This window comes from Sorex araneus, chromosome X (assembly GCF_027595985.1).
Source record: "Sorex araneus isolate mSorAra2 chromosome X, mSorAra2.pri, whole genome shotgun sequence".
Classification (NCBI taxonomy): Eukaryota; Metazoa; Chordata; class Mammalia; order Eulipotyphla; family Soricidae; genus Sorex; species Sorex araneus.
The window spans coordinates 13,861,820-13,933,908 of record NC_073313.1 but is presented as its reverse complement, the minus strand read 5'-3'; the positions used below and the strand labels follow the sequence as shown (position 1 = coordinate 13,933,908).

General features: G+C 46.5%; 2 protein-coding genes across 2 annotated transcripts; both read left to right on the top strand.

Moving 5' to 3' along the window:
• The first annotated feature begins 12,771 nt into the window (after positions 1 to 12,771).
• LOC101557890 (60S ribosomal protein L27a) lies at positions 12,772 to 13,286 on the top strand. The gene has a single exon (XM_012933587.2). The coding sequence runs from the start codon at positions 12,790 to 12,792 to the stop codon at positions 13,234 to 13,236; it is 447 nt and encodes a 148-aa protein (XP_012789041.2). The 5' UTR covers positions 12,772 to 12,789; the 3' UTR covers positions 13,237 to 13,286.
• A 34,659-nt stretch (positions 13,287 to 47,945) lies between these two features.
• GEMIN8 (gem nuclear organelle associated protein 8) lies at positions 47,946 to 65,298 on the top strand. Its single transcript, XM_055121745.1, has 4 exons — positions 47,946 to 48,077; positions 56,457 to 56,499; positions 57,012 to 57,477; positions 64,631 to 65,298. The coding sequence occupies exons 2-4, from the start codon at positions 56,488 to 56,490 to the stop codon at positions 64,888 to 64,890; spliced, it is 738 nt and encodes a 245-aa protein (XP_054977720.1). The 5' UTR covers positions 47,946 to 48,077; positions 56,457 to 56,487; the 3' UTR covers positions 64,891 to 65,298.
• The last annotated feature ends 6,791 nt before the right edge of the window (positions 65,299 to 72,089 follow it).

Below are 72,089 nucleotides of genomic sequence, written 5' to 3'. Positions count from 1 at the left end.
CTGCAAAAAATGTTAAGCCCCTTATCCTTGCCATCTAATATAGTTCTAGGTATTTTATTTTATTTTTGTATTGGATCACCATGAGATAGAACATCACAAAATTGTTCATGATTGCATTTCTGTTATAAAATGTTCTAACCCCATCCCTTCACCGGTACAATTTTCCAGCACCAGTTTCCCCAGCTTCCATTCTACCCCTTCAAGCCACCCCCACCCTACCCCAGCCTGCCCCTATGGCATGTACTTCTCTTCTATTTCTCTCTCTCTCTTTTTAGGCATTATGCTTTGTGATGCAGATGCTGGAAGCTTATCGTGTATATCCTTTACCTGCTTTCAACACTGAGTATTTAGTTCTAGGTATTTTAGAACATAAAATACCATTGTGAGGGGGCTGGAGAGATAGCATAGCGGGTAGGGCGTTTGCCTTGCACGCTGCCGATCCGGATTCAAATCCCAATCCCAGCATCCTATATGGTCCCCTGAGCACGGCCAGGGGTAATTCCTGAGTGCAGAGCCAGGAGTAACCCCTGTGCATTGCCAGGTGTGACCCAAAAAGCAAAAAAAACATTGTGAATGAAATTTGTTATCCATTACTTACAAATTAGAAACTGTGTTTTATACCTATTGTATACTAAATTTCTAATAATTAGCTCCTTATTTGATCCAACATGCATTAGAGAGGAGCAATGTGGCAGGTGGGTCAGGCTGTATATGTCCCAGCAAACACATTACCAGCTATGATTATCTCATATGCTTTAGAGCTGTACAGTATACAGTTTGATTGCTGCATGAGAAATAACACAAAAAGATCAGGTGGGAAAGCAAGTCCCAATTATCATGCCCAATGTTTCCAGATCAGTATTATCTAAGCATTGACTTGGGTTAGGGTCTGTGCAACCAGGATGGAAAGGTTTATTTTCTTCTAATGTTGTTAACGAGTCCAGAACAGCTCTTGCCTGAGTTGTTCTGTCATTATCTGTTCAAAAATCTCTTGAGATCCTGAGTTCATGTTTAAAAAGTCTCTTCTCAGACAGTCAGACAGTGAAGGCCATTTTTTATTAATCAAGGAACATGTACAGCAGAAGAAATCACACTCCTACACATATACACACCCAATAAGTGACCAGCTAAATAACTACAAAAACTGCTAACAGACTTTAAGAAGGACATTGCGAGCAACACAATAGTAGTTGAAGACTTCAACACCACCCTACTTCTGGATAGAATAAGAAGATTAAAACTCAGCAAGGAAATACTGGCTTTGAAGGAAGAAATAGAAAAGAGAGGGCTAATAGTTCTATACAGGACTTTACATCCCCCCCAAAAGAATACACATTCTTTTCCAATGCACATGGAACATTTTCCAGAATAGACAATGTGCTGGGCCACAAAACACACCTCAACAGAATCATATTTTCAGACTAAGTGGGAAGAAAGGAAATCTCTTTCACTGCTGGTGGATGCTGACTGGTTCAGCCCTTTTGGAAAACAGTACGGATGCTCCTCAAAAAATTAAAAAGTGAGCTCCCATTGGACCCAGCAATACCACTCCTGGGAATAATATCCAAGAGGGGCAAAAATGTATAGTAGAAATGACATCTGCACTCATATGTTTACTGCAGCACTGTTTACAATAGGCAGAATCTGGAAAAAATCCGAGTGCCCGAGAACAGATGTCTGCTTAAAGAAACTTTGGTACATCTACACAATGGAATACTATGCAGCTTTTGGAAAAGATGAAGCCATGAAATTTGCATAAAGTGAATCAACATGGAAAGTAGCATGTTAAGTGAAATGAATCAGAAAGCAAGGGACAGACATAGAAAGATTGCACTCATCTGTGGAACATAAAGTAACAGAATAGGAGACTAACACCCATGAATAGCAGAGATAAGTATCAGGAGGTTAGCTCCACTGTTTGGAAGCTTACCTCACATGCTGGGCGAGAGGGCAGCTCAGATACAGAAGAGAACACCAGGTAAAGGGTGTTCTGAGGACCCACTCGGGATGGGAGACGCGTGCTGAAAGTAGACTAAACATGATAGCCACTCAATACCTCTATTGCAGACCACAACACCCAAAAGGAGAGAGAACACAAGGGAATGACCCGCCACAGAGACGGGGGGTGGGGGAGGTGTGGGATATGGTGGAGATGGTGGGAGGGATACTGGGATTATTGGTGGTGGAGAATGGGCACTGATGGAGGGATGGGTACTCTATCATTGTGTGACTGGAACTCAAGCACGAACGTTTATAACTCTGTAATTGTACTTCATGGTGATCCACTAATAATAAAAAATAATTTTTTTAAAAAAATAAATATTCTCTTCTTTGTTGGTTTAAAAAGCACACATGTGTATGAGTGTTGTTTTTAATATGAAGATGGTTTTGGAATATACCCTCATTAGGAAAATCAGCAATCTTATCAGAAATTTATTTAAGAAGATTGAAAAGGTGCCTAAAAACAGAAACAGCTAAAGAAGTTATGGTGCAGCCATATAAAAAACTTTGAATCATCTTAACAAAGTAATCTTGGGTGATCACTGTATCACTGTATCACTGTCGTCCCATTGTTCATCGATTTACTCAAGCGGGCACCAGTAATGCCTCCATTCATTCCAGCCCTGAGATATTAGCAGCCTCTCCTTACTCGTCTTTCCCAACAATTGGAGGCTCTTTCAGGGTCATCGGAATGAGACCTGTTATTGTTACTTTTTTATTGTTACTGTTTTTGGCATATCAAATACACCACGGGGAGCTTGCCATCAAATATGGTGTGGTAATTATGGAAAATGGGTGGGGAGTGTCTTAAGATGTATCGCGAAGCCACTCTGTGGTCCAGGAATATGTTCACTCATGCGCGAGGCTCAGCCCAAGCATATGGAAAGCAGCCTGGAGCATGGCAGTGGTTGGGTAGTGAAGGTTGGCTGCCAGGGCTGGTTCCCTTGGGGCAGGGAGGGCTGTCACCCGTCCCCATCTGGGGTGCCCCTAGTTAAAACAGCCTGGCGTGGAGTCCGGTGGCATGGTTATGGGGGGCTTATTTTATGCTCCTTCCAGGAGAAGCAGTCATGAGTTCTGGAGGGTGGCCAATGAGAAGATTATCTGGCGCCGGCAGGAGGTGGCTTATGGGTGTGACCCCTCGGTCAACGGAGACTGGGGGAAGCAGGCAGAGGGTCTTGGATGATATAGAAGATAATTCAGAGAACATTGCCAATGCTTGTACTGACATATTAAGTTCAACATAAATCTTATAAAACTACATGACTTTATTTTATATTCTTTTTGAAGTAGCATAATAAATGCAATAGGTAGGAAGTATATATGTGTGTGTATATATACTAATATGTGTAGATGGATCAAAGTACTTTTTAATATGTGTATAAAGGGATTATACTTTTCACTTTTTAAATTTCCAACAATAAATATACTCAGATGAGATGGGAAAAGATAAATAGTATTTAAAAGACATGCTTTTTTGGATCAGAGAGGGTGTACAGGGTTCAAGACACTTGCCTTGCATGGAGCCAACACCGACTCAAATCCTGGCACCACATATGGTTCTCTAAGCACCACCAGGAGTGACCCCTGAGCACAGAATCAAGAGTATTCCTGAGCACTACCAGGTGTAGCTCAAAAAGGCCCCCTACAAGAAAAATATAAGTCCGAGTTATGCTCTCTTTTACCTTTATGCTTATATGATATGGGAAAACATGCCCTTTTTTTCTCACTCAAAATATATACTAGTTTCCAAAGGTTGTTATAACAAATTAGCACAAACTGGGGCTGGAGTGATAGCACAGCAGGTAGGGCATTTGCCTTGCACGCGGCCGACCCGGGTTCGATTCCCAGCATCCCATATGGTCCCTTGAGCACCGCCAGGGGTAATTCCTGAGTGCAGAGCCAGGAGTGACCCCTGTGCATCACTGGGTGTGACCCAAAAAGCCAAAAATAAATAAATTAATTAAGCCAAAGAGAAGAAATCCCCGTCCACCCTTAAAAAAATAAATAATTTTTAAAAATCAGCACAAACTTTGGTTTGGGATTACTTCAAACAGAAGAAATATATTTTCTCCTGGTTCTGCAGGCCAGGACTCCTAAGCCAAGATTTAAAAGGCTGCAACCTGTAAAGGCTGTGCAGGAAGGCCTTTCCTTCAGGCTTCTGATGGCTTCCAGTGGCAGCCAGCAACCCTTGGCCTTTCTTGGCATGTTACTCCACCACTCCAATCTCTCTTTCCATCTTCCCATCATTCCCCCCACTACCCATGTCTGGACCAAATTTCTCTCCTCTTAAAATGACATCAGTCATAGAATTAGGGCCCACTCAAATCCACTCTGACCTCATCTTAACTTGGTTGCATCTGCAAGGTCACATTCACAGGTTCTGGGCGTTCGGCATTCAACGTATTTGAGGTGGGACATCCTTCAACTGATAAGAGTCCAGCTTCTGACTCTCCACAAACCCCCTGTCCTTCCCTTACCACATGCAAAAAGCTTCACCTCATTTACTATCTTCCCCAATTTCCCCTTGTGTCTCTATCCCTGTCTCTGTCCCCGGTCCCCTTCATTGCTGTGATTTATTCCATAAGCTCAGTGCCAGTACTACTGTGATCTCTCTCTCTCTCCCTTGTATACTCAGTGCCCATGTAAGCAGATATTTATTTATGCAGCTAAAATGAAAATGTATCAGATCCATCCTAACCTTTGCTCCCAAGAAAATCATTCTGTCAGTAATATAAAGCCAAGGGTGACAGCCTTACTTGGTGGAAGAGAGAGAGTAAGAGAGAGAGGAGTTTATCAAGTGCCTTTTAAGCCAACACAAATAATGTGGATGTGCCATTCAGGCCACTGAGCATTGCTTTGAATAGTTGGCTATCATGCAGTGCTCCTTGAGTTTAAAAGCATGCTGCTCAGCCAAATGTTTCTGTGTCTGCAGAAAAATTAATATCTCCCCTTCAGGAAAGGAGTTAACATTCACAACTCAGCCCTGACAACAGCGTGAGCTAATTAGCCAACCTTGGAATCAAAACTGAGCCATTTTTATTTTATTTTGAGCCTGCTTAGTAAATATGCTCTGCATAGCTGGTAAAGAAGTAACCACCACTAGGAAATACTTCTGAACATAAATTAGCAGACCTCTTTGTCTAACCCACACGTAAGCAAGTTTGTAGATTGATTTGTTGTTATAACAGAAATCAAAGTTGTCGAGGCAAAAATTGCATGGGAAAATGTGAAGACATGGATGCCAAGGCAGAAAAAGTGAAGTTTTGGGAAATGAAGGGAATGGACTACAAGGTCAATTCAATTCCTAGGTGCCAAAGCTAATGGAAATGCTGGCTTGTATAAAAAGTAAGAGAAAACTCTAAATCAAAAAGCACTATAATCTACACAACTGATCATTTCTGTGTACCCTCAGGAGAGCAAGATAAGTTCTCCAGGCAAGACCAGGTTCATGTTTTCAGGACCCAATGCAAAATGAGACTATGCAGGACCACCTGTTCATAAATTATTAGAAATTTCAAAAGAGATTGTAACAGCGCAGTAAACCAAGCATCATGGCCTTCTAAGGACTGGACCCTCGGCAACCACACAATTTATACCTGTCTCCATGTTTCAATCTTTTCATCCATAAAATGGCAGCACAAAATTACATTTGCTTGCTTTATTCGTAGGTGGTTGGGAAAACAGATGAAAGTCATGTGTGTGGAAATGTTTTATATATTTGAATGCTCTTTGCCCGCAGTAGAATCCAGAAAAAGTCTGAAACACAATTAGGTATCCTAGATACTTCCTGACCACTCACAGGAATTCACCAAAGGGTATCCAAAAGGTTCACCTCTGTGTAGTATTTCAGAAATCACAAAACTAAAATGGAGCTTTTTATCTAAAGTGTTCACTGAACCAAAAGAAACCAGTATTCTACATGCTATGTGACTTCCTGGGTTGGATTCAGAAACAAAAACAGGGGCATTGGTGGGGAAAACACTAGCAGAAACTCATAAAATATTTTTACTTTAGTTAACACTGACATGCCATCATTAATTTCTCATTTTTGACAAACATATAGGGTTGATAAAAGATATTAAAATTAGGTAAAGTTGGGTGAAGTTTGGGCAGGAATTCTCCATGCTATCTTTGTGATTCTTCTGTCAACCTAAAATTATTCTAAAAATAAAAAGTTAAAAAGTTCATTTTAAAAAATGAAGCTAGTGCAGAAAATAATTATTCTTATTTACTTGGAAGCAAAACAGTAAGTTTGATCTTATATTAAAATATGGAAACATGTCCCACTTAATCTAATCATTTTATATTGTGTAAGTAAATACCATAGATTAAGGATTTATGGTTGTAAGAATAAAACTGTATAAGTTTATTTAAAAATTTATCAAATTATTTTCAAAAGAAACTATATCACTTTGTCTTCTTACTTGTGATATATGGACTGGAGCAATAGCTCAGAGGGTAGGGTGTTTGCCTTGCATGTGGCCGACCCGGGATCAATTCCTCCATCCCTCTCAGAAAGCCAGGCAAGCTACCAAGAATATCCCACCCATATGGCAGTCTGGCAAGCTCCCGTGGCGTATTCGATATGCCAAAAACAATAACAACAAGTCTCAAAATGGAGACGTTACTGGTGCCCGCTCAAACAAATCGATGAATTACAGGACAACAGTGCTACAGTGCTACAGATTTCTCTCTCACTATATGAATTTTATTATCATTTGACAGACCAAATCTTGGGAAACTTTAGTAAAAATAACTCTGCTCCAGATTTTTTATTTAATAAAATATGTCTTTTCCCAAGTTACTAAGCTTTAATTGTAAATATTGTTTGGTACCTATGAATTTTATATAATAAAAGAACTTCAGTATTATTCCAGAGTTGGTCGAAAACATTTCCAAAAAAAGAGCCAGGCGACAATTGTTTCAAGCCTTGCTGGCCCCGCAGCCTCTGTCCCGTGACTCAAGTAGCCATAGATACCATATAAAAGAATGTCTGTGGTTGCATTGCCACAAAACATCAATAATCATCATATTCCTAAAATAGTACTCTTTTGCTTTTCGTTAACCATTTAACAATGTAAAAGAAACATTCTTAGCTCACAGGCTATATCAACACAGCGAGAAGGACCCACGGCCAGTTTACCAGCCATGGTTTTCCCCTCTGCTTTAAAAATGGCTATATTACTCATTTGGAAAATAAATTTTTCTCTAGGTTTCTGACCAGTCCCTTTTTATAGATTCCTAATAAACTCCTAGAATGGAGCAAGTAGACTCAGGAATATGAACACCAGGTTCTGGATCATGAATCACGAAATCCCCTTAATCACCGATTTCTCGGGCGGGCTCAGTAACATCTCATTTCTTCCTTTCCCTGAGATCTTCGAAGTCTCTCTCCACTCGGCCCTCCTAACAGTGTTGCACTGGGGGCCCTTCAGGGTCAGGGGAATGAGATCCAGCTTGTTACTGGATTTTGTATATGAATACACCATGGGAAGCTTGCAAGGCTGTCCCATGTGGGCAGGAAACTCTCAGAAGATTGCCAGTTTCTTTCAGTGGGAAAAGTAGGAGATAGATATCTTCTGGGAGCTTGCTTTTAAGTCTCTGGATATTGGTCGTTGATGGGATTGCACACACCTGGGTTCCTCTGCCAGTACCTTCATGCATGAGGCCCTGTCCAAACGTGTGGAGAGTGGCCTCCAGCATGGCTGTAGCTAGGTTCCAGTGGTCTTCAGCCGCCGGGAGCTCTGCTCGGGGTGGGGAGGGAAGCTGGAGCCCATCCCCTCCGAGGGGCCCTGGGGAAGACAGCCAGGCGTGCTGGCAAGAGACTCTCTGGATGCATATTGATAAATTATTTTCTAGAAGAGATGTACAGTACTCAACATGACTGATGTGTAACCATGCCCATTTTGACTATTATAATTGACTTTTTTTTACCATGTTGTAGCCTCAAAGACCTGGTTCTAGGGCCCTTCAATGACCACAGGTTCATAAGAGCTTTATTGGCAATGATCCAGCTAATAGGATGATGACAGATTCATGTCCTCAAAGTAGCCGTCTTCTCTGTATAGTCACCAGAGGATTTTATGGAGAAAGAGAACAGGAAGCACATTTTTAAAGAAAGGCAGGTTGCAGACTGGTGAGTGCCAGTGTTACTATATGTTCTTTCTTAGACTGGTACTCCAAGGCACACCAGTTCAAAACTTATCAGAAAACCTAAATCAGAGACTTCTGAGTGAGGATTCACCCTCTCCTTATTTTAGATTTTGAGAGGAAGGACCAAATAAAGACATCTGTGCCTGCCCAGAGGAGATTACTGGGTTTAATTTTTTTCTAACTTTATTTAAATACAATGATTTACAAAGTTTTTAATAATACAGTTGTTTCAGGCATTTAATGTCCCAACACCAGTCCTACCACCAGTGTGACCTTCCTTCCACCATTGTCCTTAGTTACCCACCCACCTCCCAAATCTGCCCCCTTATTAGGAACTAAACCATTCTACATTGCTTGTTACAACAAAATGGTAAGTGGAATTATAAAAAATAGTTCAGAAAAGAAAATTTGTGAAAATTGTCATACCTCACAATGGTGTTATTAAAGTCATTATCTGAGGATTTACTGAGTTGTTTGTTGCTAGCTGAGCCTTCTGTGTTGTTTTCCCTTACTGAGCTTAGTGTACTTCTATGCCACTTTCCCCTCTCATTTGGTGCCCTCCTAATGGACTGTAATTACTGTAGAATTAGGAGGTATTCTGCAGCCTCATATGTGGCTGCAAACTCCAGGATCTGTAGAAATGGGATGATTTTTGGCCCACCTCCCTCCTGAGGGAGCCCAGGAGTTTTCAGCCTGAAGACCCATGTGTCTGTGAGTTCACCACCGTGGCATCTCTTTTGAGATTTGTTTTAAATTGTTTTTAATTCATTTCTGAATTTGGGGGCAGTCAGTTTCAATATAATAAATGAAATGTAATATCATGCTTTAACATGCATTTCTACAACTACTTGTGAAGTTGCAGTTTTTCATCTTAATTTTTGACATGCATGTTAGGCACCCTATCCTTTTTCATGCCAAAATGTTTACTTTTAACTCATGAGAATTATTCGTGTACTGAGGATATTAACTCTTCTTATTCATGGAAAATTTTTTCTAGTTATTTTACCTTATAATTTTATTTTGATATTTTCAGGATAATTTTGATATTTAAGGATAATTTTCTGTTTTAAAGTTTATTACAGATTATTGAATATAAACATAGATATTGAATATAAACATAGATTATAGGTTGCTATAGATTTTGAATTCCACTTGACAGCCATTTTAGTTACTTGCTTTGTTTTTAAGCATGTAAAACCATTTATTACTCAGAGATCATTTCAATAGGTAACTAAATTTTCTTCTGGATTTAGTTATACATTTTGTTTTATGTCTTCATTATCAAACCATTCATAAATATTTGTTCCATCTGTTATTTACTTTGTGGTGTGAGGTGAGGTCATAGTATATTTTCTTTCCAAACTGATTTTCTTCTGATTTTGATTCTTATACCACAATTTACTATGTAATTTAAATTTCATAGTAATTTTAAATACTAGACTCTAAATGTGGGTAAAAATGGTGCCTAGCATGATGAAGTATAGTGATCATAGGTTAGCCATCTCATTTATGTTTATCCTTTATTTCAACACTCCAACATTGTTTCAATATAGTATTTTTGCATTTTTAAACATCTGTTAGTTTGAATTCTTAATCAAAGTCCACTTCAATTTGTTACTCCAAGTGCTTTGTTCTCAGAAGATATTAAAGGGCATCTTGGGAGTACTTATGTTAAGAAAAGTAAGTGTAAGCTTGTAGGATATCATTGATTTGTCCTTTCTCCCTTGCCACAGAGTTTGGGCTTATCTGGTATTAATCTCTAAAGAATTCTAGACTACATTGCATGTCCTGCTCCCCTTGCCACTAGGAGTTTAGGTATATCAGTCACACCCATCAAAGTGCTCCCGAGTCACTTCCATTCCTTTTTTTTATCTGTAACCACTTCTACCAGTTTATCAGCTCTTCCTCTAATCAGACTCTGTTAATTTGTAAGGTCAGATCTTGCTAGGGCAGTGAACTTGTATTGTAAGTTAATATTGCCTTTCTCCCCTCCTCATGTCTTTTGAATAGTTTACTTTAAAACAATGTCCTTTTTATATGGACAAAGAAAGACAGTTGTTAATATGCTTTGGTAATATGGGATTTAATTGGCTTTCATTATTATTCACTCCTGGGCATCTGCTTTCTCGACTTAAGCTTCAGCTGCCCTTACTTCCTAGCACCTCCAAAAGCAGAGTCCCGACGAGGGACGGGACGGACCCAGGGCAAGCGGTGAGTTATGTGCTACCCTGGTATTGAGATGGGCCTGGCCAAAGTGCCTAATGCTTAACTATATGTTAAGAGCTTGGTCATGGACATGTCATGTCATGTCATGATCCAAAAGCAACGACAAGACTAGGACCCTGCTAGGGATAGGAAAGACTAATCTGGCCTGAGCACTGTAGTCTGAGATCGAGATGACCCCAGGAAAGCAATTCTATAAGCTTAATGCATCTCTTGCTATGTCCATACAAAATGATTAATATTATGAATGCTTATATGTTAGTTGGACAATGAGAGGAGAAGCACACCCATGGGATTCCGCCCTTGGGTGGATCCTCCTGCTGAAAGAGAATCTGTCCTAGAAGAAGCATCCCCTAAGGGAAAGGACTTTACCCCTATTGATTGTGACCACACCTATGTGTAAGCCCTGACCCCTCATGCTGGGGGATTTAAGGTGGCTGTAAGAGGGGGTTCGGGGAAGAAGAAGAGAGATGGGAGTGTATAGAGAGATTGGAATAAACTGCAATTGAGACCAACCAGCTTGGCTCTGTTCCTTCCTTCACCTGCCTCATCATCGCCATCAACCTGCCCGGGGTGGGGGAAGCGGCTGGAGACTACCGAACGTGGGCGGCGAGAGAGACAGCGCCGCTGCCCTGTGTCCTGTGCCTGGTGCGGTGAGGTGCTCCCCTCCTCATCCCTTTTCTTTTTTTGTGGTTTTACACATAAGCTTCTATGAAGAACAATGAAGAACAATATGGGGTTTTTTTCCAAAATAATACAAAATAGGGGATCTGGAATGACAAGACAATTGTCTTTCACACAGCTGACCTGGGCTCAATCCTTGGTACCACATATGGTCCCCTGAGTACTGCCAGTAGTTATACCTGAGAACAAAGCCAGGAGTAAGCCCTGATCACTCCTGGATATGGCTCCACACACACACACACTATATATATATACATATATATACACATATATCATATATATACATATATACACATATATCATATATATGCAGCGTATATATCCGTATAATACATATGTATATGACACACACACATACACACACATATATAAATAGTGCTGCGGTGAACATAGGTATGCACATGCACATATATTTTATAATGAGTAATTTGTAATACATATGTGTGAGTGTCTTGGGACCAGAAAGATAATACAGCAGGCAGAGAACTTAACTTGCACACAGCTGACCTAGGGTCCAATCCCTGGCACCTGTTATGGTCCCCTGAATACCACCAGCAGTGATCCTTAGTGAAGAGCCAGGAGTAAGCCCTGATCACTGCTTGTTGCGGCCCCAAAACCAAAAAAAGAAAAAAAATGTCTCCCATATGATGCAGCAATTCCACTCTTAGATAGTTATCTGAAAAATACTCATTGTAAAATATTATGTGCACACCTATGTTCGCTGCAGCACTATTTACAGTTACAATCCAGAAACAACCCAAGTATCAAAGTATCATGGTAAAATAATAGGTGCATATATGCTTAAAGTAATACTACTCAGTTCTAAGAAAAGAATGCTTTTCCTTTTTTAAACGTCTTATGGATTTACAGAGAACCAGGCTAAACAAAATATAAATTGGAAGTAGAAAGACAAACACCAGATAATCTCACTCATTTGCAGAATATAAAGAAAGCAGGCAGGTAAAAGGGGTGCCTCACAGAGGACTGTGGTTTGCTTGACTCCCAGCACTGCCTGTTTGACCTGAGAGAAAGCTGCCCAACAGCTGGTAAAAAAATAATAATTATAAATGTTTAAGTTTAAAAAAAATGGTAGGGGTGTAGCTCAGCAGTAGAGCTCTGGTCTTGCAGGTGTGATTTGATCCCTGGGACTGCAAAAGAAAAGAAAAGAGAAAATGAGAAGAACTATCAATCTTAGGACTTGGAGATACAGCTCAACAAGATGGGACACATGTTTTGTGTGCAGGAAGACTGGGTTTAATCCCCAGCATCTCAGGTCCCCCAAACACCAAGCCAGGATTAGAATCTGAGAAGTGCTGGGTGTGACTGCCCCCCTCCTAAAACAAACCTTAAAGGAAGCAAACTATGTCACACTAAAATAAAGCAGTGACTTTTGATCATCCTCCCTCTTTCCTCCCTCTCTCTTGTCTCCTTTTTACCTTTTCTCCTCCTTTTGTCTATGTCTCCCTCGCTGCCTTTTCTTATCTCTCCAATTCCTCTCAACCACCCAAACTTGCTCTATCGCATATATGCTGTTCAATTTCCCAGTCTTGTAATAAATCTCTGTGGGGGGCTGGAGTGATAGTACAGTGGGTAGGGCATTTGCCTTGCACGCAGCCGACCCAGGTTCAATTTCCAGCATCCCATATGGTCCCCCGAGCACCTCCAGGAGTAATTCCTGAGTGCACAGTCAAGAATAACCCCTGTCCCTTTTTCGTCTCGCCGACCAACATGCCGTCCAGACTGAGGAAGACCCGAAAACTCAGGGGCCACGTGAGCCACGGCCACGGCCGCATCGGCAAGCACCGGAAGCACCCTGGAGGTCGGGGGAATGCTGGTGGCATGCATCACCACAGGATCAACTTTGACAAATACCATCCAGGTTACTTTGGGAAAGTGGGTATGAGGCATTATCACTTAAAGAGAAATCAAAGCTTCTGCCCAACTGTCAATCTTGACAAACTGTGGACCTTGGTCAGTGAGCAGACACGAGTTAATGGTGCCAAAAACAAGACTGGAGCAGCTCCTATCATTGATGGCGTGCGATCGGGCTACTACAAAGTTCTTGGGAAGGGAAAGCTCCCGAAGCAGCCTGTCATCGTGAAAGCCAAATTCTTCAGCAGAAGAGCAGAGAAGAAGATTAAGAAAGTGGGAGGGGCCTGTGTCCTGGTAGCTTGAAGTCAGCTAAAAGAAGGATCATTAAATGCTACACTGCTTTTCAAAAAAAAAAAAAAGAATAACCCCTGTGCACTGCCAAGTGTGACCCAAAAAGCAAAAAAAATAAAAGTTTACATTTATAAATAAATAAATAAATCTATCTCTGTGGGTTTTCCCCCTAAAGTTCCAGAAGGACAGCTTGATGCCATAGTATAAATGCAAGGGCTGATCTTGTAATATCAACAGACTGAGAGCAACACACCAAGCAGATGTAAACATGGGAATTCTCCAAAGTCTCAGCAGGAGGAAGAAACAGACATATCAGATTGATTCTGTGGAGCTGGGTTGACAAATTTACTGCTGCCCGCAGGCCAGATCTAGCCACAGCCAATGTTTATATACATAAAGTTTTATTGAATGACTATATCACTTCGCTTCCTTACTGTCTCGGCGGTGACAGAATTGAGTCATTATAATAGAAGCTGTGTGCCCTGAAAAGCTAAAATGTATACTGTTTGGTCCTTTCTAGAAAAACTTGGCTGTGTCAGAGATCAACTGCTTCCCCACTCCCCACTACGGGCGCGATTGTGCTGATGGTTAAAACAGTTTTGGCTTTTTGACTTTCACCTGAGGAAGTGCAACCTCAGCCCCGCCTGCGCAAGAGCAGAGTGTGAAGCCGCTCCAATGTCACATTTCCCTTCCCGAGTCAGCAGTCATCTCCCAAGTTCTCTATGGCTGTCAACGCCTGACAGGCGAGTGAGTTGGCACTGAAAACTCTAGATAAAACCTCTCAGAAACGGCCATGGTGCCTCCTCGGTGGAAACAGTGGTGGAGAAACGCCCAGCGCTTGGGGCTCTGTTTTCCAGCACAATTTCTCTGTCCGTCATGAACCAATTAGGGTTTGAGACATTTACAGGCCCTGGCTCGCCGCGAGGTCAGTCCAAGTGGCTCCATTCCTGGGCCTTAAGCTGAGTGGCATTTTGTACCAATCATCTCTGCGTGTTCCCCCGGCCGCGCGCGCGGCTGAACGGAACAAGGGCTAACACTGTGTTCGGGCATCAACTGTGCTCCAGACTTCGGAGTTGAAAGCATAGAAATGGTTTCAAATCAAAGCCTAAAACTTCAGCCCCAACATTTGGGGCACAAAATTCGGGAACACTTCCTTTATTCTGCTTTTCCAGACATGAATTAGTAATGAGGATAAATTTTCCAAATAAATTAAATGGAAAGTCGGATTTATTTCAGTCACAGTCTCTTTGGAAAAGATTCATGTATTGCTGCACTCAGAGTTAGAGGCTAACTGCTAGATTTATCTGTGACACTGCGCCATCATTTTGAGCATTGAAGGCTCTGCCAAGAACCATCTAGTCTTCAAGGAGCTTATAGTCTGTGGTCAGGGAAGTGGCCCAAAGGGCTAGAGGATATGCCTTGACTAAAGGAGTCCCCAGTTCCGTCCCCAGCACCAGTGGCTGTGCTCCTGGTGACTTTTAGAACTGATTGCCTGAATCAGCGGGTCTGGACCACTTGGCAGAGTAGCCAGTGAGACTGCCAGCATCTGAGTACTGCTTGGGAGGTCCCAAACTCTTTTTAAAGGAAAATAATAAGTTTATAGTCTACATATGAGCAAATGTACTCTACAGAAGTTTATAGTACATATTCCAAGCATTCTGACCAAGGACAATTTTCTGTGGAAAAGTCATATTCTGACTGGGGACGTTCCTCCGCTTTCTGGTTTTATATTTATTTTGGTTGGGGAGGGGGTGCATACCCAGCAGTGCTCAGGACTTACTATAGGCTCTGCACTGAGGGATAACTCCTGGTGGGACTTGGGGAACCATATGGGATGGCAGAGATCAAACCCAGGTTAGCCACATGCAAGGCAAATGCCCTACCCACTGTACTACACTCACCCCCCTCAATTTTTATTTTATATTACTTTAATCAGTTCAAATTTCAATCTAAAAATAAATGCTCAATTCAGTAACTGGGAAATTAGTTTAAGGATGCGTGTAAAATCTTGAGTCTGTGAATCTTGAATCTTCCTTTTTAGCCATACAAGCTAAAGGCAAACTAAGTACGTCAAATAAAAATGTGAAATACAAATTGAATTTTATTTGTTTTTTGTTTTTTGTGGGTTTTTTTTTTTGCTTTTTGGGTCACACCTGGCGGTGCGCAGGGGTTACTCCTGGCTCTGCACTCAGGAATTACTCCTGGTGGTGCTCAGGGGACCATATGGGATGCTGGGAATCGAACCCGGGTCAGCCGCGTGCAAGGCAAACGCTCTACCCGCTGTGCTATTGCTTCAGCCCCTCCAAATTGAATTTTAAAAATTTGGTTTGGGCTTGGTTTGGGATTTAAGGTTTGAGACCACACCCAGTGTGCTTGAAGCTACTTCTGGGGCCATTTCTGATGGTATTGGGTGTTGGGGACCATGCAGTGCCAGGGATCAGATATGCATCTCCCACATTTATAGCCTGCACTCAACCTGCTCTCTCTCTCTTTCTCTCTCTCTCTCTCTCTCTCTCTCTCTCTCTCTCTCTCTCTCTCTCTCTCTCTCTCTCTGTCTTTCTGACCCCTGTTTGTTTTTAAGTGCAAAATACATGCAGGATTTGGGGCATTTAGTGTCAAAAAAGAATGTAAGAATTTTCATTGCTCAACTTTTATATTGATCATATTTGAAAATAATTCCTTGACAATAGTGGGTTAAATAAAATAGTCTGTAAAATGCCATTTATCTTTACTTTTTTAAATATACACACTGTTAAATCGCAGGAGCGGTTCACATTGTAACTCTCCGGTCAAGCAAAGCCTGGTTTGGGTCTCCGCTTATTAGGTGTCAGGGTGAATGGCACAACTTCCTGAGTGTTGCTATGTTTAGTGGTCGCTTGTACGGTCTTAGTTAAGTGTAAAAGATACAAAATAAGCCCTTTGTGCTCTGAAGGCGTAGAAAGGCTCGATCAATGGTAATTCATTTTGAATCTGATGATAATTATGACTTTCCTGAGGCGGGCATAGAATGATCCCTCATGCCCTGACCTGCTAGAGTAATCTCACCATTAAAAATTGTCTTATCTTGACCCGGCTGGCGCTCTAATTCGCAGGCTCAGTGCCAGATGAATCATGTGCGGCTCCTTGTTAGAGGAAAGAAAAATCGAGAAAAAGGGTTCTTGGAGTAACAAGCCTGACGTGCCTTTACCTCTCTGCACAGCTTCCCTCAGCCTGTGTTGATGGTTTGTATAGGCTGATGACTTCAGTCAGGGACTTTCCTGGGCACCAAGTACCCTTGCTTTGCAGCTTGGCTAAGCCTTTGTCCGCTCAGACATCCTCTCACCCTCTGGCCTGAGCTGCCCAATAGGAATTCTCTTTCTCCTTCTTACGATGGTACTGCTCCCTACAGGAAAGGACTGTCCCCCCCAAGGTCTGACACACTCCAGATTGCTACAGGCATGTCCTTACCCTGCCCCATTGGTAATGAAGCTTGCCAACCCCCACCCACCCAGAGATGTTGCTGGGGCCTGTACTTTCAACCGGGCCCCAGAGGGCAACAACAGTCATGGGGCAGGAGGGATGTGGTAGGGTAGGCAGCAACTAAGAACCTAAGACCTAGCTGAGAACCTGACTGAGAACCCAGTCCAGACTCCAGGTGCCCAGGGCCTCACCCAGAGGCCTCCACTTACCAAACCTTGAGGTTTGTCTACAGAAATGCTTTGTCAGCTAACAGACACACACATCGGCATCTTACTGGTGTGGGTGCCCTGGAAGTCCCAGCAGCTCCTCCCACCAGCCTCACACCTGACAAAATAGGGAACTCCACTCCCACTCCCTTACTTGACAGTTGTCACATTCTTAAAAGATAGCCTATGAGTAAGTCTTCCATGGATAGAACCTTTCCAACAAATCAATCAAGGGAGGTAATAAAAAAAGTACATATAATGATAACATTTAAGAAACAAGTAAAAACAAGGAGAAAAAGACCTTGGCAACAATAAAAATCATCTCAGAGGAAGTGACATCTCAGTTCCTGTCAGTATTTAACACCAAAGTAATCATCATGGTGTAATCACTGCAAAAGAACACTAAGGAAAGAGGAGCGTCCAAGGGAAGTCCCATTTTGACCCCAGCTTGTGCCTGCGAGCATCTCCCATGAACACATAGCTCGACCAGCTGTGCTATCATGCATGGGTAGCAGGAATCACAGGTTGGAGCTGCCCAAGTGACTAGACTTGAGGGCAAAGTTCCAGAGTGACTGTAAGCCCCACAATCTGCCCAAAATTTCCTCTTAAATGATTGTCTGCCTCCTGCATTGTGTGTGCATAGAGCAAGACTCCAGGAAACACAAGAGAAAGTAGCATCTGGCAGGATAGAGGGCTGGGCAGAAGCTGCAGCCGGTACATGGTGCAGGGAGAGCAGGCAGGAGAGCTCAAACCTTACCAGGGTGGACGGTCCTTGATAAGCAGCCCAGCTGTGGCAGATATGCCTAGGCTATGCAGCAGGATATAGAAATATGCTCTGACATGAAGATTTAAAATGCGTCCACCTCATTAAATCTAAAAAGTAAGGCAAAATAGGACCAAGAAGACCAATTGGTACTTTACCTGCCAAAAGGAAATGCGGACATTTTTGGAGAACATCATTCAAACATTTACAACGTTTCATCCACAATAAATCAATATCCATGCAAAATCAGAGGTCATGATAAAAACAGGGGGACATTGTCCAAATTCAAGAGAAATAAAAACGTTTGAAAAGAACAGATAATTTTGTTATTAAACTCTTAATTAAAGTTGAGAGCACCTGGACCAGAGAACTAGTACAAGAGTTAAGGCACTTACCTCACATGCAGCCATCTCTGTTTTGAGCCACAGAACTGTATGGTCCCCAAGTCCCACTGGGTGTAGTCATTATTAATTTGTAATCTCCCAAATTAATAAATACACATACTATTATAAAAATTAATGACACTTTCAAATATTTAATATAGTAAAAGATTTTTTGAAAGAGCCTTTAAATCCATCATGAAAATTCAACAGGTTCTGGATGTCCCTCTTCCAAATATAACAATATCTACAATTAAGAAGTCAATAGATGGGTTTAATTTTAGATTTGATACAATAGGCTTGAGAAAGTCAGATGAGTAGAAATATGCAAATTGATGCATAGAATATGAAAGGGATAGGAAATAGAGAAACAAATATAATAGCCATGTGGGGCATGGATAATAAACCCAATATATGTATAATTAGAATCCAAGAAAGAAAGAGATAACGGGAATAGAAGAGAGCTAACGTTTGAAGCAAAGCAATAATAGCTGAGAAATTTTACAATACTGATGAAGCCAATAAATGATACCAAACCCACAGACTCAAAAAGTTCAGTGAATCCCAAACAGACTAAAAACAATGAAACCACACTTATGCTTAACTTAGTTAAATTGTTGAAATAGAGTCATCGGTGTTTTCAATCACTAGGCAGTGCAGACATCTCTTCCAAGAGAAGATAGGAGGACTAGTAGAGTGTTTGTGTATTGGGTGAGATTATCTCAATGGAATAAGAAGGCTTCTGTTACATGTGTGAGAGAGAACTGGGATAGACAGATGAGTGAAGGGGTGGAGTGCTCAACAAGTTATGGGCATGGGGTTCAGAACTTAAATGGAGGAGTTGAGACTTCAGCAACACAGTAGTAAGTGCTATATATTTGTGTGTGCATGTATACACGGATGGGGTTGCAAAATTGGAGTCATTGTATGCAGATTGTTCCATATCTTCCTTCGTGAACTTAAAACATTTTGACGGGCTATCGTAAATACTGGGTGGGCCTCCAGCCCTTACCACTTCGGTGCCAATGTCCCAAGTTTCTATTGTGATGCTCTGCATCTACTTGCCTGAAAACTCTCTCTGGCATTTATTTGCTCTGCCTATCTGCTGGCTGGCTAGATGTGCCAGGGAATTATGCGTCCTCAGAGCAGTTCTCAACAAATAATTGATGAGGATTGTTATATAAAAAATACTCCCAGCTCCCTTGCTCCTTAACAGGGATAACTCTGAAATGTGGTTTTATATTGACTCCAAAAATTTCACCAGTAGCCATTTGTGATATGTAACTTATTAACCCTTTACTGGCTGTCTTGCCATGCTTGTCTCACTTCCCCACTCTTTGCTAGAGTTTCCTTCACCTCCCAGATTAACTGCAGCAGAAAGGATGATGAAGGACATTGTAAAATTTAAAGGAGTTGATATCTATAAGTACTAGAAAATCGCATATCATAAGCACTATGTGTTTGCCATGCCATTAATACTCCTAGTCCAATCATTGCTACTACAACCCCATTTTTAATGGTTAACGACATTACTATTAATAATTGTCCCTAAATGCCTGCTATCTTGTTTCACTACGAAGTTTATTCACCAAGAAAATGTACTTGGCCCATCATTTCCATGCCCTATAAGCTAAGGCAGGAATTTACTCTGGGCAATGGTTCTTATAATTTTAATAGCATGTATGTGAATTACACTTTTTGTTGTAATCATTCTTCAAAGCCTTCACACTCTTTTCTCTTGCTCAGAGATGAGGCGTGCATTATTAATTAAATGACAACGTTATTACAGCCAGTAATTGATTACTCCATAGTTCCTGCCTGCAGTAATTAACATCTATCAAAATAAAAGAGGAGTTGTGTTACCCTTATTACAAGTGGTTTGGTTTCATGGGGTTTTAACCAAATTAAATAGAATCAAACTAACTAGAAGTTGAGTTAAGTGGGGATTTGTACTTACACTGCCCTTATTGTGGCCAGGCATGATTAAACATTAAGATTTCACTTTATAATCTACATATTTTCCTAAGAAAATCCTACCTTCCCAATGCAGATGCGGGAATATAACTGTCCTTTGAAACAACAACAAGGTATTCTCATCAGATGATATTTGGTATCACACTATATTTGCATACAAGAAACTAGTTAAAAGAAAGTCAAGAACAACTAATTATATCTAATAATGATTCTGAAATCACTGTACAAATTATAGACATAACCAACAAGCAGTTTGTGTGCAAAAATATTTCTAAAATCAGAATGGTGTCAGAGTTAGTCAATAGCTATCAATTTTGATTAATGTAAAGCTCAACAGTAACACAGGGAAGTGCTGAGCAGGCCAAAAATGGAGTCAAAGGAAAGTTTACTCATGAATAGTCAAATAGATTGTCTCTCATAAACAGATACACAATTGATTACATAAAGATTAGTTAGAAGACAGATCACCCCCAAAACAAAATTTTCCCATCAAACCATATCCTTATCAACATTCAGAGCATCATGGTACACAACAATGTAATAACCTACATATGTAATGATCTTTACGATGACTGTTGACTTCAATATAAACATACACTACTCTGTATCTTTACCTCAACTCACAAAGACAAAACGTGGTTGAGCGTGGCTGAGCATGGCTACAGACACTGGAAGAGATAAGACCCGACCTTGTAAAGCAGCCCAGAAGCAAGGCTTCGCAGAAGGGAGTATCTGAGAAAAATTGGCAAGAATAGAGTATCAGCACCAGGTGTCCGGCCTTGAACCTCACTTAACCTCCTACTCATATGAGCCCAAGACACAGAAACTGTCACGTATGCTTAGCAAGTCATCCTAACTGCAGCATCTAGCCTTGATTGGAATTGCACCAGGGCAAAGCACAGTAGGAAAGGTAATAGATCAATAATGCTCAACTTTATGTGATTGGACTTTCCTGTAAAGCTGAGACCCTCAATAAAATATGTGTGTATTTGACAATGAAGTGAACAGCCATCAGCTATTCCCGGAGGGTGTTTTCTCCACGCACCTGTCATCCTTCACCCCATGTCTTCCTGGGATCCGATGTGCAACGTATCTGGGCATTGGGGAAAACTGTTCCCAAACAACATGGCTTACCTGCCATCTTCCTCTATTTTGACACATTCCTCTAACTCCACCCCAGAACACAAACAAGCGTTCAGCTGCAGCCTGGACACAAATTCTATGTGGGCTACAAGGTGCACATTGGATGTAGTAGCTTAGATGCATTAGTTCTGGTCTTTGCTGCCTGGGTCATTCAGTCCCCTTTATGACCGACTGCTTTATGACTATGCAGTAATTTGTGTTCATCAAACCACATTTAAGTGTGATTCACTGGTGGTGCACACAAGCATCAATATGTAAATCGGTAATAGTACCCTTTCCCTCTCAAAAAGTATCTGGGTTTGGCCGGAGCTAGTACAGGAGGATAGGGCATTTGCCTTGCACGAGACCAACTCAGATTCAAACCTTGACATTCCATATGGTCCCCCAGCACCGCCAGGAGTAATTACTGTGTGCAGAGCCAAGAATAATCCCTGAGCATCACTGGGTGTAACCCAAAAAGCAAAAAAAATATTATTTGGGTTTAGAAGACAAGTCATTGGATATCACTGCATCCACACTGAAGGATTCCCATGAACATTGTCATTCTCTTGTGATATAAATACAACATTCTGAATCAGGGCCAGAGCAATAGTACAGCAGTTAGGGCAATTGTCTTGCATGCAGCTGACCCAAGTTGATCCTCAGCACCCCGTATGGTGACGCAAGCTCATCAGGAGTGATCCCCGAGTGCAGAGACAGTAGTAGACCCTGAGCACTGCTAGTTGTGGCCAAACACCAAAACAGAAAAAAATTCTGAATTGCAGTTAGTGTTCCAGACATCCCAAATTTCCTTTGAAATTAGCTCTCAGATGCAAGAACTGATGTTCAGCTTGGGCAACAGTTGAAGAATGGGATTGGGAGATGTGATAATAGACTAAAGAAAGGAGAGAAAGAGATAAAGGAAAAGGGAGAGGGTTATCAATGCAATACTGTGCCATGTAGTCCTCATAAGATTTTGAGATCATTTATATAGGTATATTGACATAGTATTTCCTCTCTGCTTATTGTGTAAATGACAGTCTACTTTAAAAGAAGGCATGAATGACTACAGCATCTTTATTCAGAGCTAAAGGCAAAGCATCATTATGAAGCTAAGAACCTTCTATGCTTAAATTTGTTAATTAATTAATTTTTAAATGCATTATAGTTAAAGCAGTGTGTTTAAAGGGCTATTGATATTTCTAGGACCTGTGTGTACAGTTGTACTTATATAACAACAAATTTTACAAAGCAAACAACTCCTAAATTTCATCATAGGTAATAGAAAAATATCATATAATAGGAACATCAATGATTGTGCAGTAGAATCACATGGCAGGAAAAAAATCAAGTATAGGCAAATTCTAGGACCAGAGAGACAGTTTGCTTTGCACTTTGCCTGTAAGAATCCTGACTTGACACCCAGCACCACATGATCCTCCAAATACTGCCAAGAACAACCCCAAGCATCAAGCCTGGAGTGGCCAAAATAACAGCAACAAAAAGTATTCTAACTGGATTTTACCTGCCTCAAAGGGATTCTCTAAATGACTTTCCTTCAAAACAATAAATTAAAGAGGCTGGCTAAAGGAAGTATTTCTATACTTAGATATACACCAGAAGAAGATACATACATATCTACCCACAGCCACATACATATATAACCAACCCCCTCCTCTGAGTGTCACCATGGATATTAATCATCTAGGAAAGCAAATTTTTCAAGTTACTTTCCAGTCATACAAAATTTATGATTCATTGGAACTTTGAAATTCTCTGTAGGCAATATGCTAATACAAATGTTACAGCTTTAAGTACATCCAGGGAAAATGTGATCTTGTATAGACATAAATTTGTAAATGACCAAATTAGAAAAAGAAGAAAAATAGCTCACTAGTTAAAACAATAAAACAATTTGTTTCTTTAAAATAAATTCTAGTTGCTTAGAAAATATGTGTTTATTGGCAGAAACTTGGAAAACACTCTTCATTCCAACATGGGTAATGTTTTGACTCATGTCTTATGTACAGTTGGGTGGATTATGATGCCTTATATGTGTCTACATAATTTTCACCCAAATGGAGAAATAAACATTTCAATCTCACTTAATAAGCTTCCCTTATGGCTTGTTTCTGTCAATACTTACTTTCCATAGGCAACCTCTATTGTATTTATATCATTATAGATTAGTATTTTGGTTTTGCATGCATGTCTATGTGTGCCTGAGACTGAATTACGTCCTCACAGATGTAAGGCATGAACTCTGACACTGATCTACATCACCAGCCCTTCACTGTAGATTACTTGTCAGTCCTTGTACTTCATAAAAGTAGACCCATGCTACATAATGTTCTGAGGTTCATTCATGTGATGCCAAGAGATTATTAAGGGATGTATAAGCAGCGAACATTTTATTGGTGTTTTTGTGGAGCAATTTCACACTTTGTAATAGAAAGTAAAAATTTCTCCATTCCATGGTCCTATCATATTCTGTTTGCTGTATTTCCTATTGATAGGTGGGCTTGGGGGAGAGAATATAGTATCAGGAGTAGATGAAGAAAGGAGGAGTATCAGTTGCGACGTCAAGAACAGCAACAAAGGGCCCAGAGGGATAGAACAGCGGGTAGGGTCCTTGCCTTCCATGCCACTGGCCTGGCTTCAATCCCTAGCACCCCATATAATCTCCGGAGACCGCTAGGACTGATTCCTGAAGTGCTGAGTCAGGTATGAGCCCTGAGCATAACTTGAATGTGACCCCAAACAAAACAAGAATAGCTACAAGAGATGCAGTTTTGTAGTAATAACTTTTTTCATATATTTTTTTTCAGAATAAAAGACCAATCAGACTTTTAAAGAGATGTTTTTCCCAGTGCCCATTATAAAATGAATGGGCATCCAAGTGGCGTTTTCTGTATTTCTTGCCATGCTTGGACTCTCTAGCAGCTCCCACGCAATGTTGTATAGGAGTTAGGGGAGCAGAGATCTTTGCCTTCTTTGGGGAAAATGTTCAGTCTTTTGTCAATGAGTATGTTTGCTGTAGGTTCCACCACTACCAGCATGATAAAACACCGTCTTTTCTCATTATTTATTTTAAATTTTTTAAATATATTGTTATATGTGTATAAGCCTCACTGCACCCACTACCAAAGTCCTTTAGTGTGTGTTTATTTGGGGGCCACCCTTGACTGTGTTTAGGGCTTACTTCTGGCTCTGCACTCAGAGATCACTCCTAGCAGGACATTGGGAACCACATAGGGATTGAACCTGGGTCAGGTGCAGCACCAAACCTGCCGTACTACTGCTCTGATCCCTACTGTCAGAGTTCTAGTTCTGTTACCATTAGCAGATTGAACTATGTACATTTAGCATTATATCACTTCACATAAGATGAGGCTTCGTGGCCGCATTATATCTTATATCCTATTTCTCCTTCTGGGAGAACCTGGCAAACTACTGGGAGTTTCCTGCCCACATGGGAGAGCCTCGAAAGGTCCCCGTGGTGTTTTAATATGCCAAAACCAGTAACAAGCTGGGTCTCATTCCCCTGACCCTGAAAGAGCCTCCAATTCGGTATCGTTGGGAAGGAAGAGGCTTCTAAAATCTCAGGGCTAGGACAAATGGAGAAGTTACTGAGACCGCTCAAGAAATTCGACGATCAACGGGATGATGATGATGATGATGACATAAGATGTAACTATCTTAGAACACTGTTGTTGAGCTCTTATTGTTATATATTTTATGTCTATATTTTATTATCCCCATTGCATTATAGGTGTTTCTATGGGGGAGTGGTATTTGAGCCACATCCAGTGGTACTCAGGGTCTATTCCTTGCTCTCTGTTAGTATGACCCCTAGCAGTACTTGGGGACCACGTGAGGTGCAAGAAATCAAACTCCTAATCATTTCTACTTCTCTGCCTTGGTTGCCTTATTTACTCATTTAAGTTTTTTTCGTTTAAACAAAGTTTCCTCTTATAGTCTTTGTTTCTATTCACTGACTTTTTTCCTGATCTTCAAGCCCACGTTATGCTTTCTTGACTATCTTATCATCACTATAATATGGTTTAGACATTATGTAGACTATGTTTTAGAGAATCTGGATTAGCCTACTCCCTATGAAATATTGCTGATTTTTGTTGAACCAGGTAGTAAAATTGCTGGCTGATAACCTTGAGCTTCTAGAGGCATTATGTTTTGTCAGGGTGCATCTGTTTTGGATTTGTCCTTAATCTTAGTGTTCATCTCATAGTCCTGTAGCAATGTTTTAACAGCCTAGGCATGGCTTTTCTGAAGTTGCAATGTAAATCCTAAAGAAAGAAATAGCAGAACCTGTATAACTTGGCAGGATTCAAAGTCCAAACTCATTCTCCCATGTGGTGGGTAGGAGCTTAATCTCTGCCCACATTATTAAGTTTTCCAGCAATTATGTTCTCCTTGTATCCTTGGATATTCTCAGTACGTGTTTAATTAACAAATCAACCTAGATATCCCTATAGGGGCCATTCCTGGCAGTGCTTGGATCTGGTGGTGCTCTAGGGGCACAGCTGGTAGTGCTCAGAGGGTCTACAGCTCTGGGGTGGAACCCAGTGCCTCACACATGCCAAGCATATGCTCTTCCACTTGAGCCGCACCCTGGTCCCTCAACCAAGATGTAAGAGAGGTTATCTGAGCATTTATACATTTATGGCATGCAGAAAGAGCATTTGAGTGGAGATTATAGGGAGTCATCTCTGTGACTTCCTCCTTTGCAAAATTTCACCTCTCCAATTCCAACTACTCCTACATCTCCTAATTGCAATCTTCTGGCACTGCTAATCATATTGATGTCAGTTTTCTCTTTGGATTATGACATACACTAGAAAATATCATCAGAGAAAAAGCTATATAAACCTGAATCTTACCAGAGATAAGAAAGTTTCCCTCTTCAAGTGTTGAATTAAATTTTCTGCAGCCATTTTTCATCTCTAATGCCTTCACTTAGTTTCTTTTATAGTTGAATGTTTGCTATTCGCGTGTGTACAGAGGTTAGTCCAATAATCTCCTGTTGCCATCACTGAAACTAGAAATTCCCTTTACATTCTGTTTAGTAATTTGCTTGTTCTCTTAGCAATTTACGTTGAACATTTTCATCCATAATTAAGATTTTCTCCTACAATATAATGTTTTCAATTCCAGCATATTTTTTTCAAATCAACTTTGCTACATGTGTGTCTGATTGATAAAAATCTGCTCAAATACATAATTTTCATTTCTCATCAGATTATGACAACAGTCTTGTTTGTGGCACCGTGAAGATGGTGCAAAAATACTTTGCAACAATTCAGAACTTCACAGACCATTCCACAGAAAGTTCAAATAATTTGTCATTTCTCTCCTAGCTGTAGCTTAAATGATTAATCACCCAAACTGTGACTTAGGCTCCAAAAGGAACTCCACTCTCAAAAAGGGGAGATGCTATGAACATCTTTCAGATCTTTTCCATTCCTCAGCATGTACTCCCTTTAGCGCTCGGGAGCTCCAGGGAAAGATGTAGGAAGAAATGTTGACACTAAAGGCAACCCTTTCCCACACAGGGAAACTCACCATTACTTTCTGTTTCAGATGCACTTTATGATTTATAAACACAGTAAAACAAGAAGGCTTGACAGGGTGTACTAAATCTGTGGGGAGCACTTCATATATAATTCTGACTGATAGACACCCTATCTATTAAGAGAAAAACTGGGGTGCTTTTCTTAATACACTCTTTGCCAACTCTCACCACTTAGAGTAGATAAAAACTTCGAGCATAGTTATCAGGTCTCATAAGATTTACATTCTGGGTTGTATTTTTAATTCCAGGGTTTTCTAGGCAGCTCCATCTCCCGGAATAAAAGATCTCTTTACAGTTCATGCCTGTGTTTATTATTCACCATAGAGAGTAAATAGCTAAAATGAAATGACTAGTAAATGAGGTTTCTCTTGAGTCATCAGAATGTGGAACACAGCTTTTCCTGAGTTACCAATTCTGCTATTGAGGTTTCAGAAGTGGAATTGTAATTGTCTTTACTCAGGACACCTGAGCCCCCACATTAATAATCTAAGCATCCTGGAAAATACTAGATTTGACAGGCCCCAGATCATTAAACCCTCAGCACCAGAATCAGCGTGGATTCCCCTGAAACTCAGTCTCTGGGATGGAAATGCCAGCAAGAAAATCAAGTAAGCAGTTTGATAAATTCTGTTGTGGCACCAGCACTACGATAGCTTAATGAGAAACATATATGTTGAGGGACAAAAGGTGTTTTTATCTTTATTTCTTCACCATTGGCTTGAGGTTTGAGTGAATACTGCCACCCAGCGATAAAGTGTCTAAATTGCAGGTGAAGTGATCATTTGCTTTTGTTCTATTTGTGAATAAATAAAACGACCTGCATTAGATGTTCAAAGCTTATCATCAGTGGACAAAATCAAATAGATGTCTGGTGACTGTTAGGTTGGTCTGAACACCGCAGGTTTCATAAGTTATAGTCAAATATCTCCAATTCTAGGAGATTTACCCAGCCTGCACTCTGAAAGCAATAGCACAGCAGGTAGGGCATTTGCCTTGCATGAGGCCGACCCAGGTTCGATTCCTCCGTCCCTCTCAGAGAGCCCAGCAAGCTACCAAGAGTATCCTGCCCACATGGCAGAGCCTGGCAAGCTCCCTATGGCATACTCAATATGCCAAAAACAGTAACAACAAGTCTCACAATGGAGATGCTACTGGTGCCCACTCAAGCAAATCGATGAACAACGGGACAACAGTGCTACAGAGCTACAGTGCTCTCTGAAAGAGGCTTGACTCTTACGTAGAAGGATCTATATCGACTCAGCAATAAGAATTAGGCAGAAGTAAATAAGAGAGAACATATTTTGGCCAAAGGCAAAGGAACTAATTTGGCAGTTAGTGGCCTTTGAGAACAGAACTATCCAAAACGATTGGAAAATAAGGCCTCTATGGAAGTGGCGAGGACAACTGACTGAGTCAAATAGAAACCGTCTTCATAAAAATAAGGAAAGTCAGACTTTCAGGGTAAAATGGTGATCCCACAGGAATTATCATAGAGAAAACACTGAGAGATGTTTCTGGAAAAAGGAAAGAAAGAAAGTCAATCCTGTCAATTCTGGAAAAAGGAAAGAAAGAAAGTCAAACCATGAGCTTGATTTAAGTGTTCAGATGTGGCAAAATAGTGTGCCATTCACTGCTCCTCAAAAGGGACACCTATATGAGATAGAGGCCAGGAAGGAACAAGATCATGCCCCCAAGAAGTTTCTGGGCCCTGCATGGGTCTAATGTGTCAAATGATACAGCGATCAGAGAAGGATCTGGAATGAAATTTCCATTCTAATGAGGCTTTCAAGGAATTCTGTGAACCATAAACTTTACATGGTACTTCATTTTGCTTATTCCTTTGCACTGTAGCACTGTCATCCTGTTATTCACCGATTTGCTTGAGCGGGCACCAGTAACGTCTCCATTGTGAGACTTGTTGTTACTGTTTTTGTCATATCGAATACGCCACGGGTATCTTGCCAGGCTCTGCCATGCAGACGGGATACTCTTGATAGCTTGCTGGGCTCTCCGAGAGGAGTGGAGGAATCAAACCTGGGTCAGTTGAGGGCCAGACGAGCACCTACTGCTGTGCTATCGCTCCAGCCCATTTTTTACAAATAAGAGCCTTCACCTTTGTGATTTCCCCACCTTGCCTTCCTCCCTCTCCTTTCTCCCCTTATCTCTCTCCCTTATCCTTTCCCCTCTCTCAGGAAGCTTTAATTTTTAGAATGTTCACTGTTTGTTGTGTTTATTTATCAACTTTATATCCTTTTATCAACTTTATATTTCACTGCATCACTGTCACTGTCATCCCGTTGCTCATCGATTTGCTTGAGAGAGCACCAGTAACGTCTCCATGGTGAGACTTGTTGTTAGTGTTTTTAGCATATCCAATATGCCACAGGGAGCTTGCCAGGCTCTGCTGTGTGGGTGGGATACTCTCGGTAGCTTGCCGGGCTCTCCAAAAGGGACTGAGGAATTGAACCCGGGTCAGCAAAGTTGAGTTGCTACAGTGCTCAACTTTACATGTATCAACTTTATGTCAGGACTGGAGCCATAGCACAGCGGGTAGGGCATTTGCCTAAAGAGTTATCTCTCATGAAGCTGGAGAGATAGTACAGAAAACAGGGTGCATGCCTTGCATGCAGCTGACCTGGGTTCAATCCCGAGCATCACAGAGCACCACTAGGAGAATTCTTGAGCAGAATCATCTCATTTTGTCTTTTGGACAAACCTTCAAGTTGTTCATTTTTTTTTAGTTTTTTGAGTCACACCCGGCAGTGCTCAGGGTTACTCCTGGCTCTGCACTCAGAAATCACTCCTGGTGGTGCTCAGGGGGCCATATAGGATGCTGGGAATTTAACCCAGGCAGGCCACGTGCAAGGCAAATGCCCTACCCGCCGTACTATCACTCCATCCCCAAGTTGTTATCATTAATCCTAGTTTCAAAATAAAAATATTGGGACCAAAGAGATAGTACAGTGGGTTGGGCATTTGCCTTGCATGCAACCCTCGGCACCCCATATGGTTCCCCCAGCCTACCAGGAGGGATCTCTGAATGCATAGCTCAGAGTAAACCCTGAACACAGCTGGAGGAGGTCCCAAAGCCAAAACACAATTATAACTATATAGGGCATGTGGACTTGCATGCGTTCAACCTGGGTTTGATTCCTCCATCCCTCTTGGAGAGCCCGGCAAGCTACCGAGACTACCTCACCCACACAGCAGAGCCTGGCAACCTCCCCATGGCGTATTTGATATGCCAAAAACACTAACAACAAGTCTCACAATGGAGACGTTACTGGTGCCCGCTCAAGCAAATCGATGAACAATGGGACTACAGTGCAGTGCTACAGTGCATATTGGGCCTGGAGTGATATTACAGTAGGTAGCCTGCTTTGCATGCTGCCAACCCAGATTTGATTTGTGGCACCATATATATTTGCTTGAGCCCCTCCAGTAATGATTACTCATGAGCACAGATCCAGGAGTAATTCCTGAGCACTATAGAGTGGGGCAAAAACACAGATAACAGAAAAAATATTACCTGGTACACCCCTCCTTTTAAGACAGATTTCCATTTTATGAAAAACCAATGCTCTCTCTGTGATTTCTGAAACTTCTTTACAGTTTACTTTTTCATTCGCATGAATGAATTTAGCTCTAGAAACTGATTACTCCATTTCTCCTTCTGCATTTAGTTTTACCCTAAACATTATACGTATTTTCTAGTCAATGAACTCATATGACTTGATAAACATACACACATTCCCATCCAACTAAGCTATTTGTGCTTGCAGCAAATTTTAACCAATATTTGGAAAGACAGTGATTTTACAATAACAGAAAAAACATAAAACAATGTTCACTTTTCTTCTTCCCTGTTCTTTTTGGCTATCCCTAACATTCACTTAGCTCAGCCTTTCTCACTGTCTTCTCTTTTCCTTTCTGCTTTATTCCTTCTCACTTGAAGCTGCAATAAATGAATCATTTTTCTTGTATTCTTATAGAAAATGATGGGGCCCTTCCTATAGTCTATATTCCTGTATTCTGCATTCCCTTTCTGGACCCTTCTCCAAGGCCTATATTTTCACAGCCAAACTACCCATCAAGGTATTTTCCCAAACACTGTAATGTTCTTAAGAGGAATTCTAGTTCCAGAAGATAAGAAATGCAGATAAGGGCACTGAGGCCGGGAGTTCTCAAGGGCCTTAGATGGGGGCCACTGGGCTCACGTGACTACTTAAGTTGTCCTTCATTAAAATTAAATGGAATTAAATGTTCTGTCCCTTACTCTCACTGGCCACATTTCAGGTGCTCTGGAATGCCTGTAACTGACGGCTCTTATGCTTCCCGGCGCAAATACAGAACAGTTTCATCAACCCAGAATGTTCTATCAGATGGTGTGGTTCTTTCCACAGGTCCCGATGAGTCCCACACTGCTAGTTCTTGCATAGGCGACACCACTGGAGGTGGTCACAGAGTCATCTTGTTCTTGTGTTGGACTGCCATCTGCTGTGCCGTTTTAAAGAGGACATACGATGCATAAGTGTGCAGGCTGTGAAAAATCAGCCTAGTTTTTCAGCCATCTGTGGGAAAAGCGTTGCTCCCTCAGCACGGGTGCCCTTCTTTAGGGGAAGAAACGGGCTGATCACAGCCTTCTGGAATTTCTACAGGACCTGGGGACAGGCTGGGATGGGACAGGCAGGGCAAGGCAGGGAATGCAAGGCAGAGAAGGGCATGGCAGGGGAGGGCAGAGAAGGGAAGGCAGGAAGGGAATGGAAGGGAAGGGGAAGGGAGAGGAAGGGAGGGGAGAGAAAGGAAGGGAAGGGAAGAAGAGGAAAGAGGAGGGGAGAGGAAAGGAGGGGGAAAGAAGAGGGGAGAAGACTGCAGCAGGTCTTGGGAGTGGTTGGGCTTCCTACTCTCCCTTCCCCTAAAAAGTCACAAAAAATTTTTTTTTAAGGTCACATTGGAGCTACAGAGCTGGCTCACAGGCTGAGCATGTTGTTTCGCATGTGGGAACCCCCGGTTTGATCCCCAGCGCTGCTGGGAGTGACCTCCGAGCAGAGTCAGGTGGGGCCCCCAAACCAAAAACATAGGAAAGTAACCAGTGAGCGGGTAGCGCTGCCTCGGAGGGGGCTGGGACCTGCGCCTAGCCGCTCCCTCAGGAGCAGCCTTCTCTCCCCCCAGTTCTCTTTCTTCTCTGGAACCCTCCAGTTCACTTTTTTTTCTTTTTGGGTCCCACCCGGCGATGCACAGGGGTTACTCCTGGCTCTGCATTCAGGAATCACTCCTGGCGGTGCTCGGGGGACCATATGGGGTGCCGGGGATCGAACCCAGGTCTACCGCGTGCAAAGCTAACGCCCCACCCACTGTACTATCGCTGGAGGCACCTCCAATTCAATTCTTCAAACAGCCCCACGTCTCCCTGTAGGTTGGCTAGTGAGAGGGCCGAGTCTCGTGACAGAGAGACTTAGGCTTGACTGGGCTGCCCTGTGCTTGCGTTCACACATCAATGACATGAGAATGGCTCGTACTGGGCCCCGCCCGTGAGCTGCTGTAAGAGTCCCAAGATGATTCTGCTCTGCCGGGTACCACTATTCTGGAGGGGGATGGTGGGGGCCGGGCATTGCCCAAAGCTGCCTACGCATGCGCACTTGTGTCAAAACAGACATAACCAGGTTCTTCGCTGTTCTTTTTTTGTTGTTGTTAAGAGGCACAAGAGATTCCAAGGAAGGACAGCTTTCTTTCCAAGGGAGGACAGGCTGTCAGTATGCGACATCCTGATGTTAGAAGGAGTAGGGCACATTGGGCCAGGAACCGGTCTCTCTCCTCCCCCCACAGTCCCCTGTCCCCTGAATCCTGGGATGCAGGATCCCTGCCAGCACTGCAAACACCCAGCCAAGCTTCGTCTCAGATAAGCTTGCTGCTCACATGTGCTCAGGATCCTTCCCACCTCCATCGTTTTGGATTTCCCCTCGGTTTTCTCAAAAGGGAAAGAGTCATAAAGCCCAGGTCTCGACAACTCCTCAGAGTCTTCCTCTACCTTGAGCTCCTTCCACGCAGCTCACCTTTTCTGCCTCAGGTTTCTAACACCCAACCCATTTAGGGGGGTGGAGAGTGGGGGGACTTGGTCATACAGCCAGTGTATCCGGGCTTACTCCTGGCTCTGTGTTCAGGGATCACCGGGGATCAAACCGAGGTTGGCTGCATACGAGGCAAATGCCTTATGCTCTGAACTGTGGGTCTGGACCGCACAACCCGTTTGGAACTGAATCCGTTCCTCTGGCATCCCGTCTTGATCTTGCCACACTCTGTGCTGCACAGGAACTCTTTCTGACTATGCTCAGGAATCACTCCTGGCACTGTTCAGGGGGCTGGCGCCAGGGATTGAACTGGGTTCCACAATTTACAGGGCAAGTGCTTTAACTCCTGCCCAAAGGATCTTCCCCACCCCTCGAGAAAGTTTTGAATAACTGTACAGCAATTTGTCGGTCTTATTTGACAATGACTTCTCAATCATGTTTTTCACAACCAAAAAATAGTCCCTTCCGTGACGTTCAAATTAGTTCAAAAACATATCTTTGCATACAAAAGGAGTAAAAGAGAATTTATTGTGATTCTGTAAATGCACAGAAATGCAAGCTGTCTAATTTATGCACCCGGAATTCATGTCACTCCCTTTCAAACTCGGTCTTCTAAAGTGAGTTGGAAGAGCCCCTTGAAACGTGCCACTGCAGATTTGTAAGAATTTTACTCTTAAGTACACAAACACTAACTAGAAAAAATAAACGGAAATAAAGACCACATGACTCTTCTCCCTGGAGTGTTTGGGGTGCAATCCTGGTTTCAGAACCTGGGCCTGGGCATTGCGAACTGCTACAGGTGCTTTTCCTAAGACTCAACCCCTAGAGATAGCTGTACCTTGCTAAGAATTTTTTCAGAGGCACTCCTCAGGAATCTTTAGACAAATGATTACTATTCCCAGGGAGGGCTTTTTCTTCCTTCTTTTGCTTATGCTTCCTGTTGTATACAATAAAATTCTAGTTTTAGGGATTAAATTTAAGCGCATCAGCTCAGTGCTAAACACTAGAAATTCTATTTTTATTCACGTGAAAGTCAGAACCTTTCCATCTCTAGTCAAAGATGCATTTAGTGGCCACGTTAGTGTTCGCTACTTAGTTTGAATCCTCTTTATTGGGATATTTCTGATAGTTTAAATCTTTGATAATAACTCAATCAATGATAAAATCTTTCCTCTATCATCCAATATTTTCCACTCTATATGCCTTTGTGCATTGTTTAGAGATTAAGATTTTAAGGGGACCCTGAATGTAATTTAAGAAAATAAACCAAGCATTAGAATATCTGTGTGCAGGAAAAGCTATGATAGTAAAAATTTGGAAATGAATTATATGCCCCCAGATAGAAAAATGGTCTCACAAATTATGGCATAGCCATTTGAATGATGATTTTTAAACCATTAAAAAGGTTGATTATGCCAAGAATGTAAGACCATTAAAAAGATCTGCACACGCCTATATCCATTGCAGTGCTATTTACAAAAGCAAGAATCTGGAAACAACTCAATGGCTAACAACAGATAAATGGATAAGAAAGATGTGGTTTGTATATAAAAGGGAATACTATTTAGCTATAAGAAAAGATGAAACCCTAATTCTCTTACAGCTTGAATGGAAGCAGAGGGTGTCATGTTAAGTGAAGTAGGTCTCGGGGGAAAAGACAAATTCTGAATGATCTCCCTCATATGTGGCATATAAAGAAACAAAGCAAGGGAATGAACAGTGTCCAATGAAAACAAACCCTAGGATTCTGACATCATAATTGAGGTTACCAATTTGGGTGAGGTGGGTTAAGAGTAGAATGGGAAGGGATGGCACATACTAGTAGTGACATCAGTTCAGTGGTAGATGCACTTGGGCACCTTGGGGAATGTTTGGGACACACCCAGCGATATCAGGAACTTCTCCTGGCTCTGGGCCCCAGTAGTCAGCAGTAATTAGGGGATCATATACGGTGGCAGTGATAGAACCGGGGTCGACTGCATGTGAGGCAAGTGCCTTAAGACCTGTACAATTTCTCCAGCCCCCAATTTCTGGGGGATGTACTCCTGGCTGTGCTCAGGGGCTGCTTCTAGCTCTGTGCTTGAGGTCATTCCTGGTGGTGCTCAGGGACTCAGTCCGTGCCAAGAATCAAACTCAAGTCTCTTACATGCTTTAACAAGTGGAACCATCTCTCTGACCTGGATTTGGGAGCCTTGGCAATGGTGGAGGTGCAATAACTTTGTATGCCAAAAGTATAAACATTGATTGCAAACCACATTACCTCGGTTTAGCTTCTCCACCGAGACTGCCCAACAGAGGCTGGCGTGCTATATTGACCAGTGGCAGAAAAACAAGAGCACGGGAAAGGAGATGAGGAATTAAACAAAAATAAGGCAGACTATTCTTTTGGACTGATTTGCTTTCATTTAAAGCAAAAGAAACAGTCCCTAAAGACAGTGAAAGAAGCAGACTGTTAGAGATTGCCAGAGTCCCTAATGCACTTAAGCTTAAGAGAAGTAAATAGGGATAGTCTATGAAGCACTATTTCCCAGACTCGGCTACATATTAGAATCATCTAGTGAGCTTTAAAAATACTACAATCTGAGTCCCAGCCTCAAGAGATACTAGTTTAATTGGGCTGGGATGTGTTTTGGGTTTAGGGTTTACTTAAAACTATAGTTAAGTGTAGCTATAGCATGGACCCAAAGCTAAGAATCACTGTTATAAACAATTAAACTAGGACTATACTTTTCTGGGTCTGATCAATTATGCATATTTAATGGATTATATTTGTTTAGCTTTAAAGAAAATCAGATGGTTGCCTAGTACATTAAATCCACACAGCCTTCCCAACTTTCAATGAGTGACTACTGATCATCAAACTTATGGCTGTCAGGCCAGGGAGATAGCTCAGTGGCAAAATGCATACCTCATATATGCAAGGACCTGGATTCTGTCCCAGCACCACAGAAACATTTTGGAGATGTTTGTAGAATTCAACAGCCAGAGGGAATGTATGCTCTAGTTTCTACCCTTAAGGCCATCTTGCCTGTCATCATCATTTCCAATAGAAAATGAGCAGAAAGATAGCAGAGATACTGATTCTTTCATAATATTAAAATGTGATGAAAGGATTCCTTAAATTATAGGGTAAAATATGTTGGGGGATGGTTTCAGGTACATACACGCTTTATTTTTAATTCTCCCAGCATGTTTGAGGAGGAGATTTTCCTCAAAGTTATCCTTGTCTGTACCACCACGAATAATCTGAAATTTAATAGAGGTGTCACTTTCCAATATGCAACTTGTTCAGATTGGCAACAGGACATTGCAGGTTTCCTTTAGTACAGCTTTCAAAATATGGAAAAGATCAACTGTTGTCTCAGCTAGCTTTCTCTCACAACCCACCAGCTGTTGCCCAATCATACAGCAGACTGCTATTCCCTCCCAACAGTCTCATCTCATTCCCCACATGGGCCAGACATGTTAGCAATAGACATGTGGGCCTGCCAGTCTTTTCTCTACTGATGTCCATTTGGACCCAAACCCCAAACAATTGTGCAGGGATTTGCATAGATCCCTGGAAGATGATCTCTTCTCAAGCATTGACCCTCAGACTCTAGCTGGTATCATCATCTAAATGCCATGGTGGTTTATTTCCACTCAGCCTCTCTTCCGGTATGCTTGTGTGTGTATTGATCTGTCTTTCTGAACTTTGAGATGCCTGTCTTTTTTTGATTTTTAACCTATAGAAATCCTTACAGTCTAAACCAGGCATTTTCTACATCTTTGGCATTCACTCGTTCCATTTTTGCTTATTCATCCATTGCGTTTACATCCCTGTGCTCTATAACTTTGCCATCTGAGTTGTAGGGTAGGGTGTGGGTAGGAGAGGCCACCTGGGAACACTGTGGGAGGGAAGTTGCCACTGGTGGTGGGATGCGTGATGGAACATTGTATGTCAAAAACCCAACTATGAATAACTCATGGTGCTTTCATAAAATTAAATTGGGGGGAAAATGAGTGGGTGGTGTTTAATAAATGATGATGAAAACTGTCTTTAAAAGAGCTCACAGAGGGATAGTACAGTAAGCAGGGCATTTGCCTTGCATACGGCTGGCCTGGTTTGATCCCTGGCACTCACGTGGCCCCCGAAGCACTGGCAGGAATGGACCCTGAGTGCAGTCAGGAGTAAGCCCTGAGCACTGACAACTGAAGTAAATAAAGGAGTTCTTACCTATGGGGGTGGTATATGGCTAAGAGGTAGAGTGCATACCTTGCACATGTGAGGCCCGGGGTTGGATTCCTGGCACTGTGTGGCAACTATGTATAGCTGTGACTCTCCACAACAAGAGTCTATGCCTATCCTTGGTGGCTAATGTTGAATCTAAGTCTTACTTTAGATATAATAACTAAAAGAAAATTGTCCTTGCCCTGAGTAGCAGAAATTTCTGAATTTTTATAATATATACATATATATATACATACATATTTGGAGGTTCTAGCAGGGGAGCGCAGCTACTCATATACCCTCGAACAAAGACCGGTCCATCTCTATTCTGGGAAGGCCATCCTCTTCGACTGAGCGTGCAGCTTCGGGAGGGACGCACATGGAGCGGTGAGGGAGGAAGGGGACATCCGCCTAGCCAGCCAGATCAGCCGAATCAACCCTGGCGATCAATGGGGTGACGGATGTTGCAGTCAGATAGCACAGCAGGTAGGGCGTTTGCCTTGCACACGGCCGACCCGGGACCAATTCCTCCGTCCCTCTCAGAAAGCCTGGCAAACTACTGAGAGTATCCCGCCCACACAGCAGAGCCTGGCAAGCTACCCGTGGCGTATTGTGTATGCCAAAAACAGTAACAACAGGTCTCACAATGGAGATGTTACTGGTGCCCACTTGAGCAAATCGATGAACAACGGGATGACAGTGCTACAGTGCTATATATATATACATGTATATTATAATAGGGTTAAGTGTGACTTAATTTTATTGATACATTTAATACCACTTTAGTTGCATGAATGGTCCACTCCACTCCTACCATCAATTATTTTGTAAAAAACAAAACATGAGACCAGGACTGGGCTTCCCAAGGGTTGAGGGGGGCAATGTGGTTAGGGGGCCTGAAAGAATGGTGGAGGGAGGCTGGAGCGATACTACAGTGGGTAGGGCATTTGCCTTGCATGCAGCCAACCCGGGTTCGATTCCCAGCATTCCATATGGACTCCTGAGCACCGCCAGGGGTAATTCCTGAGTTCAGATCCAGGAGTGACCCCTGTGCTTTGCCGGGTGTGACCCAAAAAGAAAAAATAAAGAACAGTGGAGGGAAGCAGACACTCTGGGAGGGCGGGGGGGGCAGGGGTAGGAATGTTAGATGCACACAACCTTACCATGAACAGTATCATAAATTACAGTGACTCAAATTAAAAAATAGAATTTTTTCAAACAAGAGGAGGGAGAATAAGTGCCCACTTCTTTTGAGTCACCACAGTTGCCAAAGCATCTGGCAACCTGCTGCATACATTTAGAATATGGCTCATCAATTCAAAACACATGCAATTTGTTGGTTGGCTAAGGGCAGAGATCCTGGAGGCCCACCTATTCTTCTGTCGTCTTGTGGGGAGTAGATTTTCTGCTTTGCTTTAGATATATTATTTTTATAAATTTATTCATAACATTTTGTTGCAAATCATGTTCAAACAGCAATCCCACCACCAGCATAAGAGGAAAGTGTGCTCAGACTGTTGTATTTATTCCCATGAGCACAAAGAACACTTTCAAAGCACCATGATTGAGTATAAAGACATAAAAAGACCAAGCAACCAAATAAAGGAAACAAAGAAAAGGAAGAAGGAGCAGGAATGTAGGACTCCAAACTCAGAGTGATTCTGCACACAGAGGCAAATGACCAGGCACGTGCACATGAGGGCATCAGTGTCATCCAGGGTGGGAGAGAAATGAACAGTCATTCTGGTGGCCTGAAAACACAAAGAAAAGACTAAGGAATGTGCAGGAAATGGCTTGGAGAAGCAGGGAAAGTACCAGAATCTCCCAGCCCCCAGAACCTGTGACTCAATGCCAAGGCTACAATCCACTTTAGAAAGACTTCTACGCAAATGGTGTTTGCTCTGGTTAAAATGTAGAGGCATAAAGATGGGTTCCCAGGGAAAATTCAGATCCATAAGTCATCCATACATTAACAGCAACCAACAGAAGTGAGAATGTCCACACCACTAATTAGGAGTTCGGATTGAAGGGTTAAAGAGATTGTACAGAGGGTAGGGCGCTTGCCTTGCAGGCAGTCAATGGGGTCCAGTCCTTGGCATCCCCTCAGAGCACCACCAGGAGAAATTTCGGAGTGCAAAGCCAGGAGTAGGCCTTGAGCATCACCAGGTGTAGCCCCCAAACCAGAACAAAACAAACCTTCAGGTAGCCCCGCCGCTGGGCCCCTAGCGTGGGAGAGAATGTGGCTGCCTGTGTGTCAAGACAGGAAACCCTGTTTCGAAGCGTTTTCCTCTGGAGATATCACTGTAGCAGCAATGATGTGGTTTCCAAAGAAGACGTGCAGAGACATCGACCACATTGAGGCTATTGCCAATCAATTTTGCCATCTTATTCCAGCTCAATAAACTCTCGTTGCCAGTATGCTTTTAACCATGATACTAGTCATTCTGCCTGAATTCTACTTAGGATTTCTCGCACTCTGCACATTCATAATTTCATCCTCATGACAGTCCATCCTCCACAGCTGTTTCCACTGTCGAGAGCGCTGAATTACTCTCAAAGGATAAATGCCCCCGAGTGGAACTCAAAATATAGCGAAAATAAGAAACCTATCTGAAGAGAACCCTGTTTGTCCAGGTAAAATAAGATAAAAATGAGGTCACGATAGAAATCAAAACCCTGCTCCCCAGAGTGGCAGAAATCCAACCTCTCATCTGTCCTGCTTTTTTGCCCAGTGACCTGAACATCCCCGGACGCTTTGGCCAAATGCCTCAGAGAGGAAACTAGAGCCTCTGCTGCCATCTGGTGGACAGTCAGTGCAACAGGCGCTATTCACATCTGCCCTGATACTCAGGGCATCCAGAGGCAATCCATCACTGCCCTGCTCTCAGCAGAGACTCTGAGAAGTAGGAATGGCCCCCGGTCACACCAGCAGCAAGGAATGACGCAGGTCTCCTGGCCCCTAGGACCAAGCTCTGTCCATGTCACCTCAATGGATCACCATGAACAATATTCATCACTCCAGGATCTGAAAAGATTAACAAAAAGATAGTCTAGCAGTTAGGGTGCCTGCCTTACAGGTTCAATCCACAGCCCCCCATCACCTCCCCCCACCCAGCCCCACCAGGAGTGATCCCTGAGTGCTAAGCCAAGAGCACTGCCGGGTGTGACCCGAAAACTAAAAGTAAAGAAAAAAATAAGGATTCGTTGCTCAGTCTATACAAGTGTGTTTAACTCCAGTGTAATGACCTGTAGATGATCTCATGAGAACTGAAAACATGTTATGGGAAACTATGCTTACAGGTTGGTGTGCTCAAGTTATTTTAGCCGACTGAAATGCAAGTTACTATTTGTGTGTGTGGTCCTTGGTTCACACCCACAGGTGTTATAGGGGATGCTCTACCTCTGTGCATGGGGATGCCCCCTAACTATTCTCAAGGGACCGTGAGGAGGGTGGAATGCAAGTCCACTGTGCTATCTTTCCATTTGGAAACTGCTTGTATTATCTAGAGAGTAACTCTCGCCTAATCCTGATCTTGCTGCAGCTACAGCTTTTTAATAAGGGGCTAAAGACATAGCACAGATGGCCGTGCACTTGCCTTGCATGCAGCCGACCTGGATTCCCTCTCCGGCACCCCATATTATCCCCCGAGCACCAACAGGAGTGATCCCTGAGTGCAGGCACAGGAGTAAGCCCTGAACACCACCGGCCCCAAGGCTGACCGAAAAAAAAAATACCAAGAAATGTAAACACATAGAATTGGAAGTGCAGTCTGTAATACTACATTTGGGATCTTTCGCTGTGAAGTCCCATTTACATGTACTGACATATGTCACTCTAGTTTATACCATTTTCTGTATGTGTATTTCTCCATCAATTAGACTATTTAACTGCGCCCTCTGCTGGACATAAGTGGTACTACTTGTGCCTTCACATGCACTTAATATTGCTTTATAATCCTATCACTGTCACTGTCATCCCGTTGCTCATCGACTTGTTCGAGCAGGCACCAGTAACGTCTCTCATTGAGACACTTCTTGTTACTGTTTTTGGCATATCCAATACGCCATGGGTAGCTTGCCAGGCTCTGCCGCTTGGGCTCGATACTTTAGGTAGCTTGCCGGGCTCTCCGAGAGGGGCGGAGGAATCGAACTCGAGTTGGCCATGTGAAAGGCGAACGTCCAACCGCTGTGCTATCGCTCCAGCCCATATATAATCCTATATTACTTGTATAACTTGTCATCCTGTTGCTCATTGAATTGCTCGAGCGGGCGCCAGTAACATCTCCATTTGTCCCTGTCGCATGCTAATGTAGCCCAATGGCATCTGCTCGTTCCAGGAACATGAAGAGACTCAAATCTTTCATTCAGGATCTTGACCAAGAAGCCTGACCATCTCGTAGCTGGGCGGTCAGGCGTTCTTTTGACGTACTGTGGAATCTATTCAGTAACAGCACTATACAATGGTCATCTCCAAATCGCATTACGTGTCCAGCCCATCTGATTTTCGATGCTTTGGCAAACAAGGCAGCGTACCAGATCCTCAATTGTCAATGGAGGCCAGAACTCCGGATTCCTTCTCTCACTTGAGTGAAACGTGATACTCCAAGCATAGCTCTTTCAATTCCTCGTTGGGAGACCCGGATATCGTTCTCATCCCGATTTCCTAGGGCCCAGGTCACTTAGGCGTATGTTAGTGCAGGAAGAACGGTGGAGTCTAAATGATATGCCCGGAGCCGGAGGTTCTTCATCCTCTTAACCACTTCTTCAATGCTCTTGAAGGAGTTACACCCCTCTCTCTTCCTCCTGTGCAGTTCTGGCGCCAATTTGTTCATCATGTTGAGTTCTCGACCTAGGTACACATAACTGCTGCATTTCAAGATGTTCATTCTGTTGAGAGCAAATGGAACGTCAGGAACTAGTTTCTCATGAATATTGTCTTCTTGAGATTCAGCTGCAGTCCGATCTTTCCACACTCACAGTAGAAGTCGGCCAGCATTTTTGGCGCTTGGCTAATGTTTATTGTTATTAGAATGATCATTGAAGCCCTAGCCAAACAGGGCGTTCAAACTCAGTACATTAGGATCCTCCTCGAGCTGTATTACAGATTCATCACCAGGATCTCACCATTCTACATGGAAGTGATCATCGGCGTAAAGAGAGGGGTTCAGCAGGGTGATACATTTCACCAAAACTCTTCAGTGCCACCCTCGAGAATGTCATGCGACACCTGGAATGGGAAGGAATGGGAGTGAAGACAGACAGTCGGCAACTACACCACCTCCACTTCACTGATGACATCATTCTAATCCTATATATTTAAACAAAAAAGTATCATTACTTGAATTCTGAATAGTATTTCACAAATAAGTTGGTTTTGTGACACACCAATACCCCAATCCTCTTTATACATTGCTTATGAAGAATCCCACCAACTGAAGGTTCAAAATCTATGAATATAGAACAAAAGTGGGGGATACACTAAACAAAACAACTGGTTATTTTTTAAATTTTTAACCGCTGTTTCATTTAGTTGAAATTTCAGGAGTATAGATTTTTACTCTTACATGTGTATGAGACTTACATCTCTCACCCCAAAGTTCTAGCGCCATTCTGCCCCCAAAAGACCCCACACTCTATTCACTGACCCTTTTGGTAGCTCTACACTGGCCTCATCTCCAGCGGTTGGGACAGGCAGCAGCATAGTTCTCCCTGGGTTAGTTAGGAAGGGAGAAGGACACTGCCACAGGCGTCTGCCATTCCCAGCCCAGCACAGTGAGCTGCCGTGGAGGTCAGACTTACTAGCCCCAGCCTTTGAGATGCCCTGTTTAAAGGGATGGTCTTGAACTGGGCATGCGTGCCATCCTCCGCACCCTCCAAGGGCGATCTGGCCACTGATGGAGACACTGGGAGAGGACGTCAGTTAAAAAGATCTTTAATGGCTAAACCCTCTCAAGAGTTATTTATCATTTAAAAATATTTTTAAATCACTGTGAGATACTTACACTGTTGTTTAAGATTGGGTTTCAGGCCTCACATGCTGGAAGTAAAGGCAGCTGGGATAGAGAAGGGACCACCAAGTAAATGATGCTTGGAGGGCTCCCTCAGGATGGGAGGTGCGTGCTGAAAGTAGACTATGGACCAAACATGATGGCCACTTACTACCTATATACCTATATGTACCTATACATACACCCAAAAGGAGAAAGAGATAAAAAGGGAATATGCCTACCACAGAGGCGGGGAGGTGGGTGGGCAGGAGGGATACTGGGAACATTTGCAGTGGAGAATGGGCACTGATGGAGGGATGGATACTAGATCATTGCATGACTGAAATGAAATCATGAAAGTTTGTAAGTCTGTAACTGTATCTCATGGTGATTTATAAAAAATATATTAACTTTTAAAAAAAGAGAAAATGGGTTTCAGTCATACAATGTTCCATCACCCATCCTTTCACCAGTGTCCATTTCCCACCACCAATGTCCCCAGTGTCCCTCCCAGACCTCTCCCCACAGCCTGCCTCTCTGGAAAGCATTCTTCTTCTTTCTCCTTCTTCTCTCTCCTTTCTCCTGCCCTTCTTTCTCCTCCCTCTTCTTCACTGAAAGATTGTCATGTTCGTCTTGAACAGGGGACACTTCCCTCCTCCACACCCCCAAAGGGCCTTCTGGACATCTATGGAGATATTTGGAAAGGACGTTATAGGGAAAGATCCTTTCAAGCACTGTTAGCCCCGCTGAAGAGTTATGTATAATTGATTTTATAGTTGAGACTTAAGCCCAAGCAAGACATTTAAAATACAAGCGGTTGAGGGATGTGGAGTTTACAACCGTCCACCAGGGGGAGCCAAAACACAAGCGATCATCCGTCCACCGCCTCTTAGGGCAGTTTCCCGCGCCCAGTACTTCCCTGCCGCCCATTCTTTGCCCACGGGCGGCTTTGTAGCTACTCGGTGTTGCCACCGAACACGCGGTGAATTCAACCCGGTAAGAATAGGGCCTCGGGGCTGGAGCCAAAGCACAGCGGTTAGGGAGTTCGCCTTGCACGCGGCCGACCCAGGTTCGATTCCCAGCATCCCATATGGTCCCCACAGCACCTCCAGGGGTAATTCCTGAGTGCAGAGCCAGGAGTAACCTAGCCCAAGTGCATAGCCGGGTGTGACCCGAAAAGAAAAAAAAAAGAATAGGGCCTCCTAACAGTACTAGGAGATTTGATCCACAGAACTCAGACGGTGGGTGCAAGAGGGAGTTGAGGGGACAGGGCGGAAAGGGATGGCTGTAAAGGAGAGGCCTTCTGGACCTTGGGGATGGAGGCGGCAACTCGGTGATGAGTGCAGTGCTTAATTAAGTACACATAAAATCATCATTAGCAGTATTGTAACTCACGGAACTTCAATCAATAAAGATTGAATGAAGATTAAAAGAAATAAAGAGTGATAGCACAGTGGGTAGGGCGTTTGCCTTCCACGTGGCCAACCCAGGTTCGATTCCCAGCATCCCATAGGATCTTCCGAGCACCACCAAAAGTAATTCCTGAGTGCAGAGCCAGGAGGAACCCCTGAGCATCGCCAGGTGTGACCCAAAAATAAATTAATAAAGATAACAACAATAACACAGCAAAAATAATAACACAACAACAAAAAAGAATAGGGCCTCCGGTTCCAACAGTCAAGTGCCGCCCAGAGCCTGGCACAGAGAGGCTGGGGCAGAATCTGCCGGCTCTGGCCACCTTCTCTAGCCACCCACAGCCAGGAGTGGGGTTTAGAGCCAACCCCTAACGGATAACTTCGGCCTCGTGCCCTTTAAGTGCTGCTTCTTCACCGGGGGAACTTGGCGCCCTTCAACTTGGCAAAGCTTCGTTTGCAACTATCCAGAGTCAGTTTGGGTCCTAACCGCTGGAAAGAAGCTGCTGCTGGCTAGAATAGAGATGGGATCACTAAGAAAATGATGGCTGGAGGAATCATGTGCCGAAAGTAGATAATGGACCAAACATGATGGCCTCTCAGTATCTGCATTGCAAACCATAATGCCCAAAAGCAGAGAGAGAGTATGAGAAATATTGTCTGCCATGGAGGCAGGGGGAGGGTGGGAAAGGGGGGTATACCGGGGATATTGGTGGTGGGGAATGTGCACTGGTGGAGGGAAGGGTGTTTGATCATTGTGAGATTGTAACCCAGACATGAAAGCTTGTAACTATCTCATGGAGATTCAATAATTTTTTTTAAAAAAAATTCAATTATATGGGCCAGAGCGATAGTACAGTGGGTAGGGCGTTTGCCTTGCACACAGCCAACCCGGGTTCAATGCCCAGCATCTCATATGGTCTCCCCAGCACTGCCAGGAGTAACCCCTGAGCATCACTGGGTGTGACCCAAAAAGCAAAACATAAATAAATAAATAAATAAATAAATAAATAAATAAATAAATAAATTCAATTAAAAAAAAGAAGCTGCTGCTGGCTGGAGCAATAGTACAGCGGGTAGGGCGTTTGCCTTGCACGCCACCGCCTGGAGTTCAATTCCCAGCATCCCATATGGTCCCCTGAGCACTGCCAGGAGTAATTCCTGAGTACAGAGCCAGGAGTAAACCCTGAGCATCTCCAGGTGTGATCCAAAAAGCAAAAAAATAAAGAAAAAACTAAAGAAGCTGCCGCTGACTGGGGGAACAGAGGTGCTGCTGAAAACCCTGCAACGGGTGACAGCCCCCAGAAGACGGACCCATCCTGCTCCCAAAGGGAAGGGTGCGAGGCTGAGAAGCCCCGCCTTAGAGGCCCTCATTTCCCCTTCCTGCAGGCCCCATCCCGGGCCCCGCGGCCCAAGGCAGCAAGCAGGGCAGCCTGGAGCAGGTAGAGAGGTGGGGTTGGCCCTGGGCCCTGGGTCTGGCCCATCCACCTTCGGACAGAAGCATCCTGTCTCTGCTGGCACAGCCTCTCCTTCCACGCGCTGGCTACGCACGCTTCCACTAATCATCCCCATCCCCACACCTCGAGGATGCAGTTCATGGCCCTGTAGCCCGGAAGGCGGATCCAGTGGCGGGTCTGACAAAAAGCGCAGCGGCCTCACCTGCAAAGTCGCCGGCAGGACTGGGGGACATGGGAGGCACTTTTCCCAGCAGGCTCGGAGGGTTCAGTACATTCCCTTAGGACTCATCCCCCGACGGACGCCCTGATATGGCTGCGAGTAGATTTCTAAGCGAGTTTCTGCCTCTTTTCCTTTAGGACCAGGTAACGGGACCTACCGCCGGACATTCTTTTTTTTTTCTCTCTCTCTCTTAATTTTTAAAAATTTTTAAATTGAGGGGCTGGAGCGATAGCACAGCGGGTAGGGCGTTTGCCTTTCACACAGCCTACCCGGGTTCGATTCCCAGCATCCCATAGGGTCCCCTAAGCACTGCCAGGAGTCATTCCTGAGTGCAGAGCCAGGAGTAACCCCTGAGCATTGCCAGGTGTGACCCAAAAAGCAAAAAAAAAATTTAATTGAGTCACACAATTATGAAGCTATTCACGATTGGGTTTCAGTCATATACCATCCAAGACCATCCAACACCATCCCTCCAGGAGTGTCCATTTCCCAATGCCAGTTGTCCCCAGTATCTCTCTCTCTCTCTCCCTCTCCCCACCCCTTCCAGATATTCTTGACCCTGCCTAAGAGACAAGCTTTACTGTCTGATAATGAAACCATCCCCAACCCCACTGGGCCAGCTACAGTGACAGGCTGTGTGGCCCGCAGCCCTCCAAGAATTGGTGACCATGAACTTTGCACATAAGTGGACCAACATGGAAAGTATCATGCTAAGTGAAATGAGCCAGAAAGAGAGGGACAGACATAGAAAGATGCCACTCATCTCTGGAATATAGAATAACAGAGTAGGAGACTAACACCCAAGAATAGCAGTATATAATACCAGGAGGTTGGCTCCATGGCTTGGAAGCTGGCCTCACATGCTGGGGGAAAGGCAGCCCGGATAGAGAAGGGAAACACCAGGTAAAATGTGGTTGGGGACCCCGCGCGAGAAGAGAGAAGCGGGCTAAAAGTAGACTAGAGACTGAACACGATGGCCACTCAATACCCCTATCGCAAACCACAACACCCAAAAGGAGAGAGAACAAAATGGAATGCCCCACCACAGAGGCGGGGTGGGGTGGGGGGTGGGGGATGGGATTGGAGCGTGGGAGGGATATTGGGTTCATTGGTGGTGGAGAATGGACACTGGTGGAGGTCGGTTCTGGGCCACACCCTAGGATGCTCAGGGTTTACTCCCCAGCTCTGCACTGAGACATTAACTCCTGGTTGAGCTCGGGGATCCTATGTGGTACGAAAAACCTGCATATGGCAAGAGCTCTACCCGCTGTACTTTGGGGGGAGGGGCATCCTTCCTTGGAATACAGTCCCAGGAGTAAAAGTCCCAGAGCAAAGCATTCCCGTTTTCAGGCAACGCTAGCTCACTGGAGAGGCATGGCAGCTAAGCGTTGGGATGACAAAGACCGTGTTGAGAGTTAGAAACTAGCACTTGCAGGACGCGCTGGTGCATTTGGGGAAGCAGGCACCGAGCCAGGTGTTCCGAGCACTCGGACCCAGGCCCCAGGATGGACCGGAGGGCGGGGGAGAACCAAACTAGAAACTGCTTCTGCGATGCCCCAAGCCCAGCTCTGCACTGCAGCAGGTATAGAACGGCAGGCCGGGGCCAGCGGGCGGGGAGGCCGGCTCGGCTCCACCCCCGAGCCCCGCCAGCAGTGACCCCGGCGGGCAGAGCCCGGAGTCAGCCCCGAGCACCGCCGGGCGTGGCCCCCAAATACCAGGGAAGAGGAAGGGGGGGCCTGGGGAGGGCTGGAAGGGGGGTGCGAGACCCGATCGTCCCCGCCCAGCCCGGCTCCGGGAGGCGGTGCCTGCGCGCGCCTTTCCCACGGGCCGCCCCGAGGGCGGAACCCGCCGCGACGCGGCCCCGCCGGCGACGCCGGGCGGACGGACGTGACGTCACGTCGGGAACATCCGGCGACGCCGCCCCGCCGGAAGCTGCGCGGCCGGTCGCCCGGCAACAGAGCACGCCCCTCCCCGCGCGGGACCCCCGGGCCGCCGCTACGAGGTGACTGGGGGGCGCGGGGGGCGCAGCCCGCGGCCGGTCAGGGGGGTTGGGGTGGGGGGGGCTCGGCGATGGCGTGGGAGGGGCCCGGTGCTCTCGGCCCAGTGGGCGATTCCCCCGATCCCCGCACGGCGGGTTCGAACCCGGCCCCTGCAGGCACGGCTACTCGGCGGGTTCGAGCCCGGCCGTCTGGGCTCGGGTTGGAGCGGGACGCCGTGGCGTCTCGTCGGCGCCCCCGGCAGCCTCGCGTCGTCGACGCGTCCCTCCTTTCCCTGGGCCCCTGGGAGGAGGCGGGCGGGGGGGAGGGGGGAGCGGGCGGAACTTGGCCGACGGCGCGTCTACGCGCGCCTGCATCCGGGGCTGCACCCGACGTGCGCAGGCGCGAGGTCGCGGCCCGCTTTGGCCGAGGAGTGGGTCGGTGAAGGCGAGCCTGTATGCCAAAGCGGCCCTAGAGCAGTGCGTTCCGCCAGCCCCGAGCAGGGGGTGCCCACCCCTTTGTTCCCACGTGCAGGGGTGAACTTCACAGTGCCACCCCAGGCCCGGCCCAGTCGTCGGCCCTGCCCGCCCTTCTAACTCCTCCAGGCCATAGTACCGTGGAGAGATGCTCGGGAGCACTGCTGGCCTTCTGGCTGGGAGTTTGGGGATAACCCTTGAAGGGGGGTTTGGCAGGACAGGTGGCCCAGCGGCTAGGGAGCTTGCCTTGGCTTGTGGGGGACCCGGGTTCGACCTTGGCACCACAGAGGATTCCCCGAACCTGCCAGGAGTGATCCCCAGACTGCAGAACCGGGAGTAAGCCCTGAGCATTGTCGCTGTGGCCCCAAACGAAAAAAAAAATACAGTTTAGAGTACGCATGCGTGCGTGGAAGCCTGGGGTTCATTCATCCCCAGACTCCTTGGTTCCCTGAGCGCCGTCGAGAGTAGACGCTGAGCTGAAAGTCGCCTCCCACTGCACAGAACACGGTTTCTGCCAGAACACTTTGTAAGAGCCAAATCCCCTTTGGGGGTTCTGCACAGAAACCCTGTCTTGTCAGGTGGCTAGAAACAGGCTGGGCGCGAGGGAAGGCAGGCCCGCCGGGAAATACACCGTTGTATGATGCTGAAGGCGCGTGACGTTTGGGATCCAACGTTGGGCGACTCGGAGGAAGTACAGCGCCCTGCGGGAGGCCTTGGGGTTGGGGACACCAGGCGGGCTAGAGCAGACGTTTAGATTTCACACTGCGAGCAGAATGCATGAGCTCCGTTGGTGCTAAGCCCCACCCAGAAACACCGAAAAGGGGTTTAACTCGACTGCATCAAACGTCGGAGGCCCAGGAAAGAGCTTTGTGAAACATCGCGTGTATTTCTGTATCCAGTTCTCGGAAAGCCCCGGAACTCTGTAGCCGCGGTACGAATTCCTTGCTGCCCCACAAGTTTAGGTTGGTAAACTGAGTACACACCCGTTGCCAGGAAATAGCAGGCAGTATCCAAGGGGCAAGACACAGGCGCTGCGGTTTTTCATGCTGGGCGGAAAAATCGGAAACTTTAAATAAATGGGTCAGAGATTCCGGGCGACTGTAGAATTGATGGGCTGACCAGATGACGAGGGCGGTCGAAATTCGAAAGCAAGATTAATGTGGACTTCACATGTGTGTTATAACAGAAGTCCAAAGCCTGAAACCTACTGGTCTGAGCCACTTTCCACAAGTTGTGGTTTGCCAGATGGGGTGCGTGCAGGTGCGAGGTGCCAAAGCTTGCACGGTGCTCGGGAGCCTCGTGCAGCCCTGGACTTAATACACTCCTAATTTGCATTTCCGGCCCCTGCCAGCTATTTTCCTGTCTTGCCCCACTAGGTTCTGCTGTACCGGTGGTGTGCTTGGCGGGAGAGGGACTTCATCTCTTTCCTGCTTTGAACTCCAGGACTGTCTTCTTTCCCCGCCCTCCCCCCCCAACCCTATTATTTTATAGCCTTCCCTGGGAGCCCAGTTTCCAGCTCTCCCATGGCCTGTTGTGTTCATGAGTCAGAGGGAAACTTTGTTTTGGGGCGGCCTCATATTTCACTTCTGATTCCGGGCCCTGGTCACATGGGGATTTGGTGAACTTGGGAATAAATGTATTCACAAATCCCTAGGCCTTGCTGACAAAGCAAACAATGCCCAGCTGTGGGTGGAATGTTATTTCTATTTAAGAAAGAAGAATTGTTAGCTCCAGCCTTTGAGTCTCCTCCCTGCCGTGCCTTCTTTTGTGATATTCTTATTGCAACTTCCAAAGAGTGAATTGGACTTGCGGTTGGGGGCGGGCACGCTGTACAGAGGAATTGAAAGTGATTTTCACCTCCCTAGTCCATTGGTTTTAAGCAGCGTGACTGTTAGAGACAGAGGTACAGGCTTTCTGCCCTCCCCCCAGGTACTGATGGGGGCCTGGTTCTGGATGAAAGGTGCATTTGGGGGGGGCAGCAGACAGTTCAGCGGGCTGAGCACATGCTTTGCATGCCAGAGGTCAGAATTGGAGCCTGAGCACCACACAGGCCCTCAGTACCAGTGGGAGTTTCTCCTGAGCACTGTACTCAGACTAGTCCTGGAGCAGTGTCAGGTATGGGCCACAGACCCCCCCAAAAAAAAACAGATGTGAAAAATGGATCTTGGATGATGTGGCATCCAGAGGGGTTGAAGAAAGCCCCTCACCCTCAAGCCCTCTTGGGGACGCAAGATAGTAAGCAGGAACTACCCAACGCCACAGGAGGGCGCCCGTGAGTGCCGAATGAACTCCCCAGCCGAGTTGGAAGTGGGGGTAGAAGCAGCGCCCCCCCCAAACCTCATCTGGTGCCTTACCCTGCTTGCAAAAGTGTCTCCTTTGTGTGCAGTCCTGGAAGCGTTGGCTGAGAGGTTGTTCTTGTGTGTGGAGAGATTCCCTTGACTGCCACACGTCACCGTCGTGTATGCTACTTTGCTGTCCTGCAGACCCCTTTCTTTCTGCCTTGAAGCAGTGGCAAGGCTGGGAGTTGCAGTGGCAACTCCCCCCACGTTAGCTGGCCCCCAGAGCCAAATGGCGGGAAGCCTGGCCTGCGTGTCTGGGCTCTGGCCTGCACACTTTTATTTCAGGCTCGACTTCCGGTGGGTTTCTCAGCAGGAGGCAAAGACGATGACTTCCCGGGGCTCTGGCTCCCAGGACCCCCGCGGAAGGGAGGCGAGAGGGTTCAGAACTGTCTGGAAGGAAATATGTGGTTTTCTCCTGTCTGGCTGCCATGAGGCAGCCTCGACCGTGTCTTTTGTAAGGCTACAAAGAGGACATACGATGCCATCACCTTATAACAAAGTCTCATTCCTTATTTGTGGGATTGTTTACCCGCTGGATGGAAACAGTCCCATTTCATGCACTGAGATCCACAAAGCTCTTGTGTGTTGCTCTTCATGTATATTTATGCATTGGAACAGGCATCTTCCGGGATAAAAAAGTCATTGAGGAGTGACTGCATATGGGTAAGTGTATGGCTCAGAGACACTGTCTTTTGCCTGCGGGCCTTGGCGGTCCACTGAATGACATCAACGCTGTTTTTTTCCTTCCTTTCCCGGGTGGTTGAGGACGGACAATGAATCCGCTCTCTGTCCTCGCCGGGGTTCAGCTGGGGCTGGACTGTTGGGCCTTTGTGCTCGCTGGGAGAACCGCCCGCTTGGTAGTGCTGTGGCTGCGGGCCGGCCTGCCATTGCCAACCTCTTTTCTTTCAGCTCCTCTCCCCTGGGAGAAAAGGAGCAGTGCCGGCCGCGGAGAGGCCCGTCAAAGAGCAGGAGATGCTCACGGGGCGGCGCGGGGGTGAAAAGGAAAGACCAGGCGACCGGAAGAGCGTCTCTGCCTGCTGGGGCTATGTTGGCTTCTCTTGGGCATGGTTGTGGGGTCCGGAAATGGAACCTGGATGCCAGCTGTGATTGCCACCGTGGCGTCCCACGTCGTTGAGTGAGCTGTGTGGCAAGTGTAACCGGCTTCTCGAAGCAAGTTGGGCCCGTTTTGAGAGAGCTAAGCGATGCCTGTTGGCCAGGAAGGGGATGTCACCCCTCTGGCAGGGCTGAGGCACTCCGGAACCTTGTTGCTTGCTGCTGGGGTGCATTGGCCTCTAGCAGAATCTGTTATGCGAGAATGTTCCATAGTTTGCTGCATCTTGTCTGGTTGTTTTTAAGAAATGAATTGATTACTTCGTAATTCATTCTCCGGAACTGTTTCTAATCAAATAAATGTCTACGTGATTTTCAGAACCTTACAAATACTTGACAGGGTGGAAGGGTTTGATGCATTCGGTCTCAGAACTGGGGAAGGGAAAATAATACAGCCGAGCGTGCACTGAGCATAAAACTCCTGTAACCTGCAGACTCTAAGCTCACTGGAGAATGGCAGTAGATTTGGTTCTGATGATCTGGATTGCCAAGATGCTGCTGCCTGCGTTGAATCACCTCAGGGCCAGAGATGCTTATCCCTCCTCATTAACATAAATTCACCTTTCCTTCCTGGCTTTGGTCTCAGGAGTCTAGTGCCTGGGCGTAAGGCCCTTACCTTGCACACCCGCCAATTTCAGTGCAATCCGCTGCTCCCCATGTGGTCCATTAGGCACCACCAGGAGGGATCCCGGAGCACAGAGCCAGGAGTAAGCCCAGTCGGGTGTGATCACAAAACATAGTAGTGGGCCGGAATGGCTCCAGGTCTCAATGCTGCTCTCGACTTTCTTTTTTTGGCTTGTTCGGTCACACCTGGCGATGCTCAGGGGTTACTCCTGGTTCTATACTCGGGAATCACTCCTGGCGGGTCTCAGGGGACCATATGGGATGCCAGGGATCGAACCCACATCAGCCACATGCAAGGTGAAAGCCCAACCCGCTGTACTATGGCTCTGGCCCGCCTTGACTTTATTGAGTTACCTCAGCTTAGGGGAAGGAGGTTGGTGTCTGCCTTCCCTCTTGCCAAAGTGCTCAAAGTATAGTACGGGTGATCTCTGAGGCCACAGAATCTGATAGCACTTCTTGCACGTGATTTGTTGGATTAAAAGCATGGATAAGTAATCTCTCCTCAAACAGGGCTGTGCCCCTTTGAGCCTGGAGCAGGGGGAAGGCTGCTGGGCGCCACTTGGAACTCCAGTAGTTGTCTGCTTTATTGCACGTTCCCCAACTGCTTCCCCCCTGAAACAGAGCCTCGGAACCCTTCTCATGGACGCTCAGGCCATTGACAGCCCTCCTTTGGAAGCCAGGCTTCCCAGTTACACACCAGCACATCTTCCCAATGCCCTCAGCCGTGTTCAGTGCTGTGTGTTTTTACCTGTTCGAGACTGTCACACTTCCCACTTTGGGGACAAGTGATGCTTTCAGTGATTTGGTTCTGTGAAATCTGGTACTTTGATTTACGAGACTTCGATGTCTGATTCAGAACTTTGATTTTCTGGGGCTGAAGCTCTAGTATAGCTTGTAGGGCGCTTGCCTGCAAGAACTGACCAGTCTTTAATGCCTGGCACCCCAGGCTTTGCCAAGAGTCATCCCTGAGCACAGAGCCAGGAGTAAGCCCTGAGCACCACCCGGAGTGGCGCCCAACCCCATAATCAATAATCGTAGTCCATAGTAGAGAGAGTACAGGGATTAAGCTTATTTGTATAAAATGCAGCAGGGAGGGCAGGAGAGGTAGTCCAGTGGGTAGGGTGCTTCCCCTGCTCAGGTCGACCTAGGTTCGATTCCCCAGCACTCCATATGGTCCCCATAAACCTTTCAGGAGTGATCCCTGAGTACCAAACCAGGAGTAAGCCAGGAGCACCACTGGGTGTGGCCCCCAAACTAAAAAATGAACACTTTCAATTTCCAGAAGACCCACCAATGTCTCCTAGATTTTTCTCCATTTTTTGGTTTGGTTTTATTTTAGTTTAGTTTTGTGTTTCATGGCCACACCCGCTTGTGCTCAGGGGTAACTCCTGGGCCTGCTCTCAGGAACTCCTCCTGGGCGTCCCCACACATTGGGACACCAGGGATGGAACCTGGGTGCACCACATGCAAGACAAGTGCCCTCCCGCTGTCCTTTTCGCCCCAAGCCTGGCTCTTCAGCTTTCTTACTTTATAGGCTGCTTGCTAATCTCAGAAGCAGGGTTGACTAAGATGTACACAGTATTGACATGTGATCATGATGTGCTACCGGTTCTTGACGGTTCCCAGGACTTCACGGACAGAAATCCGAAACCTGGCTAGAGGGAATTAGCCACTGAAATTTGTACTGATTTCTACTCTCATCGCATCTGTGTTACTTGAACTTCTCCAGGTCATTAGTTCCTTAATTGTATTGACTTTTAATATTTCTTCAGTAGCCTAGAAAGCTGTTAACGGGTGTTTTCAAGTAATTAGTCATGTTTTCAACCTTTAAATTATAGTTGAAAAGTAACGTGAACTTATTTTACACTTATATTTTCAGTGCAGTTGTTAGTTTTTGTCAGTTGTTATTTTTAGTTTACATTCACTACACTTGGGTTACTTTAACTAACGTTGCCAGTGTTCCTGTAAGTCGAGCAGCCAACAAGAAATGTGGGCTGTTTGGAGCTGGAGTGATAGTCAAACGGGTAGGGTGTTTGCCTTGCGTGCCGACCTGGGTTTGATGATCCCCTGGCACCCCATCTGGTCCCCCAAGCCCCACTAGGAGTGATCCCTGAGCACCACCAGGTGTGGCTCACCGCCAAATAAAGGAGGGGAAGAAATGTTGGCCATTTGCACTAGATTTACAGATGGCCGTTGCCACCCTCTTGGAAGTGTCGTATGTAAAGACTTACCTTATTGAAAAGGAATGTGAATAGCAGACCAGAGCCATTGTACAGTGGGGAGGGCGTTTGCCTTACATGTGGCCAACCCGGGTTAGATCTCCGCCATCCCACATGGTCCGCTGAATACCGCCAAAAGTAATTCCTGAGTGCAGAGCCAGGAGTAACCCCTGAGTGTCACTGGGTGTGACCCAAAAAGCCAAAAACCGTGACTAGTCCTCATGAGGCTAAACCTTAGAAAGAAGTGATAAATTGAACATCTCGGTGTTCACCATTAACCATAGCAAAATATCTGATGGAGATTACAAAGTAAGTCAAGTCTACTTCTTAAGGCTTGGGGATTTGAAAACTCTAGCTTATAATTAAGTGCAGTAGGAAAACTAGGACGCCGTGGGTATCTGATTTCCAAAGTTTCCAAACTGAAGTAGCCATTGGCTCAGTCTCACGGTGACTTAGTACAGTTGCTTCAGATGGTGAAATTCTCGTGCATTTCAGGATACGATTAACTTTTTTTTAAGTGCATCCTGGTGTCAGCTGGGGATTTTTTTGAGTTCTGAACCCCTGAACAGGAAAAAAAAAATTCTTTCAGCCGAGAGAGCTCAGTAAGCTGGAGCACATGTTTTGCATTCTCAAGGCCTGGCATGGTCCTCTGAGAACCACCAGGAGTGATCCCTGAGTACTGCCAGATGGGGACCGAAAACTTGAGAAAGATAGTGCGTGACTATTTTAAATCCGTGGTAGAAGGTCCAGCTGTAGGTTTAAGCCTGGGCTGTAGGTGTTGTTTCCTGCTGTCGCTCTCTGGATGTGACAGCAGGTGTGCAGGAGGAAGGAGTCCGGGCAGTCCAACAAGACTACGGGAGTCCGCACTGCAGCCCCCTCCTGCCAAGGTGCCATGGTCCGGCCTGGAGCACTCCCAGGTTTGGGGATTTTAAATCTCTGCTGGGCTTGGGGCTGTGCAAAACCTGGCCTGAAGAGGGCGCGCTGCTTAGGGCGCAGGGCACAGCCAGGTTGGAGAGAGAACCGATTTTGAAGCCTCTTTCTTTTTCTCTTTTTTTTTGGGGGGGGTTGGTGGGGGGAGTCACACACGCCAACGATCAGGAATTCCTCCTGGCTCTGCACTCAGGAATCACTCCTGTTAGTGCTTGGGGGAATCATATGGGATGCCAGGGATCGATCCCGGGTCAGCCGCATGCAAGGCAAATACACACCTGACCCGCTGTACCTACCTCCAGCCCCTCGAAGCCTCTTTCGTAGGCAAGACCCAATTCAAATGGGTTGGCAGCATCTACTCTCTTGCGTTCAAATCTCCCGGAAGCCAGGCTTAACTAGGCAGGGGGAAATGTTCCACTTTCCTAAGTATTGCTTACAAGGCTGCGTGTAATTCATTTATACAAACTCCACACTACGTGCATGTGTCTTTCTATGCACTTTCCTTTATCCATCAGGAAGCCAGTCCTTGAACCGGGAACTCCACTGTCTTAACTTTGAGCCACTGTCTAGCCCCAAGGGCGCCCCTCCCGCTGCCAGGGTCGTGCAGCACAGCACCATGGGGGAAGGGGGCAGGGAAAGGCTCTGGGTGTCTGCATGTGCCCCCCTCCCATGCTCACCAGATGTCTCTCCTGTTGTTTTTGTGCTAGTGCCCCGGTACTTGGACATTCGCCATCAAAGATGTCGGCAAAGGTAAGCCAGTTCTTTTCCGTGTCAGGGAACCTGGGCCGTGTTAGTCTGGCGGTCCTCAGTCCAAGCTGGAGCAGACCACGGCAGCATGTCCGCAAACGGAAAGTAGAAGCCCCCTTGGGTGCCTCGGGGGGGCCTCCTTTGTCACAGGCCCTGAGATGTGGCCCTCAGCCGACAGGTAGCAGGCATCAGGAGGGGGAGTCTTTCTAACTTGGAGCCTCCCGTTTGACTATAGCAGAAGGAGAGGGTGCAGCAAGTGGCCATGGCACCTGACCTGTCCCTGCAGCTTCCAGCAACCAGTGGTCACTGTCCCTTCCTGTGCCGCCTGGAGCGGGGCCTGAGTCCCCCCCTCCCTGGCCTCCAGAGCAGGGTGCCTGTTGGGTTGCCTGTGGGCCGTGGCCCTGCCCCCTAGCCTTCCTGGAGGGTTTGCCAGCTCTCCGGGCACTCACGCGGGCCAGTTGATTCCACCCTGCAGACTCCTCTCGCAGTCCCCTCCAGCTTCCTTCATTTTGCAGGCCAGGTCGGCGGCCTCCAGGAGGAGGTGGGCTTCTCACCCCGCCTACGAGCGGTACTGGCAGCATTACCACCAGGCTATGACGTGGATGCGAAGCCACCAGCTCGCCTACTGGAAGGCCCTGGAGGCTTACTACAGTGCCCTCTGGTACTCGGCTGCTGAAGATCTCGCCCACACGTCCTATGCCGAAGATGGGGACTTTCCTCAGCACCGCAGCCACCACGTGGAGGACTGCGACTCCCAGCGCAGCTCCTCCCCACCGAGAAGCGCCATGCGGCCCCGGCCACAGCGCAAAAGCCAGGTGTCGGCATCATCGTCGTCGTCGTCGTCATCAGCGTCGGCGTCATCGGTGTGGGTGTCCTCATCATCTGACTCCGAAGGGGTAGAATGTGATGTCAGCAACATGGAAATCACCCAGGAGCTCCGAGACTACTTCGCGCAGACTGAGAGGCACCAGGAGGAGCGGAGTAAGTGCGCCCGGTGGCTGCCCCTCTCTGCCCTGTCTCTTTCCGGCTCCTGCCGCGGGCACACACGAGTCCAGGCCACACCCAAGCACCAGTGTAGGGTCGCGGTTTTGTTCCCAAAGTTGGTAGGTCCTGGGGCCAGTACAGCAGACTAGGGTGCTTGCCTGCTCTGCAGCCAACCCAGGTTCGATCCCCGGCATCTCAGCCCACCAGCAGTGATTCCTGAGCAGAGACACAGGCGGAAGCCCCGACCACTGCCAGGTGCGGCCCCCAAATCAAAAACAAAGTTGCTGGACCCTGAAATTACTGTTCCCAACTCAGTGGCGCCAAGCCAGCTGCGTCTTCAGCTACTCTGCTTCCTTCCGGGGAGAAGCAGCCTGGACTAGACACCCCTAAACGCTGGCTGCACGCACGGCTCAGCCCGCACTCACAGCAGCCTCTGTCCCTGGGACTGGAGAATTGGGGTGACGGGCATCCCATGAGAAAGCAGGAATTGGCCTTTGGTCATTTTTTTTTCATTTCCTTTGGCTTGTGTTTGAGGGGGGACTCACCTGACTGTACTCAGCACTTACTCCTGGCTCGAGGTCCCTTCTGTTAGGGCAGCCCATAGGGTGCGCCCTGGATCAAACCCTGCCGTACTATCTCGGCCCCTCTTTAATTCCTCACTTGCTACAAAGATCTCAGGTTGCTTTTTTATGCTCCCCATAACTTTGGTGAACCGAAGTCTTGACATTTGGTGTGTTTCGTACAAGTATACAAATGTTTTCCTCTATTATAGCCACAGGGTTTGGGGGGTTGGTTTGGGGTTTGCTTTGGTTTGGTTTAGGGGTCATGCCCTGTGGTGCCCAGGGTATGGTGCTCAGTATACTCCTGGGGGGCTCTGGGGGCCATAAGGGTGCGAGTGGTCAAACCCAGGTTGGCCACATGCAAGGCCATTGCCCTACCCACTCTACTATCCCGACCCCTCTACTCTAACCAGTAGCCAGGATTAACATTTCTTTTAATTGAGATCTAATTACATATTTTGCCTATAACTTTTACTAAACAGAACCACAGGGGAGCGGCAATGGGAAGGTTTTGTTTTCATCTTCAGTTATATAAATTTTCCCCCAGTGGATGTCAGGAACTGGTCAATCAAGTTTTTTACCTGAGATTCTTAGGTAAACTTCGCACCCTGTTTTCTTATACTCTTGACTCATCTGCTGACTTTAATAATATTAGAAATAATACTAGACAGTATCTCCAAGCAATTTTAAATTTTTTATTGGCCTCTGTGGTTTATAGTGCTATTGATAATGATTTCTCATGCACATAATTCCAACACCCCACCCATCACCAGTGTACCCACCTCCCTCTCTCAAGGACCCCAACACTCCTTCCTCTCAAGCCCCCACCCCTGCACCTCAGTTGTATGGCTCAGTTCTCCCATCATGTTCCCTCTGTCACTCCCTGGCTGTGTATCTTTAAGTCCTACAGATGAGAGAGCGCGCTCTGTCTACCACTTTCCTTCTGACTGACTGCACTCAGCAGGAGCTGCTCTCTTTCCATCCCGATTGCTGCAGATTGCACGATTTTGTGCTTTCTTAGAGCTGCATAGTATTCCATTGTGTATATACAACACAACTTCTTGATCCATTCATCCATAGTTGGGCATTTAGATAGTTTCCATATCTTGACTATTGTATTAAATGTGCCAGTGAACCTTTATCTATTCATTCTTTATCTACTCATTCAAAGGGATCTAGGTATACCTAGATCCCTTTGAATGAGTGTTCCAGTGTTTGGGGAATAGATGCCAAAAAGTGGTATCACTGGGTCGTATACTAGTTCTATTTTGGGTTTTTTTTCCATAGTTCGATATATTGTCCAAGCAATTATATTTAAAACAGTGCCTTCTATTACATATAGCATACATTTCTTTTTGTTTGAAATTTTTACAGTAGTTTAGACAACATGGTTACAGTGGCATTGACATTCATGGTTTTGATATACAAAATCATGGCACCTACATGCCCAAGACTCTCTACACTGTCACTTCTAATCTATTCCTTCCCCCCGCCAGAAGACATTTCCTTGATCTCTATAGAAAGAAGTGTTTCTCTTTTTACCTAAAACATACAGAATAACTACCATCTAATTAAAAAGTTGAACCGAATGAGAGAAATTTGGTGACAGCAAATTCTGACAGCATTTGCTTCAGACAATATTCCAGCTTTGCAAAAGGAAAACTCCCACAGCATTTGGTCTGTGGTCTTTAGCAGGAAGTAGGAAAAGATGCTTTTCCTGTTCAAAAGAGTGACTCTTTTAGTCACAGAGTGGTTCACAGCGATAGAAGTTATAATTATGGATGAGGCCTTTTGGAGTTGCCAACTAATTCCAAATAAACCTGACATAGTTATTCAAGAAAAGCTTGATAGGAGTGAGGTAGAAGTAAAGTAATGAAATGCGGTATTCCTGTACAAGGGGAAAAAGCAATTGAATCCGGGCTATAGATGAGCAATGCCTCTATTCCTGCCTCTTGCCTTGTTCACGTCAAATTCTACCCAAAGTGGAGAGAGAGTCGGGCGGGTAGGGTGCTTACCTTGCATGCAGTCAGCCCAGGTTGATTCTGAGCACCACATATGGTCCCCAGAGGCCCCTCAGTACTGTCAGGGTGTCCTTCACGGTCCACGGGTACAGCACCACACCCTCTGACTCACACTGAACAGCTGACCCCACTGGCTAAGAATCAGTGGACAGAGTCCCCAAACTGCCCGAGCACCGCATGGGAGATGCAAAAAGCCCATTTTTGCTGTAATGATTGGCATCTCCTGATGATGTCACAGGGCGTCATTATATGGTGAGTTCCCCACACACACACTCTTTAAGGCTCCAGTGGTAACATCACTAATGACAGATGGTAGTCAGTTGTGAAGCTTGCTGTTGTGAAGACCATGTTTGCTGTTATTTCTTGGGGAAAATGTTTACAGCTTGATTAGGAAGAGGCTTTGTGTTTCATTCAAGCCGCTGTCCACAGAATTTGCCAAGTTCTATTCCCAGTACTTCAATGGAAGACATCCCCCCTGAAAAAAAAATTAACACAGTCACTATTATCCAGGTACTTATAGGAATTATCCAGATATTTATAGCTTCTGTTTGGGGAGTCATTGTTGGGTCAAAATGTGGTCAGGCTACCCAGTAGCTTAAGCCCAGATGGGAATAGAAACAAAATCAGCTTTAAAATGACGCCTGGGGGAATGCCGACTGGTTCAGTCCTTTTGGAAAACAGTATGGATGCTTCTCAAAAAATTAGAAATTGAGCTCCCATTTGACCAGCAATACCATTTCTGGGAATATATCCCAGAGAGGCAAAAAAGTATAGTAGAAATGACATCTGCACTTGTATGTTCATTGCAGCGCTGTTTACAATAGCCAGAATCTGGAAAAAACCCGAGTGCCCGAGAACAGATGACTGGTTAAAGAAACTTTGGTACATCTACAAAATGGAATACTATGCAACTGTTAGAAAAGATGAAGTCACGAAATTTGCATATAAGCGGATCAACATGGAGAGTATCATGTTAAGTGAAATGAGTCAGAAAGAGAGGCACAGACATATAAAGATTGCACTCATTTGTGGAATATAAAGTAACAGAATGCGAGACTTACACCCAAGAATAGTAGAGATGTGTACCAGGAGGATTGCTCCATGGCTTGGAAGCCAGCCTCATATGCTGGGGGAAAAAGCAGCTCAGATAGAGAAGGGAACACCAAGTAAAGGGTGCTTAGAGGGCCCACTCAGGATGGGAGATGTGAGTTGAAAGTAGACTATAGACTGAACATGATGGCCACTCAATACCTATATTGCAAACCACAACACCCAAAAGGAGAGAGAGCTAAAGGGAATGCCCTGCCACAGAGGCGGGGTGGGATGGGGTGGGGATGGTGGAGGGATGGGTACTTGATCATTGTATGACTGAAATGTAAGCACGAAAGTTTGTAAGTCTGTAACTGATTCACTAAAAAAAATGATGCCTGGCTGAACTGTCCCCGGTGAGGCCCACGGTTATTTCAGCTGCTGAGTCGTGGAGAGAGGGGTCCAGCCAGCCAGCTGGCAAAGGAGGGCTCCCAGGGAAGTCCTGGGCTAAAGGAGGCACTCTGGACTCGGAAGGGTGGTGGCCAGCGGGGTTACGCTGTGCTGCTGTGCATGGGTCCCGGGCACATTGCTACACTGGCGGGGAGACATCGGCTTGGTGGAGTTGAGTCCACCCGAGTGGACAGTTTGGAATCTGGGTTTCAGCGTGCACCTCTGCCTCAGCTACTGGGGCGAGTTCTGCCCCGAGTGTTTGCCGCAGATGCCGTGCGAGGTGGACAAGCCATCCATGAGAAGACATGGCCGGGGGCGGGGTGCTTCGGGCTTCAGGGTTCACATCACTCTGTCACCGTGCCGGGCCCTGGGCTGAGTCTGGAAGGCGTGCCAGAAACCGCTAGTTGTTGCGGTGCTGCCTGCATTCCCATGGCTCAAGGCATTCCCAGAGGCCACCCCAGAGAGCCGGTGGGTCGGAGGGAAACCCGCGGAGACACTCATGGGCCGAGCGCTCGTCCTGCAAGCTGACCTGCGTGGGGCTCCCGGGGCGTGGGTACCCTAGTGTTTGCGCCGCAGGCCAGACCACTTCCCGTGATACTGTTCCCCCCAGGGGCTCTCAGCCGACCCCGAAACTGTCACCACCTCCATCAGGTGTTGCCCATATTGGCTGAGAAGGGCCCCGTCAGAGAGACCTTGGAAGGTTTGAGATTCAGTTTTAAGGTTCTCAACATTTTTCTTTTCTTTTTTTTTATTTCTTGAGAGTCTGTCGTTTACAGTGCTGTTGGTGGTTTCTCACAAGGCCAACACCACCCCAGTCATCATTTTTCTTTAACAGCATCTGCAAGAGACAGCTGTTTGCAAAAGTTCAGCAGGGCCTTCAGGCAGCTCGGGCGGTCATTTCCCGAGCGCCAGCTCTGTGGCAGCCAGCTGTCCTCAGGGTGAGTAACGGTAACACTGGCCCTCCCGATAGCGAGCCACGGTCAACTGCTGCTAGCCCAGTGTCAGTGAGGAGACACACTTCTAGCGTCACACCCATTTCTCCCCCAGGACCCCTACAAACTTCCTGCAAGGCAGGGAGTTGGGGGAGAAGGGCCAGGCCTCACGTTTCTTGAGGCAGCCCGGGCGGGAAGGAGCCAGAAGGGCTGGACAGGTGCTGCTGGCCCGCTGCGAACCCGCGGGAGAGAGCAGCACTCCTGTGCGCGTAGCCCTTGGCAGCGAGGCACCACGTGCTGTCTGTGTTACCCTTTCCATGCCTGGCAGCTCACCTTGCTCAGAAGGGAAGCAGAAAGAAGCAGCATTAGAACCCTGTCACATGCCAAGCCAAAGCAAGATGCAAAAATCAAAAGGTGCAGTTCTCCTCCTTGTGTTGCTGAAAACAGCACACCGTGTGCTCCGCTTTTAGAGAGGAACTTAGGCGTTTGTGAAGGCACACGGTCTGTGCGTAAGGCCACCTAGTTCGGGAAAGGTCGGGGCAAGGAGGCCCGTGCTCCAGGAAGCCCAGCTTTCTGGGTGAGAGCGCCAAAGGGGCTCGGCTGTCCCCGGTAAATGCAGGAATGCCACATCTGCAAAACAAATACTCCTGGGGGCATAGAATGTGCCCTCCCAGAGGACAGAACAGACGGCATCCTGCTATTTTATACTTGCTGCCCAGACCAAAAATGAGAAATGCTTCTTGCTTTCTCATTCTTTTCCTGTCAGCCCAATATTCTGGCTCAGTTCTGCATTTCACGGTGAGTCAGTTGTACGCTTTCCAAAGACGAGATAGCAGTTATATTAGATTTTGTTTGACAGCCATTTGGCTTGGCTGTATATTACTGCCTTCCATAATAAATCAGAGACAAGACAGAGATGAGTGCGTCCATGTGGCCAGACAGAATCCTTGCAGTCTCCCCTCCAGGGTTATTTTATTTATCTGTGGGTTTCTTTTGTCTCTTGGGGTCGCACCCGGTGATGCTCAGGGGTTACTTCTGGCAGTGCTTGAGGGACCCTGTGGGATGCCGAGGATGGAAATGCATTACCCACTCACTGTACTGTCGCTCCGGCCCCTCCACCCAGGGGGAGAAAACTCCTTTCTTCAGACTGCAGTGCTCTGGTCTCTGAAGAGCGGGAGTTTGGACGTTCTGTCAGTATCTGCCCATTCATACTCATTCACTCACCATTGTGCCTCCGTCCATACACGTGTTGTCCTTTTGATACTTGACTTTCAGTCAGAATAACTCACAGCATCCTCTGGCTTTCCCTGTGCCCGTCTTCCCTCCCATCTAGCGGCTCTTCTCTTGGTCACAGTAGTACCTACGGATAGGCGTGTTGGACGGACTGCAGATGTTCTAGAAAGCCTCTCCCTCGCGCCGCTGTCCAGCCTCAGCGTGTCCCACAGGTGTGCAGGCACCATTGGTCGCCGGTGTCTTTCCCCAGACTGGCACTCTTTTCCAGGTTACATCGGGGTTCCCCATCCCACCCACCCCCGCTGCCCTTTGACGGCAAGACAGGCTTGTTCTTGCCACGCGTGACTTGCGGGAAAGATTTGCAGGTCTCTGCTGGCGAGGGGCGGCATTTTGGACAGACTGAGTTCAGTCGGTGCTTCTCAGCAGGGCCCTGGGTGGGGAGGCGTGGGGGGGAGAGTGGAGGAGGCCACGTGCCTCCTGCATTCGGAGGCTGCCTTAGGGAGGTGCAGTGGAATGCGCTTGCTCAGGCCCTCGGTCTTCCCACTGCAGGGGACCCAGCAAGCTTCCTAACAGAGTGGACAGCAGCCACGTGCCCTGGACTCTGTTGGGCTTCTCGGCGGGTCCAGTGTGCCTGAAGGGAAAGCTGGGGAGCGAAGGGGTGACTTCTTGCTGCTCCTCTCACGGCCATGAGCAACGCCAGATCTCAGTGACCCCCTCTTTTTTCCTTTTTGGGTCACACCCGGCCATTCCCAGGGCTGACTCCTGTCTCTGCACTCAGGAGTTATACTCCTGGCAGTGCTCAGGGGACCCTATGGGATGCTGGGAATTGAACCCGGGTCGGCCGAGTGCAAGGCAAACGCCCTCCCCGCTGTACTATCGCGCCAGCCCTCGGTGACCACTCTCTTGCCCATCCCTTTGTCCACAGAGCGGCAGCAGCTGCTGGACGAGAAGCGCCTGGAAGACTACGTGAACGCCGACCACGACCTGTACCACAATTGGTCGCAGCGCTCCGCAGAGCCACCCGACAGCAGAGTCTGGGAGCGGCGCCTGGAGGACATGCAGCGCCTCTACGGGGACAGCGCCAACAAGATCCAGGCCATGGAGGCGGCCATGCAGCTGACCTTTGACAAGCATTGCGACCGCAAGCGGCCCAAGTACTGGCCGGTCATCCCCCTCAAGTTCTGAGCGCGGCCTCAGGGGCCCCGCTCCGTTGCCCCCCCACCGCCTCCCCGCGTCCCCTTTCTCCAGGGCCCCCTCCCTGCATAGAGAATGGCCTGAGAAACGGGCGGGTCCCTCCCCGGTGGCCGCATGCCCCGGACCTGGGCTAGGGGTGCTGTTCTGCTCCCCCACAGGTCAGCAGGGTGGGGGGGGGCGTTGCCGGCAGAGGGTTTTTTTTTTCCTCACCTAAGACTGGCCGTATCCTGCATCTGCCTCTGTGGGTTTTTATTTTCGTTAGCTTAGAGTCCAGGTCATTAAAAGTTTCCGAGCTCCCTGCCTTTCTCTCTCCATTGTCATCCTTCACCCCGCCGACCTCTCCCGCTGTTGACACAGGTCAGCCTCTCGCACCCAAACTCAGTGCGCCCCCTGACAGCCAGGCCCACCGCCAGCGGGCCAGGAGAGGCCAGCGTGCAGTGCCCGCCCTCCCAGGGCCTCCCGGGCTGAACATGCCCTCCTCCGCCTCCACGCATGGCCTCAGCCGCAGGTAAAGACTGTTCCAATAAAGCGTGCTTCACTGGAACGGGCCAAGGGCCAGCTCGGGCCTCCCCGCGGACGCTCGGCAGTGCCTGTGATGCGCTGAAATCCCTTGTCTGACATTCTTGTTCCCCGCTATCGCTCCAGAGCTAGGATGTCACGAAACCGAGAGCCAGGAACACCCGTTGCCACCCCGCCAGCGAGCGGCTCACCTGCGTGTCTCCTCTGTTCTAGACATGGTAGGATGGAGCCGGGGCTCTGCACCGCAACACGGTTTTCATAACCAAATCTATTTCTGAGAATGAAAATTTGGGAGTGGATGGAATGGTCCGTTTGCAAAAACCAGCTTCCTTTTCAATAAGTGATCGCAGCGCTTTGCCAAGGCCAGCGTGGTGACCCCCCCAAGATTAGCACATCCATCAAAGGTGGCTGCAAAGGCTTGGCGGTGACAGGCCCTGCGAACACCGGCTCTGCGGCTCAGCCCCGAGACAAACACATTACTTGCATCAGCCCCGGGTGCTTATTTTCCCCGAGCTTTCATCTTATTACGGGAACTGCAATTTGTGCTTGGGTATTGGAGACCAAAATCAGAATTAACTTCCCCTGGGGTGACACATGACAGGACTAAAATTGCAAATCTTGATGAGCTCTCTTTTCTTATTCTAAACGCATACGCCTAAATAGAAAATAGAGGCAATTCAGACACAAATACAAAACCCAAAGCCTGTCATTGCGGCAGGTTCTGAAGCGGTTTGAAAGGGAAATGTGGCTCTTTCCAAAGGCCGCTCTTGCCTTCCCTCCGGAGAGACCGCCTAGTTGGTCCCCGGTGCTGGCTTTGTGACCATGATGAGTGAGTCACTCTTCTCGGGGCTCGCTGTGGCCCAGAATACCCAAAACAGGGAAGTGATGGCTGAAGGTAGCAGAGCATTCAGTGCTCAGGAAAGTGCAGGTAAGATGCTCCAGGGAGTTGAGAGAAGAGAACCTGGAGTGGTTCTGGAGAAGCTGCGTTTGGGCGAAATAGTCATCAAGTAAACAGCTTTGGCAACGTGGAGAGAGCATGGCTGAGCAGCCAGGGCGAGAAGAGCAAGAGGCAGGAAGCACAGCTGTGCACGGCGCACAGACTGACAGTCCTTTGGCCACACTCCCGCTCTTCTTCAGCCTGGCTGCACGTTAGGGTCACTAGAACCCCATCCCTGCCCCGTGCAGTGAAAATTTCTGGCAGTGGGGTCCCAAGAGTTCGCTATTTTTATTATTTATCTTTTTGCTGGGGGCACACCTGAACATGCTCAGTTCCTCCTCCTGCCTCTGATTTCAGGGATCACTCCGGACAGTACTCAGAGAACCTCGTGCAGTGCTAGGGATGGAGCCAGAGATAGAACGGGGGTTGGCCGTGGCGGGGGGCAAGCACCTTAACCCCTGAAATACCGCCCCAGCCCTGGCTCTGGCTATGTTTTAACCTTGTTAATTGAATCACCATGAGATAGAGCACTACAAAGCTGTTCATGATCGGGTTTCAGTCCTACAATGTTCCAACTGCCATCCCTCCACCAGTGTAATTTCCCAGCACCAGTGTCCCCAGTTTTGCACCCCTTCAAGCCACCCTCTATACCCAGCTGCCTCTATGGCAGGCACCTCTCTTCTTTGTCTCTCACTGTAGGCATTATGGTTTGCAAGACAGATGCAGAAAAATTACCACAAGTGTGGGAGGGGGTGGACAGTTAAAATGTGAATGGTTCGTTATGACAATATTAGTTGGAAACGATCACTTTGGACAAGAACTGAGTTTTAAAAGTAGGTAAAGGCCCTGGCTGGTGGTTTTTTTTTTCGTTTTGTGGACACACCCAGCAATGCACAGGGGTTACTCCTGGCTCATGCACTCAGGAACTACTGGCGGTGCTTGGGGGACCCTATGGGATGCTGGGAATCGAACCCGGGTTGGCCGTGTGCAAGGCAAATGCCCTACCCACTGTGCTCTTGCTCCAGCCCCGGCACTGGCTATCTTTATGCAAGTCCAAGTGATCCTAAAGTACAACAAGGATTGAGTCCACGGGTCCAGATTGGTAGGTGGCATATATGGACTACTTGTTCTCTTTGAGGTCCGCAACATCTCAGACGACCTCTGGAAAAGCCACCTGGGAGCTGTTAAGACAGGGTCCTTAGGCGTCCCCTCAGATTCTAATTCAGTAGTCTGGGGTGAGGCGCATGGACTGGCATGTCTGCCAGCTTCCCAAGTGCTCCTCATGAACCCATGGACTCCGCGCTGGGAAGCATCAAGGTAAGGGAGCATCGAGGTAAGGGATGTGACAGAACAACAATGCCTGCAATGCTTTCCTAGACCGTCTGTAGAACACAACTGAACTGAAGCTTTTGAGTGGGAGACAGCATGGTGGCAGGCCTGGATGTGTCATACTCTGCAGCTCCTCTTTATAGCCTACACATCTTGCGGGACGAAGGGTTTGATGCCCGGGGCTAAAGTCACGGCTTCATGAAGGGGTTTCATCATGCAGAGGTCGACTGGGTTCGATCCTCAGCATCCCATAAGGTCCCCGAGCACCACCTGGAGTAATTCCTGAGTGCAGAGCCAGGGGGATTCCCGAGTATTGCCGGGCGTGACCCCAAATTAAAGAAAAAGACTGTCTCCAGTGTCTTCTGTGCTGGACTCTGGATCCAGAGGTCCTGGATCTCCTCTCCTCTCCTCTCCTCTCCTCCCCTCTCCTCTCCTCTCCTCCCCTCCCCTCCCCTCCCCTCCCCTCCTCTCCTCTTCTCTCCTCTTTCAGGTCTTTCAGAGGAGTGGCCTGAGCACCATCATTTTTCCAGCAGAAATCCACAGATTGGACTGGGAAATGAGCAATAACTGGGTCTGGAGGAAGGAGGTGGATGTGGGGTGTGGGCAGAAATGGCAGCTCCTTCCAGGTGCAGTTTCCGCTCTTCCACTCCTGCTCCCAAGACATCAGGCACGGCTGACTTCTCCCATCTCCCTGCAGCCGCCCGGCCTCATAGCTTCTCTGTTCCCCTCTAGTGGGGTCCCAACACAAGGCCTCAGGGTAGCGAGACCTGTTCCGGTTACTTTTCACATCGTTTCTCTGCTCTTGTCCACTCTCATTTTGTTGTAGCCTCACTGGTCTAATTTTATTGGTTATTGCAACTCAGAAGTATGGTCCTGGAACCAGCAGCCTCAAGAAGCCATCAGAAACTCTGTCTCGGCCAGGGAAATGACTCGTAGAGCTGCCATGCACGTTCTGCATGCAGGAGGCCCATAATGCAATCCCTGGCACTACAGGGTCCCCTGAGCATTTCTGAGTGAGCACCAATCCAGCTGTGTCCCTAGGTATGGCCAGGTATGGCCCCCAAACCATAAAAGCAAAGAAATGACGACAGTTCGGTATCTCTAAGGCCTAGGTATGTGCCCTCACGTGGTATAGCCCATGCCCCTGGCTTCTGTGCCCAGCATCACCTGAACCCTGAGTGCCTTGGCCTGTGGGCCAACATAGCAGGAATAGCAAGAACGATACTCAAAAACAAGAAACACACTATCTCAATCCTACCCACTGTCAGAACCAGAAGCTACTACCCTGCAATGCAAACCCTTCTCGCATTCACTTCTACTTCCCTTCTCCACAAAGCTCCCCATCTGCCAGAAGGGTATATTGCTCAAGGCCTCCATTGCCTTCATTTCCCCTAGAGCATCTCTCATCAGTTGAACCTGGTGGCTTCTGGGCAGTAGATTAAGGTGAGGTCTGCTGGGATCCCGACCACTGCTTTTTACAAGGCCAAGTTTTTCAACGATTTTTGTAAGTTCTGTGCATGTCCACCATTCTTTGTTGGTTTGCTGAGATTTCCAACAGCATTTCTTTGGTTCCAAGTGCACTGAGTTGGGGCGAGGGTGTGGATCAATGGTAGAGCATTCGCTTTGCATATGTGAGGCCCTGGGTTCCATCTTTGGCACCATTGAAAATGCTCAGTTCAGGAGCTGCCACTCCATCTCCCAAGTAAAAAGCCTTGGAGTCGGAGTGATAGACAGCTCAATAGGGGTAGCTCTTCCTTCGCATGCAGGAGACCTGGGTTCAATCCCCAGCACCACGTGGTACACTGCTGGGTGTGGCCCCCAAACAAAAGGAAAACCTGAAGACTGACATGGGCTGGAGCGATAGCACAGTGGGTAGGGCAGTTGCCTTGCATGCGGTCAACCCGGGTTCGATTCCTCCGCTCCTCTCGGAGAGCCTGGCAAGCTACAGTATCTCGCTCGCATGGCAGAACCTGGCAAGCTACCTGTGGCATATTCAATACACCAAAAACAGGAACAAGTCTCGACAATGGAGACGTTACTGGTGCCCGCTCGAGCAAAATCAATGAGCAACGGGATGACAGTGACAATGATAAAGTGAAAGACTGTCAAATTAATAACTTCAGGTGTATATAACAGAGGAGAGGATGTAGACACCACCCCAAGGATGAAGACACAGGCAAATGCCAGTAGCCCATAGGCAACCCAAGGGCAGAACTTGTATAAAAGGTGAAATGACAGGAGCTGTAAATGACAAATGGCTGCCAACTGACAGCTATAAACTCCTGGGGATCCCGGTCATGGGGGCGAGGGGGAGCCTCAATATTGCAAGACTTCTCTCCAGGAACTTGGCCAGACTCCCACTAGAAATATTGGTGAAAAATTCCCTCAGGTTAACAGCAGGGAAAGAGGGAAAGGAAGCCTTTGACATTATAAGCTGGAGTCTCAGCTGCTGGGGTGAGATCACAACCTAACAAACCGCAGCTGGAAGTATGAGGGGGCAAGAGGGTCGTTCCAATGGTAGAAGCGCCCCAACTTCTAATCTCCTTGCTGTGTTAACTAATCTGCAATTGTGGAGGTTCATTTCCTCATGACTGTCCACTTCACAGATTACCTTGGGCTCAGTTCAAATGATAGTTATAGATGTTTAATCTTATTAATCTAAATGGATTCTCGTAAAGCTAGAGGAATTCTTCAAAACAGTGGGAGAAATAAGAAGCAATGTAGAGAGACCCAGGATGCCGTCAAATTTGAAAGTAATTGTAGGACTATTCCAGGCCTGCCACCATCAGCCTGATCACCTGGTTACTAAAAGCCTGCTAATAGCAGTTCCTTTGATCCAGGACATCATGTGCAGCTATGAAGGCAAAATTATACAGCTTACCAAAAGGCATAAAAGAAAAAAAAATAATTTATAGAGACAAAGCAATCATCAGATCCAGACATAGCAGGGATATTACAATTATCAGACTGAGTAATTGAAAGAACTATAATTAAAATGCTAAGCGCTCTGATAGGTAAAATAGGCACGCAGGAACAGATGGACAATGGAAGCAGAGATGCAGAAATCTTTTTAGAAAACACCAAAAAGAATTGAGCAGAAGCACTGCAACAAAACAAAGTTTGTGTTTGAAGAGCTTATTAGTAGACAGGACACAACTGAGGGCTATAAGGGCCAGACTCTGCCTAGAGGCCAGAGCAAATTGAATCCCTCAACATCAGAAAGCAAAGAGAACAAAAATATTCAAGAAGGCTGAAGCAAATATCTGGAGACAGGGAGCGAACTACCAAAGGTGAAATACGTATGTGATGGTAATCCCAGAAGAGAGAAAGGAACAGGAGAAGTATGTGAAACAGGGATGATGGAAATTGCCCGAAGTTTATGGCAGACACCCAAGCGCAGAGTCGGGAAGCTCAAAGAACTCCAAGCAGGAGAAATGTGCAAAGAAATGATTTTTGGACATGCCGTTGTAAGTTACATAGAGAAAACCAAAGATAAAGAAACAGTTCTGCAAGAAGCCAGGGGGTGAATGCTTGACATGCAGAGGAGCAGAGAATGGGACCCATTTCTCGAAGCCCATGCAAGCAAGGAGCAAAAGCAGCGAAATGTCGAACTTCAGAAGGAGAGAAAAATCCTCAGGTTGGTACTCTGAACCTGAGACTTCCATCAGAAAGGAGGAAGGGGGCTGGAGCGATAGCACAGCGGGTAGGGCGTTTGCCTTGCACGCGGCCGACCCGGGTTCGATTCCCAGCATCCCATATGGTCCCCTGAGCACCACCAGGGGTAATTCCTGAGTGCAGAGCCAGGAGTAACCCCTGTGCATCGCCGGGTGTGACACAAAACGCAAAAAAAAAAAAGGAGGAAGACTTGAATAGCCTGATGGAGGGAAGGTGATGCCAGTAGACCTGCCTTGCATTGCAAGAGCTGCTCACAAAAGTACTCTGTGCGCGGAAGGAACGGAACCAAGGCCTGAAATGCAGCATAAAGCAGAGGTTGCCAGCAGAGGAAGTAGCAAAAGTAAGAGACATTTCTTCTCACTCTTGGTCTGCATTTCTACGTGTGGCTAGCTTAATGCAAGCCTACCACTCAAAGCAGTGTCCACATTATATCTTTCTTTTCATCCTGAAGAAAATGCTGACACCTTCCATCTTGAGTGCTTTTGTCGAATTCAGAAGGATGTTGACGCTTATTGAAACATTGATATCCTTTTTAGAAGTGTTCGCTCTTTGCATTGTTAATCAAACACCAAGTGCGCTTTTGTGCTTGGGTGGCATGTGGTCACTTTTACTTACCTGGGAGAATCTCAGCAGAACATATCACTTTTAGGTGCGCATCGCTGGCAATCTGTGTCTACTAGCCAAAGCTCCCCATGGAACAGCTGTCCCCTGTGTCCCACCTGTCCTCCCT

Coding starts and splice junctions, on each gene's coding strand:
- LOC101557890 (XM_012933587.2), top strand. CDS start 12,790: ATGCCGTCCAGACTGAGGAAGACCCGAAAACTCAGGGGCCACGTGAGC.
- GEMIN8 (XM_055121745.1), top strand. Junction 57,478..64,630: donor GAGGCACCAGGAGGAGCGGA/GTAAGTGCGCCC, acceptor CTTTGTCCACAG/AGCGGCAGCAGCTGCTGGAC.